Source organism: Globicephala melas, chromosome X (assembly GCF_963455315.2).
Source record: "Globicephala melas chromosome X, mGloMel1.2, whole genome shotgun sequence".
Lineage (NCBI taxonomy): Eukaryota > Metazoa > Chordata > Mammalia > Artiodactyla > Delphinidae > Globicephala > Globicephala melas.
In genome coordinates this window covers 35,485,880-35,557,968 of record NC_083335.1, presented here as the reverse complement: position 1 = coordinate 35,557,968, position 72,089 = coordinate 35,485,880, and the positions used below count along the sequence as shown (strand labels likewise).

General features: G+C 41.0%; 1 pseudogene; it reads left to right on the top strand.

Moving 5' to 3' along the window:
- Nucleotides 1–34,072: 34,072 nt before the first annotated feature.
- Nucleotides 34,073–57,967, top strand: LOC115841659 (glyceraldehyde-3-phosphate dehydrogenase pseudogene; annotated as a pseudogene).
- The last annotated feature ends 14,122 nt before the right edge of the window (nucleotides 57,968–72,089 follow it).

Here is a 72,089-nt window from a genome sequence, read left to right as displayed (position 1 = left end):
CAAATGTCCTATCACTCATACTTCTCATTTAAGGCAGACTGACCTTTCCCCCCAATTAGAACAAATTAGTGATGTTTTACTTCATCTCAAAACCACTGAGCCATTGTAAGAGCAGAGTCAATGGTGGGGCCCTACTGGGGCCTTGAAAGCTGAGCAGAAGAGAAAGAAACAGAGAGAGAAGGAGAAGTAAAGGAAGTGGGGATGGTGACAGAGGGTGGGGTGGTGGTGGTGCCAGTGGTTAGGAATCAAAGGAAAGGAAGGGGAAATGAGGGTGAGGTGGCCCAGGGACAAGGGAGAAAAGCCTAGGGAGGGCAGAGGGGGCAGGGCGTCGAGACTGAAAAAGGAGCAAGAAAGAATGAGCAGGAGACAGGTGTCAGGTGCATTGAACCTCCAAATGGGGGAAGTGGGGAGAGTGATGAGGCGGCTGCCCCACCTGCTTTTTTAAATTTAATTTAATTTATTTATTTTTAACATCTTTATTGGAGTATAATTGCTTTACAGTGGTGTGTTAGTTTCTGCTGTATAACAAAGTGAATCAGTTGTACATATACATATATCCCCATATCTCCTCCCTCTTGCATCTCCCTCCCATCCTCCCTATCCCACCCCTCTAGGTGGTCACAAAGCACCAAGCTGATCTCCCTGTGCTATGTGGCTGCTTCCCACTAGCTATCTATTTTACATGTGTTAGTATATATAAGTCCATGTTAGTATATATAAGAGAGTGCTCTCACTTCGTCCCAGCTTACCCTTCCCCCTCCCCGTGTCCTCTACGTCTGCATCTTGATTCCTGTCCTGCTCCTAGGTTCTTCAGAACCATTTTTTTTTAGATTCCATATATATGTGTTAGCATATGGTATTTGTTTTTCTCTTTCTGACTTACTTCACTCTGTATGACAGACTCTAGGTCCATCCACCTCACTACAAATAACTCAGTTTCGTTCCTTTTTATGGCTGAGTAATATTCCACTGTATATATGTGCCACATCTTCTTTATCTATTCATCTGTCGATGGACACTTAGGTTGCTTCCATGTCCTGGCTCTTGTAAATAGAGCTGCAATGAACATTGTGGTCCATGACTCTTTTTGAATTATGCTTTTCTCAGGGTATATGCCCGGTAGTGGGATTGCTGGGTCGTATGGTAGTTCTATTTGTAGTTTTTTAAGGAACCTCCATAGTGGCTGTATCAATTTACATTCCCACCAACAGTGCAGGAGAGGGTGTGGAGAACCCATCTGCTTTTAACTGACTCCCTTGCTCCTTCTCTATACAGGAAAGAGCTCTCGCTTGCTCGCTGGCATTCAATCTTTTCCTCTGTCCCAGGGCCCTTTCTCTTTCATAATGATAGGAATACATTAGGATAAAAAGGTAGATAAGTGACTGCCTAGGGCACAATGATGTTGTAAAAAGAGGTTGGCATCTGAGTCAGACAGTGTTATATTCAATTCACTGTGAGTCCTGGCAAGCCATCTAATCCCTCTGAACCTCACTCTCCTGAAGCAAAAAATATTATTCTTTGATATGTGGTTCGTACCAAATGAAATTTTGTGCAGGCAAGTGCCCAGCACAGGGTCTGGCACATAGTAAGGGCTCAATAGGTTAGCGCTGCATACTGGCACCAACTTTTACAAATATACAGAACCATTTGTGGCCCTTTGTACAGAGTAGGCAAACCAATTCGTGGTATCAATTGAGACACTGAGGGAAGGTTTGCCTTGCAGGATTTTTTCTTGCCCAGCTTATTACAGTTTCTGAATACTAGAGACCAGAGAGTCTAATGACTGGACAGTCATTCTTGTTATCTAAAGTACTCTTTGCAGACAGTGCTCTTTCAAATCTAACCATCTTACATGTGGCAACAAGAAAAGCCTTTATTTAATTTCTGCTTTGTGCCATATACTTTCTATTCCAATGCCATGCTTCTTAAACAGTGGACGCTTAACACTTGGAGGAAGGGAAAGCAACAAGACAGACATGACACATCTTCTTAGAGCTTTCAGTTTTACTTCCAGATTTAGGGGAAAGCAGTGAAGTAATTCAATTAATGCGTAATTGAAAACATTATTATTACATTCAAACAAACACAAATACACCGTGAAATAGAAAGAAATCTGAGTGCATTTTCAAGATGAAGCATGAACGTGAAATTTGCAAGTTACTTTCCACCGAAAACACTTGGGCTGTGCTCTCAGACCCTCTAAATCAATCTTGTAATCGTTAAGCTAACCTGCCATAAATAGACCCCAAATTAAAACGTCTCAGCCACAAGAGAACTCTATTCTTTGTTTAGTATAAGGTGAGTATTCCTGGTCAGCAGGTAGTTTAATTCCATGTGGTGATTCAGGACCCAGGCTGACCCCAGCTCAAGATTCCATTATCTCCCAAGCCAATTTTCTCAAATTTTAATGTGCGTTTGCATTACCTGTGGAGCTTGTTAAAACACAGATTGTGATTCTGCAGCTCTGGGGTGGGGGCTGAGATTCTGCATTTCTCATGAGCTCCTAGGGAATCAGATGCTAGTGATCTAAGGAATGCACTTTGAGAATAAGGCCATAGAGCAATGGTTATCAAATCTGACTGCACATTTCAATGGCCCGATGAACTTTTTAAATATCAATTTTATTGACATCATTTATAAAACAATAAACTGCACCTATTTAAAATATACATTTCCACGAGTTTTTAAAAGTGTGTTTACCCATATGGTTACCATTATCAAGATATAGAGCATTTCCATCACCGCAAAAGTATTCTCATGCCCCTTTACAGTCAATGCTCTCTACCCCCATTCCAGGCAACAACTGACATGCCTTATATCATTATAGATTACTTTGAATTTTCTAGAATTACACATTAATGGAATCATACATTCCTGGATTCATTCACTTAGAATAACATTTTTGAGATTTATCCGTGTCATTGCATGTATCAGTAATTTGTTCTTTTTTATTGCTGAGTAGTATTTCATTGTATGAATATACAATTTATTTATTTATTCACCTAATTGTGTGCCACTTAAAATCATCTCCCTTAATAGTATTTAAGTGGTACACAATTACAAAAGTCAAATTGTGTGTGTGTATCATATCATGTGTATAATGCATATGTATATAGTTTATATTTATACATGTATATATCTTATATGTGTGTATATATATATGAAATAAATATATATAGTAGCTTAAGATGAGGTGATTTTAAAAAGTGAGGTGATAATAAGAGATATATTAGGTAAATATTAAGTACTACTGTTATGTTGCTGTGACAAAAATAAGAACATGACGTGAATGGCTGAAGTTTGGAAAACTTTAATAATGGGAGGGTAGCACTTGGGGCCTCTAACAGTCATTAACACCTTAGGAGTAATAAGCTAAGCAGTGAGCAGAAATGGAGGCCATAACCCAGGAAAGTGGGGGGTTTGTGGGAGAACCTACACAGTGCCTAGTAAATAAAATGAATAAATAAAAATCGTGTAGATTGACAGTAGAATGTCAGCTTTGCCTATCAAACCACAACAGTGGTGCCTAGGTGCCCAGCAATTATTCCAACAAAGTCTTCCTCTAGATTCAACCACAAGACATGATTTCTTATTGCCAAGGCTCAGACGTCATAAAGCCTATCACTCATTGAAGGGAAATTAGAGCTAACTGTTTCTGGAAAAGGAGTTTTCCCCCTGACTCAAATAAGCAAAGAGAATTTTTTTGTGTGCATTTTACTATCTTAATTTTTTGGGGGGGTGTTAGTTTGTTTAATTCGTTTTGACTTTGAATTGCTCGTTTCATGTGTTTGTATATTTTTTGGTCTGCTTTCTACGTGTGTGAAGCAACATGTTCTGGAACTTAGTAAGAAGCCAGTAGCAGCAGATGGGGTATTAAGTGGGAGACAGGATCGTCTCCATTGTTTTTAGCCTTTACTGCACCTGTCAAATCAAGATAGATGATGAGTTTGGGTTCTGCTCGCCCCCCAAGCTAAAGCATCTATGATTCTGTTTCCTGGCCCTGTCATCCATCAACTTGATCGAAGTTGAGTAAGTCCAAAAGCTAAACGTGCCACAACTCTCATCTGACTGCCTTTAAATGGGCTGAGGGTAGGGTAAGGAGAGGACAAGTTGAGAGAGAAAGAAAAAAGGTTGGGAAGAAGAGGTAGAGAGTGTAGGTAGTTTTCATCCAATTTTCTTAGATCACATCTGCATTTTAAACAGAAAAGTTCTCTTGCATACTAACTTAAAATCTTCATCTAATGTCAATACTGACATTTTCAATCTCTTTTTACATTTGTCATATTATTGGGAAGTGACTTGGTGTGTCTGTGGACTCTCTGGAATCCTATAAGAATAAGATCACGCAGGACAATGGCAACCCATCAAGTACAACTTGTATTAAAGCTCCTTGACTTTGAGAAGTCTCATTATCAACCAAAGCACAATGTTAGTCTAGCAGGAGGCAAGTTAGACTGTTGATTAGCAACACTATGCACCAGCCACTGCATACTTTTTCTGTGATCTTCGTTGTAACCCATCTGGGCTGTGACTTGTTATGTGTTCTGCATCATGCCATTTATTCTTTTTACCTGGACTTGTGCCATGGATTTTTAAATGATTTTGTACAGTGAAACAACACAAGTCCAGTCATAGGCCATCTGTACCAAAAACTATCATTATCTTTGCCTCATATTCTGCCAATCCCAGAAAAGAATACCAACATGGGTTATAGCAGCTACACCAATTGGATAGTAGAAACTAAATACTGAATATTCATTCGTGAACCTTACTCATTATAAAGACTAGTGGGACAAATAGCTCTCTCTTGCTCTCTCTCTCTCTCTCACTCTATCTCTCCCTCTCTCCCCCTTTGGATTCTTTAAATGAATACATTCAACACAGTCTACTGCAAACATTTATTAGAAGGCAGTAGTATGAGAATAGCCAAGATATGAATTCCTTCCCATTTGGATAATTTTTATCTAGGAAAAAACTTTTGAAAATGCACAGAACTGATGCCTCAACACTGCTTTTTGGATGCAAAGGAATGGAAATTGAATGGCATGACCGTATGACCTAGTTACTATATGACTTCGTTACTAAGGCAGTCAGGTGACTGAACTACTGAAGAGACTTTTTTCTCAAGACCTGAAAAGTAGAAATGAGGAGGAGGAAGAAACATTTGTTTACAGACACTGAACAACAGAAAGTACAGTATTATTGTTCCTGAGAGAAAAGAAACAAATGAAGTTAACGTTGGCTTTCTACCTAGAGGTAATTCTAGACCATGGTGCAGGGCAGGGGAATCCAAGTAGAGCATAGTGGTTTCACCAAGTCGAGGGCAGAGAGATCAATATTCAGGAAGACTGAGGTAGCCAGGGAGGAGGAAGCTACACAGAGAAAGAACTCTAGAAATCTGCCTAGAGGTCCCCTGGAATTTGTTACTAAGTAAAAAGCCCTGAATGCATTAGGCAGAACTCTATGAAGCTGGGCAATGAATGATCAGAGAACTGTCAGTAGAGTGAAAAAATTCTCAGAGTTCACACAGAGCTGGGAGATATTTAAGTTCCTACCAGCCAGAGTAAAGTGGCCTCATGTAGCAACCAGGGCTTCCAATTGGATAGTAGGGAGCTAGGAAGGGTCATGCCTTTCTAGTAAGACTAAATTAGCCAAGAGTAAAGATTATCCTACATCCATCTCACAAACATAAAATAGGCCTTGAAAGGATCAAACTGATATGCAAGTAAGTCCACTGTCTCCCAGAAAAATGTCCAACAGTCCTTAAAGGAAGACAAGAAAACCCAGCACTCAAAAGTGTAGCAATCAAATTCCATCCTCCAATAAAAATAATCATTAGACATGCAAATGGGAAATGGGACCCATAACTGGGGAAAAATCAGTCCATAGAAATAGACCCAGAAATGACAGAGGTGATAGAATTATCAGAGAAGGCATGCAAAACAGCTATTATAAATATGCTCAGGGTTTAAAGGTAAACATGAACACAGAGAAAGGAAATGGACTTATTAAAAAATAAACACATGGAAATTCTAGAGCTGAAAAATACAATATCTGAAAAATTCACTGGATGGAAGTGAAGTCAGATTAGTTACTACAGAAAAAAATAGTCAACCTGAATAGATAATGACAGAAACTTTTCAAAATGAAGCACAGAAAGAATAAAGACTAAAATTAGTAAAGATGAGTTCATAGACAGTCAAGCTGAAGGAAAAGTCCAAGCAAATGGCACAGCGGCTTTGAATTTGAGGATGAGGTGTTTGGGGAATAGTCATATTTCAATGTGGTTAGAACATAGAGAGTATGAAGGAAAATGATGTTATAAAATTGGGTTCAGTCCTACCCAGGACCTCATATACTATGCTAAAAATTTTGAACCTTATCCTATGGATGATGGAAAACAATCTGAGCTTTTGAAGTGAGTACTTGACATGCTAGGATTTGTGGTTTCGAAGGTAAATTTTGATGAATGATGATTTGCAAGCAGGAGATATCAAAGTCAGGGAGATAAATTGTGCAGGTTTGTAGAAGTCAAAATGAAATAGGACAAGCACCTGAGCTTGGGCAGTAGATAAAAAGAAGAAGGGCAATTCACAAAATTTTTAAGTAGAACTGACATTATTTGGTGCTAGGGTTTTGAGGAATATAGGAAGAGGGAGAATGAGGATGCTAATCAATATTTTCTTTTATTGAAGTATAGTTGATTTACATGCTGTGTTAATTTCTGCTGTACAGCAAAGTGATTCAGTTTTTTTTTTTGTGTGTGTATATATATATATATATATATATATATATATATTCTTTTAAAAATATTCTTTTCCATGATGGTTTATCATAGGATACTGAATATAGTTCTCTGTGCTGTACAGCAGGACCTTGTTGTTTATCCATTCTATATATGAAAGCTTATATCTGCTAACCCCAACCTCCTACTCCATCCTCCCCCCAACTCCCTCCCCCTTGTCAGCCATGAGTCTGTTCTCTATGTCCATGATTCTGTTTCTGTTTTATAGATAGGTTCATTTGTGTCATATTTTAGATTCCACATATAAGTGATATCATATTGTATTTGTCTTGCTCTTTATGACATACTTCACTTAGTATGATAATCTCTAGTTACATCCATGTTGCTGCAAATGACATTATTTCATTCTTTTTTATGGTTGAGTAGTATTCCACTGTATATATGTACCACATCTTCTTTATCCATTCATCTTTTGATGGTCATTTAGGTTGTTTCCAAGTCTTGGCTATTGTGAATAGTGCTGCTATGGAACACAGGGGTGCATGTATCCTTTTGAATTATAGTTCTGTCCAGATATATGCCCAGGAGTGGGATTGCTGGATCATATGGTAATTCTATTTTTAGTTTTCTGAGGAACCTCCATACTCTTTTCCACAGTGGCAAGAATGAGGATGTTAAAGAAGAGGAGAATCATTTCTAGGTTTCTGGCTTGAACAAATGGGGAAATGTTTATATCATTCATTGAGACAGAGAATGAAGTAGGAACATCAACATGGGGGATACAGTTTTGGACATACTGAGTTGAAGTTGCCAAGTCAGAATTTATTCACTCCTAATTTCAGGTGTTGCATGTCAATAATAAATTCCTCCACTTAGAAAATCTCTTTCTGTAAAACTAAACTGTTGTTGCATATGACGCTATTTTTAAAAGTTTTAAGACTAAGAAGCTGCATTTAAAATGAAATTATAAAGCAGATTTAATGAGGTTCCTTTTATATTTTCTCTTTCTCTTTTTTTTGCCATAAGTTCCCCCAAGTTCCTGTACAAATTAGTATACTCAAAGCTATGTTCAAGTCAATCTCAAACTCTTTGTGTTCCAGCCCCAACCATACTAGCTCCAGAATTGTTATTATCATAAGCCGCTGCGTATAGCTTGAGGCCTGAGTTAATGCCACAAGGGACCAGAGATAGTCCTCTGTTGGGTCTGAAGCTGCTTGAGGTCAGGCGGATAAATGGTAGAAGAAGTGCAGGGTACTGGGAGAGCACAAAGCAGGGAGACCTCATCTAGGCTGTGACTCAGGAAAGAGCCTCCCTGAAATCTGAAGAGTGAGTAGGATATAGTGTGGAGGCCTAGAGCTGAAAGAGCATGTGGTATATTTAAGAAACTAAACAAAATTCAGGGCAACTGGAGTATAGAGAACTAAGAGATAATGGTGTGAGAGGAGAGCGGAGAGGTGGACAAGGTACAAAGCTTGGAAGGTAAGTCAAGAAGAAGACATCCCTCTTAGTGGTATAGAATGCAAGCACAACACTTTAAATTATATATTATTGGGAATTCCCTGGTGGTCCAGTGTTTAGGACTCCACACTTTCACTGCCGAAGGCCCAGGTTCGATCCCTGGTCAGGGACTAAGATCCTGCAACCTGCAAACTGCGTGACATGGCCAAAATAATAATAATAATAAATTATATATTATTTTGGGCAATAATAAACCAAATACTGTTCTAAATGTTTTACAGATATTAGCTTATTCACACTCTCTCTTATTCCCCATATAAGAGATGAGGAAACTGAGGAATAGAATAGTTAAGTAACTTGTCCAAGATCACACGGTGACAAAACTGAGACTCAAACCCAATATGTCTGGCTCCAGAGTTTGTGTTCCTAAACACGCTACAATACTGTCTTATGCCAATGTAATGTGCCTTCTTGGGACAAGTAAATAAGCTTTTCTTTAGAATAGTTAGAGGTACTAATTCTGAAGCAAGAAAATTTTTCGGTATAGAAGCATTGGACTCCAGGACACTCCATGGATGGCAGAAGCCCAGGAAAATCCACCAAAAGGAAAAAAAGGCATGTGTTCATGTGCATGCACACACACACACACACACACACACACACACACAAATTAAGTTTTGTTAAAAGATATGTTTGATTACTTCTGATTGTGGGAAGATGCAGTTGAGTTACTTTCTCCTATTCCTTCCAATTAAGTATAAGTAAAACCCTGGACATTATGTATGAAACAAACAAGAGAAGACTTAAAATTAGAAGGAAGAAAGCACACTGGCTAGGAAATTTGGGACCCAAGGAATGACATGGTGGTGAGTTCCCTGGGTTTTCTTATTGCCTCATATATCACAGACATGGAACTGAAAGAAACCTTCAACTAGAAAATGCCTACAGGTGGAAACAAAAAGGTCCCCACAAAAGCCTCCTCTCTCTAGCTAAATGGCCAAGAAAGGGACAGCCTAACAAGATAGAAAACATTTTAGGTAATACCTGTTCTACTCCAGCCAAACACTACAGATAAAATGGTGGCCCCATGCCCATCCATGCTAGTAAAGGACATCCAAGCCTACTACTCCCTGGAGTCTGTAACCAGACAGCACAACACCCTCACAGAAAGGCTGAAGTCAGAGAAGGCAAAATAAGGAGTTGGGACTTTCATCACTGCCAGCTTGTAACAAGGTCACACCTTCACCCGCCACAGTGTCAATGCAGACTGCATGGGGAACCTGAACTTCCACCCGCTTTAGCAGTAATGAGGCACTTTTCCCCCTCCCTGCTTGTGGTGGTATCCGAGGAGGCATAGTGGAGAGTAAGAGCTTTCACTACTAGCCAGCAGTCATAAGGCCACTCCACCTCATGGTGTCATTAGATGTCACTTGGAGAACAGTAGTGAGGTACTCTTACCCCCCCAATCAGGGATATATCAGTAGTAGGGAGCTAAAAATGCCACCACTACCCAAAAATAATGACACCCCACTTCAGTGTCAAAAAAGGCTGAGTAGGGTTGTGTATACATGGGGAATATAGCCAATATTTTATAATAACTTAAAAAATGGTTAAGATTGTAAATTTTAAGTTATGTATATTTTAATACAGTAAAAATTTAGAAAAAAAGAACTTGAGTAGGGAATCTGGAATCTACCTCCTGCTGGCAGTAACAAGGTGCATTCCTCTTCTCTGCTAGGACAGAGTCAGAAGCAGCCAGCTAAAGCAAAATTAAATAAGATCCAGAATCTCGTATAATAATACCCAAAATATCCAAGTTTCAATAAAAAATTACTCATCATACCAAGAGCCAAGAAAATCTCAATCTGAATGAAATGCTTTCACAGGTGTTTGCATATGCCCAAGCTCATAAAGTATCCACATTAAATATGTACAGTCCTTTGTATGTTAGTTATACCTCAATAAAGCTGTTTTTAAAAAGACAGTCAATAGGTTCCAACACCAAGATGACAGAAATATTAAAATTATCTGACAAATATTCAAATCAGCACCATAAAAATACTTCAGCACACAATTACTTACGTGCTTGAAACAAATGAAAAACTCTTAGCAAGGAAATAGAAAGCCTCAGCAAGAAACAGAAGATATAAAGAAGAACCAAATCAAAATTTGAGAACTGAAAATTTCAATTACCAAAAACAAGAAAAAAAACCCAACATGGATAATTCCCAACAGAAAGAATCAGTGAACTTGAAGAGAGAAAAATAGAAATTGCCCAATCTGACAACAGAGAGAAAATAGCCAGGGAAAAAAGTGAACAGTCTCAGATCTAGTAGTCATGCCGTTGGTGTCTCAGAGGAGAGAATAAAGATGGCAAGATGGAAAAAGTAATCAAAAAAATAACTTTTGAAACTTGCCAAATTTGGCAAAAGATACAAAACGACACATTCAAGAAGTGAAACTTCCCTCCCAAAACAGAAATCCACAGCAAGACACATTATAGACAAACTTCTAAAAACTTAAAGACCAAAAAAAGCATTTTCCAGAAGGTAGTAGCATAGATTTTTTTCAAGTGCTGAAAGAAAAGAACTGTCAATCCAGATTCCTGTACCTGGTAGAAACAACCTTCAGGAATGAAAGGGAAATTAAAACATTCTCAGATGAAGGAACACTAAGAGAATTTGTTGCCAGCAGCCCTACCTTAAAAGAATGGCGAAAAGAAGTTCTGTAAACAAAGACATAACAAGAAAAGAAGGAATTTTTCAACTTCAAAGATCAAACAAACGAAAGAGCAAAATTATGAGTAAATACAGTTGGCTTTCCTTTTCATCTTGAGTTTTCTAATTATGTTTGCTGTTTGAAGCAAATATTATAACACTGTCTAATGTGGATATAAATTTGTACTCCAGTAACCCAAAGTAAGGCAGGAAAAAGAAAACACAGAAAGGAACAACAGAGAGAACAAACAGAAAACACAAAGGAACTAGGCAGACATAGCTCTAACAAATCAATAATTACATTAATCATAAATAATCTAAGTACACCAATTAAAATAAAGGGGAAGAGTGAATTTAAAAACATGACCCAACCATATGTTGTCTACAGAAGACTCACATAAGTTAAAGCAATTTACGGAGGCTGAAAGTTGAAGGATGGAAAAAGATATATCATGCTAACATTAGTCAAAGAGACAAGAATGGCTATATTAATATCAGATAAAGTAGACTTCAGATCAAATAAAATTAATGACAGAGACATTGCAAATGATAAAAAGGGTCAATCCATCAGAAAGACATAGAAATCTTAAATGTGTATGCACCAAGAAACAGAACTGCAAATTGTGTGAAACAAAAACTTACAGAACTAAAAGAAGAGATAGACAAATACAGAATTGTAGTTTGAGATTTTAGCACCCCTCTCTCAACAATTGATAGAATAACTAGACCAAAAAATAACAAAGACGTAGAAGAATTCAATGACAGGGTCTAATTGGCATTTATAGAACATTGCATACAATAATAGCAGAATACACATTCTAAATACATATTCTTTTCAAGATCCCACAGAACATTTTCCAAACTAGACCATATCCTGGGCCATAAATCAAACCTTAACAAATCCGAAAGAATTGAAATCATTTAGAGAATGCTCACTGACCACAATGAAATCAAACTAGAAAATTAACAGGAAAATTTTCAAACACATGGAAACTGAAGAGCACACTTCTAAATAACCCATGAGTCAAAGAAGCTTCAAGGGAAATTTAAAAATACATTAAACTGAATGAAATGGAAACATATATATCCAGATCCATGGGACATAGCTAAAGCAATTCTGAGAGGAGAATTTATAGCACTAAATGCTTATATTTGCCAAGAGGCAAAGTCTCAAATCAATAATATAAATCCTACTTCAAGAACCTAGTAAAACAATAGCAAAATAAACACAAAGGAAGCAGAAGGAAGGAAATAATAAACATAAAAGCAGAAATCAATACAATTTTAAAAAAGATAGAGAAAAATCAATGAAACAAAGACCTGGTTCTTAGAAAAGATCAATAAAATTGACAAACCTCTAGCAAGACTGACAAAGAAAAAAGAGATAAAACACAACTTACCGATATAAGGAATGAAACAGGGAATATTGCTGTAGATGCTGCAGGCATCAAAGGGATAATAAGAGAATGCTACATATAACCCTACAGGCTTAGATGAAACAGATTATTCCTTAAAACATATAAATTACCACAACTAGCTAAATATTAAATAGATACTTTAAATAGCCCTATAAACTATTAAATAAATGTAATTCCTAGTTTTAAGCTCTCAAAAAGGAATCTCCAGACCCAAATTGTTTCACTGGAGAATTCTACCAAACACTAAGAATTAATTCCAATTCTACACAATCTCTTGCAGAAAATAGAGGCTAGTATTATGAAGCTATTGTTACCTCAATACCAAAACCAGACAAAGACAGTACAAAAAGGAAAACTAAAAATACTCCTCGTGAATATAGATGCAACAATCCTTAACAAAATGTTAAGAATAGAATTCAGCAATATATAATGAGAATTATACCCCATAACCAACTGGGATTTATTACAGGGATGCAAGGCTGGTTCATATTAGAAAATCAATCAGTGTAGTCTACTATATTAATAGGCTAAAGAAGAAAAACCACAGGATCATATCAATCTATGTAGAAAAAGAATTTGACTAAGTTCAACATTCGTTCATGATAATATCTCTCTGAAAAATAGGAACAAAAGGGAACTTCCTCAAAATAAAGAGCATGTAAAGAAAAGAAAAACAAAACCTAGAGCTAATATTAAACTGAATGGTGAAAGAATGACTGCTTTTCCCTTAAGATCAAGGCAAGGATGTGCATTCTCACTGCTTTTATTAAACATAATGCTAGAAGTCCTAACAAGTGCAATAAAGCCAGAAAATGATATAAATGGCATATGGATTAGACGAAATAAAACTTTTCCTTTTTGAAGATGACATGATGGTCTACATAAAAATTCCCAAGGAGTCTACAAAAAATATCCTAGAACTAATAAGCAAGTTCAGCAAAATCACTGGATACAAGACAAACATATTAAAATCAATTATTAGAGTTTCTATATATTAGCAATGAACCTGAGGTCACCAAAATTAAAAATACAATACCTTTTACAATTGCTCAAAAATGAAATATTTAGGTGTAAATCTAACAAATATATAGAGAACTTGTATAATGAAAGCTACAAAAAGCTGATGAAAGAATTCAAAGAAGATCTAAATAAATGGAGAGGCATGGTTTGTTCATGGACTGAAAGAGTCAACATAGTAAAGATGTCAATTCTCCCCAAGTTAATATGCAGGTCTAATATAATTCCTCTTAAAATTCTAGCAAGATTTCTTGTAGATATAGACAAGATTATTCCAAATTTTATTTGGAAAAATAATAGAACTAGAACAGCTAAAGCAATTTTGGAAAATAAGAATAAAGTGGGAGGAATCACTTTACCCAATTTCAAGACTTACTATTAGCTACAGTAATCAAGATTGTGATATTGAAAGAGTGATAGAATGATGAAACATAGAATGATGGAACAGAATTGAGAACCCAGAAATAGACCCACAGAGATATGCCCAACTGATTATTGACAAAGATGCAAAATCAATTCAATGGAAGAAGGATCCTTTTCAACAAATGGTATTGGAGCAAGTAGACATCCATAGAAAAAAAGTCATAATAAAGAACCTTGACCTAAGTCTTATGTCTCATACCAAAATTAACTCCAAATGGTTCATGGACTTAAGTGTACCCTGCAAAACTACAAAACTATTTAGGAAAACACATAGAAGAACATCTCCAGGATCTAGGGCTTGGCAAAGAGTTTGTAGACATGACACTAAAAGCACAACTCAGAAAAGGAAAATTAATAAATTGGGCCTCCTCACCAAATTAAAAATATTTTACTCTGAGAAAGACTCTGTGAATAGGATGAAAGGACAAGTCACTGACTGGGAGAAAATGTTTGCAAACCAAATATCGAACAAAGGACCCATATGCAGAACATATATCAAATTCTCTAAACTCAACAGTAAACAAATAAATAAATAATCCAATTAGAAAATTGGCAAAAAAAATAACACATGAAGAAATATTTAACTGAAGAGGATATGCTGATAGGCTATAAGCACATGAAAAGATGTTCAACATCATTAGTCATGAGGAACGGGCAAATTGAAACCGCAATAAGATATCAACTACAAACCCACAATAATGGCTAAAACAGAAAATAATGACAACACCAAACGTTGGTAAGGATGCAGAGAAACTGGACCACTCATACATTGCTGCTGTAAAGTGGTACAACCACTTGGAAAACAGTTTGGCTATTTCTTAAAAACTAAACATGCAACTATTATGCAATCCAGCAATCATGTCCTTGGGCTTCTACTCCAGAGAAATGAAAACTTATATTCATACAAATTCTGTACACAAATGTTCATTGCAGATTTATTTGTAACAGCCCGAAACTGGAAATAACCCAGATGCCCTTCATTGAGGTGAATGGATAAACAAACTGTGGTACATCCCTGCCATGGAATACTATTCATCAATAAAAAAAAAAGAACAAACTAGTGATACATGCAACAACCTGGATGAGCCTCCAGAGAACTATGCTGAGTGAAAAAAAGCAAATCCCAAAAGGTTACATACTGTAAGGTGCCATTTACATAGTCTTGAAATGGCAAAATTATATGAATGGAGATTAATGGTTGCCAGGAGTTACGGAAGGGGGGACAGGAGGGAACTGGGTGAGGCAATAAACGGGCAATATAAGAAATCCTAGTAGTGATAGATATACCTTGCATCTTGCCTGTATCAACGTCAATACCCTGCAATCCTGTACTATAGTGTTGCAAGATATTACCATTAAAGAAAACTGGATAAAATGTACTTTGGATCACTCTGTATTATTTCTTATTGCTGCATGATAATCTACAATTATCTCAAAATAAAAATTTTAATTAAAAGAGATATTTGAAGTATTAGGAATATCAAAATGTATTCCATAAATACAACAAGTATTTTAAAATATGTTATTGCCATTGCTGCTCTGCCCTTGGGCACTCTGTAATCTTCAAGGTGATACCTCTTATTACTTTCTTTTGAAATTCTGAGTAGCTGATTAATCACTATTATAGGTCTCTTAATCTTCCTTATCTTTAGATTTTCAATTTCCTGAGAAATGGACACATGAGAGCAAAATTTTCTCTAGGGTGCAGCAACAGGGATCAGAACAACACTGCCTTGAAAGCTAAGTATAATGAAAAAAAGGCTGAACCTGGAGCTTAAGAAACTGCATCTAGTCCCAGTTGTCATAATTAGCAGGGTAATCTAGGAAAATCTGCCTATTATCTCTGAGTCGCAGCCCCCTCATCTGTAGGAGAATGATCTCGAAGGAACCCTTTAGCTCTGACATCCTAGGAAATCAAAGGGAGGCTGCCATTGGGAAGAGAATTTTCCCACCTTGATCTAATTAGACTAGCCATGTGAATGCCACTCCAGTTCTTAGATACCTGTCATGACTACCTTTTCTCCAGAAGTCACTGTAGATTTAGGGCCTGTTCTGTCTCCTGAAGATAGTGAGTCTGAAGTTGCAGATGTGATATTTTGTGTAAATGTAAGGGAAAAAAATCTCGGAAAAATCCCAGGAAAGACAGTGGGGTAAGATAATTTCATGCCAAGCAGATGTGCGGTTGACTGTGAGCTCTGAGCCAATCACAATGGGAAGTTCAACTTAGTGACACTGGGAAGAGACTAGGTGCCTTGAAGCAGCACCAGAAGAAAAGTTTTCTGTGTGCCAAGATCAAGACATGCCTACTGAGTGGTGACTTCAACCTGAAACTGCTGAAATTGGACTTAGGACCCCAACAGATAAGAATCCTGCTTCATCGGTGACCCAGGGAATAGAGAAGTAGGTGGTGTGTGTGCATGTGCCGGTGTGTGGGGAGGAACACCAACAGGGCAGAACGATCATACAAAATATACTACAACAGTTTTCTAATTGACCTCCCCAGTCTCTCCTTACTTCAGTTCATCTTCCACATTGCCATCAAATTCATTTCCTAAATCCCATATCATATTGTCTCTTCTTGTTTAAAACTTTTCAACAGCTTCTCACTACATTCAGAATAAAGTCTTAACTATCTAGCATGGCTTCTGGCAGCTTCCCAGATTTGACTCCAACCTATCTGATCCAACCTTATCTGCAGTTATGGGTTTTCCACGTATTCCATACTACTCTCCAACCCAACCACATGCTATTCCACAAACAAATCTCTTGGCACTCCCAACCTATACTTTGTTGGCTTCACATATTTCTTCCCCTATTGCAAATTGCCAACCCCTTCCTGTACGAAGTCTTAGTTGACCACTCCAGTTAATGTGCATTTCCTTCCTCTCCTGAACTCCTACAGTACTTTGCATCTACTTCGGAAGGAGAGGAATTAATCATCACAACCGGCTTCAAACACTTTCTCATCTTACAAATTATTTCTCCCAGCCTCATTACTCCACAGTGAAATCTTTGTTTTGCTTGACTTTCCAAAGGAGTATTTAACTATCTCCTCAAGCTATGAAGGAGAAGGCAGCCTCTCATACTATTTTGCATGCTCCATAGTGGTACCAATGCTATGCACTTAAGAGGCCCTCAAGTTTTACTGATTTTACATTGATGACTAGCTCTTCAATGGGTCCCTTCCTCTCCATCCTCCTTAACTCATGCCCTCCTCACCTGTCAGGAACCACTGCAACAGGCTCCTCAGTGCTTTCTACTGGGATGATTTGGCTTTCTAAATGTGAGCAAGACCCATTCCTCCTCTCAAATAAACCCACCAATGGCTCCTCAACTCCTAAAGAAAATGTTCAAGGCCTTTAAGGTGGTATGAAAAGAAATCCCACCAGAGATTTTTAAGAGCTGGGGCCATGTCTTTCTGCCCTGCAAACTGGTTCATCTGTACCATTTTTCTAGGTTCCACATGTATGCGTTAATATACGATATTTGTTTTTCTCTTTATGACTTACTTCACTCTGTATGACAGTCTCTAGATCCATCCACGTCTCTACAAATGACCCAATTTCGTTCCTTTTTATGGCTGAGTAATATTCCATTGTATATATGTGCCACATCTTCTTTATCTATTCATCTGTTGATGGACACTGAGGTTGCTTCCATGTCCTGGCTACTGTAAATAGAGCTGCAATGAACACTGTGGTACGTGACTCTTTTTGAATTATGGTTTTCTCAGGAACTTTAGAGAGTATAGTTTTAGAGATGTAGTTCAACCCTCTTGATTTACAAATGAGGAAAACTAATCTCAGTGAGTTTAACACTAAGCCAGTGTTCATCTCAACCCTCTGTACTGCACTGAACTTTGGTAAATAATAGAATGGGTCTCCTAAAGTGGAATGTGATGCTTATTCTCTGAACAATTTTAAATATAGAAAGCATGAAGACTATAGGGCTGGAACTCACTGGTCTTGGTTAACTCCAGAAAATTTTACAACTTGGCCCAGCACAGTGTGAAAAAACAGTGGTATTTCCCTCCTTCTTAGTAAAGCTTTTTAAAGGCCCAGAATCATTTTTCCCAAATAAACTTACAGAATGTAATGGAGGGGAAAAAAGACCGTGTTTTTAAAAAGTAGCAAAAAAATGGCTTGAAATGTTAGATGCAGACTAGCTTCTACTCAAAGGACACTTTACCCTGACACCTACAGTCATGATGCACACAACAGGCCAAGTCAGGAGTTGGCTCTGTACTGGAACCCATGATACAGAGGCCTCTTACCTGCTCGTGTTTTCCAGAATGCCTAGCTTTGTAAGAATCCCACTCCAAACATAATAGTAACTTTGCCCTCCTCCTTTCAGTCAAGAGATACCTCTCTAAATGTCAGGGAGTCTTCAGATACCTCCCTCCAGAAGAATCAGGGATATTTGAAAAGCAGCATACATTCTCTAAGGTGCTCAAGAGACAGGAGTAGCTTTAGCAGGAAAGGGATATTATTTTGCCTAGATACACTTATGCTTTAGTGGCCACCCTTCTTCCTAGGAATATCGTGACTGCAGAGACTCCTCAAGGTGAAAGTAACCAGTGATTTAACAATTTAGGAAGGTGTACGTATGTTGGGAAGAGGTGAAGACCGTGATGATAGGAAGGTGAGGACCCTTCAAGTGTCAAAATCTCATTGAAGAGATACACTTTCCTGTGTCCTCAAACTCATTTTATATGGTATCAAAAGACAGTTGTTTGATAAAGTCCAGGAAAAGACTTTCTGGATTTACCATACCTTTTCAACTTATTAACCTTCAAAAATGACAAGGATTTCTTTCTTGCTTCAAACATTATCTGAGTGTGACACGACTTCCTCGTGACCTAAAAAATATGTGTCTTAAAGTGGTTGTGTAGAAGCAACCACTTTGGAGCTTGAGTATTTATGAACAGGGCTTGGTGTTGTGATAAAATACAGCTTATAACTAATAAGTTATTCTGATATATATTGAATCATCTGCATAGAAGTAACTGGGCTTTATGGTCATGTGGAAGCATACTTCAGGAAGTCAATGTAAATGACTAATTCCTCAAACTTCGACATATAGCCTGATGAAATGCCTAGTTTTTCTTTTTGTCCCTAGACTTTGGGCTGCGGTATCAGGCATTTCCAACCCCTTCGTATTCTCTCAGAACCCTTGGCCTCCCTCCCTGATTACTCTCTGATGTTCCTGTTCTGAAGGATCAGCCCTGGGTATCTAAGGGACTCCTAGCAGCACAAATTCTAGGCCATCTGGTTCAGCCTGATTGGTGTGGGGACCACAGAAGGGGCAAGGAAGGCATGGCAGGGGAAGGGGGTGGCTCCGCTGTGTATGTGTGCGGCTAGGAAAACCCAGATAGGTGAGGAGGTAAAAACCCAGGTGGAGTGTTCAATGGACTCTGGATCCACAGAACCTTCATGCTTTGAGGCATATTGAGAACAAGCATTCTGATCAGGCTGTCAGTTCAGGCAAGAGCCGGAAAAGCAGGAAAGGCTCCAGTTTCCCAGGCTCCTTGGCTCCCAGAAGTCTCAGGGAATAAGTAGACAGGCACTGTGTTAATCCCCAGAGGCTTATTGACTCTAAAGGATGGCAAACCCACAGCTGATCAATCTTTTCTCTGATAAGGAGAATTGAGGAAAAGAGCAGAGGGAATGGAGCATAGAAAACAAACATTGCTCATTTCACACTTAGATGTTGGATGTTGTTTTGACCTATTTACCACTAGAGCCTTCTAAGGGCTGGGACCATGTCTTATTCCCACTTGTATCTGAAATCCCTACCCCACGCTCCTGCCCAGTGCAGTGTCTCACACATTGTAGATCCTTAATAAATATTTTCAAACAAAATCTAAAGATGTATGGAACTGGACAGGGGAGTGGAGATAGAGGAAGTATTTGAGGTTCTATCTAGCACTGGAAAACTTGGCTGGGTCATGAACTTTACTTGTTATATTTTCCCAGAGGGAAAGACTTACAGTGATTTGAGACCTTAAAAACACTGCCTACTAATGCTTGAGCTGTATGGGTATTTGAATTGAACTATGAAGGCTGTACAATTCTAGGTATAAATATCAACAACTTAACTACTTTATTTTTTTGCTATTTTTTCCTTTATCTTTCAACAGATTTATTGAGATATAATTAACATACAATAAACTGCACACGTTTAAATACATATATATATATATATATATATATATATATATAAAACCTTCATGAGAGCATCACAACGATGAAGATAGTGAACATACCCATCATCCGAAAAAGTTTTATCTTCATCCTTTGTAATTCCTCCTTCCTGCTCCTCCTGCCACAGGCAACCATTGATTTGCTTTCTGTCACTACAGATTAGTTTACATTTTCTAGAGTTTTACATTAAGGGAATCACACAGTATGTACACTTTTTGGTCTGTCTTCTTTCCACTAAGCATAATTATTTTCAGATTCAAGTATGTTTGAATCTGAAATATGTGGCATGTATCAATAGTTCATTCATTTTTATTGCTATGTTGTATTCCATTGTATAGATACACTAGAATTTGTTTTTCCATGTACCTGTTGATGGACACTTAGGTTGTTACCAGGTTTTTGGTTATTATCAATAATGCTACTATAAGCATTCATATACGCGTCTTTGCATGAACATAGGCTTTCATTTCTCATGGGTAAATAGTCAGGAGAGAAATGACTAGGTCATTAAGTGTACACTTAACTTTTTAAGAAACTGCCAGATTGTTTTCCAAACAGGTCGAAGCATTTTACATTCCCACCTGGAGTATATGAGAATTTCAGTTTCCACACACCCTTTCTAACACTTGCTACAGTCATTAAAAAAAATTTTAACTATCCTAATATTGTGTAGTGGTATCTCACTGTGGTATTTTTTTTGCTTTTATTTATTTTTTTCTTAACATCTTTATTTAACTCGAAAGCACCTCTTCTTTTATTCCCCTTCTCTCCCGTTTCCCAAAGGTAACAATTGTACTGAAATTGGCCTGTAATAAACACGTATCCATACGCATACACAAACACACCTACAGATATAACAAAATTAAGTATTTCTGTGTGCCTTTTAACGTTTATATAATGTCATCATTCAATGTGTATCTTTTTTTTTAACATCTTTATTGGAGTAAAACTGCTTTACAATGGTGTGTTAGTTTCTGCTTGATAACAAAGTGAATCAGTTATACATATACATATGTTCGTATATCTCTTCCCTATTGTGTCTCCCTCCCTCCCACCCTCCCTATCCCACCCCTCTAGGTGGTCACAAAGCACCGAGCTGATCTCCCTGTGCTATGTGGCTGCTTCCCACTAACTATCTATTTTACGTTTGGTAGTGTATATATGTCCATGCCACTCTCTCACTTTGTCCCAGTTTACCCTTCCCCCTCCCCATATCCTCAAGTCCATTCTCTAGTAGGTCTGCATCTTTATTCCCATCTTGCCCCTAGGTTCCTCATGACTATTTTTTTCTTTTTAGATTCCATACATATGTGTTAGCATACGGTATTTGTTTTTCTCTTTCTGTCCTTTTTTTTTTTTTTTTTTTTGCGGTACGCGGGCCTCTCACTGTTGTGGCCCCTCTCGCTGCAGAGCACAGGCTCCGGACGCGCAGGCTCAGCGGCCATGGCTCACGGGCCCAGCTGCTCCGCGGCATGTGGGATCTTCCCGGACCGGGGCACGAACCCGTGTCCCCTGCATCGGCAGGCAGACTCTCAACCACTGTGCCACCAGGGAAGCCCTGTCCATTTTTAAAATCAGATTGTTTTTTTGTTATTGAGTTGTATGAGTTCTTTATACATTTTGGATATTAGTCCCTTGTCATATACATGATATGCAATTATTTTCTCCCATTCAGTAGGTTGCCTTTTCATTTTGTTTATGGTTTCCTTTGCTGTGCAGAAGCTTTTTATTTTGATGTAGTCCCACTTGTTTATTTTTGCTTTTATTACTTTTGCTTTTGGTGTCAGATTCAAAAAATCATTGCCAAGGGCTTCCCTGGTGGCGCAGTGGTTGAGAATCCGCCTGACGATGCAGAGGACATGGGTTCGTGCCCCGGTCTGTGAAGATCCCACATGCCACGGAGCGGCTGGGCCCATGAGCCATGGCCGCTGGGCCTGCGCGTCCGGAGCCTGTGCTCTGCAACGGGAGAGGCCACAACAGTGAGAGGCCCATGTACCGCAAAAAAAAAAAAAAAAAAAAACATTGCCAAGATCTATGTCAAGGAATACACTGTCTGTGTTTGCTTGTAGGTGTTTTACAGTTTCAGGCCTTACATTCAAGCTTTTAACCTATTTTGAGTTAATTTTTGTATATGGTGTAAGGTAGCAGTCCCATTTCATTCTTTTGCATGTGGCTGTCCAATTTTCCCAACACCATTAATTGAAGAGACTGTCCCTTTCCCCATTGTATATTCTTGGCTTCTTCATCATAAAGTAATTGACCATATATTCATGGGTTTATTTCTGGGCTCTCTATTCTATCTCATTGATTTATGTGTCTGTTTTTATGCCAATACTATGCTGTTCTAATTGCTATAGCTTTGCAATGTTGTTTGAATCTGGGAGTATGATGCTTTCAGCATTGTTCTTCTTTCTCAAGATTTCTATGGCTACTCAGGGTATTTTGTGGTTCCATACAAATTTAAGGATTGTTCATTCTATTTCTGTGAAAAATACCATTGGAATTTTGATAAGAATTGCATTGAATCTGTATATTGCTTTGGGTAGTATGGACAGTTTAACAATATTAATTCTTCCAATCCATTAGCATGAAATATCTTTCCATTTATTTGTGTCTTCTTCAATTTTTTAAATTAATGTCTTGTAGTTTTAACCTCTTGGTTAAATTTATTCCTAGGTATTTTATTCCTTTTGATGCAATTAAAGATGGGATTGTTTTCTTATTTTCTCATTCTGATAGTTCATTATTAGTGTAAAGAAACAAAATAGATTTTTTGTATTGATTTTGTATCCTGCAACTTTACTGAATTTGTTTATTAGTTCTAATAGTTTTCTCATGAAGTCTTCAGGTTCTTCTGTACATAATATCATGTTATCTGCAAAGACTGAGTTTTACTACTTCCTTTCCAATTTGCATGTCTTTTATTTCTTTTTCTTACCTTGTTGCTTTGGCTAGATCTTCCAATACTATGTTGAATAAAAGTGCTGAGCGTCTTGTCCCTGATCTTAGAAGTAAAGCTTTCAGCTTTTCATTGTCGAGTATGATGTTTGCTGTCAGCTTATCATATTTGGCCTTTATTATGTTGAGGTATGTTCCCTCTATACCTGCTTTGTTAGGAACTTTTATCATAAATGGATATTGGACTTTGTCAAATACTTTTTCTGCGTCTATTGAGAAGATCATTTGATATTTATCCTTCTTTTCATTAATGTAAGGTATCACATTGGCTGATTTGTGATGTTGAACCATCCTTGCATCCCTGGAATTAATTTCCACTTGATCATGGCCTATGATCTTTTAATGTATTGTTGAATTCAGTTTGCTAATATTTTGTTGAGGATTTTTGCATCTATATTTATCAGGGTTATTGGCTTATAATTTTCTTTTTGTGTGGCATCCTTATTTGGTTTTGCTATCAGGGTAATGCTGGCCTTGTAAAATGTGTTTGGAAGAGTTCCCCTTGTTCTATTTTTTGACTGAACATATTTTTTATTATATCACATCCTTTATTCTATGACACCAGAAGAGTTCATTTTCTCTGGCAGTCACTAAGGCAGCTTCACACAAGACATGCCATCAGTTTCTAAGCTCAGTATTGCCAGAATCAGGTGGAATGTGTGAAGTTTTTTCTTGATTTCCTTGGACTGTAGTGAGTATCCAAAAATATTTGGTAAAAGAAGGAAGAAAGGAAGGGAGGGAGGGAGGGAGAGAGGAAAGAAAGAAAAGAAGGAAGGAAGGAGGAAAGAAAGAAAGAAATAAAGGAAGGAAGGAGGAAGGAAAATGGAGAGGGAGGAAAGGAGGGAAGAAGGATAGATATAGATATTGTCCTCAAGGAGCTCAAAATCTAGTAGAGAAAATAAATAAATGAACAAATCATTTTTAATATAATCTGGATGATGGATTAAGTCTAGAAAGATGAGTGTGAGTCAAATAAAAAAGGTAGGAAGTGGATTCTAGGCAGAGAACTTATCTTCAGTAAAGATGTGATGAAATATAATAGAAGCCTTGATGTTAACCAGTTATTTTCTTATCCCTTCTTGCCAGCTCTCTTCCTTTGGCTTTTACCCCCTTTCCATCCAGTTCTGCATCTAGTTCCCTTCAGGCTGAGCCATTACACAGCCTCCCCCGTCTTCAAGTCTCCTCCTGGAACTTCTGTCTCACCTCCCTCCAATGTAGGGTGCATAGGTCACTAAGAATATTTCTGGAGTGTTTTGATTTTCTTCTCTTGCTCAGATATTCACTACTCATAGAAAGTCCAAACTTCGCTGTCAAAGCCCTCTATAAAAATCTCCTCCTTGGGCTTCCTTGGTGGCGCAGTGGTTGGGAGTCTGCCTGCTGATGCAGGGGGCGCGGGTTCGTGCCCCGGTCCGGGAGGATCCCGCGTGCCGCGGAGTGGCTGGGCCCGTGAGCCATGGCCGCTGGGCCTGCGCGTCCGGAGCCTGTGCTCCGCAGCGGGAGAGGCCACAACAGTGAGAGGCCCACGTACCGCAAAAAAAAAAAAAAAAAGTAAAAATCTCCTCCTTGTTAAACTTCCTTCAGTTCTTGCTACTGTCTGACTTGAAATCATTGTTCCAGCCAAGTAATCTTATTTCCTGAGTGAGTAAATATGACTTGCTCACACCTGTCTCTGAACTGTCCTACATGCCTGCAATCCCCTCTCTTCCCCTTCTCTCCTCCATGAACACAGCTCTGGCAGGAGATCAGACTGATGACTGAAATAGAGCCCACTGCAGTACGCAAAATGCAGGTTAGCTCCCTGCATATCTGAAACAGGCAGAACAGCTTTGTTTGGGTACTTGGGTCTCCATTTACCAATTCTGGGCCAGTTCTGATCCTGAGGTCCCCTGAGGACTCCTGGGAGAGAGAACTCAGGCATTTCTGATCTCACGAAGTTAGGTTCAAGGTTCTGAGGCTGCCCTTAATAAAGTTGTGAGATTATCAAGTTTGTCTGTAGAGGTCCCACTAGCTTCACTGTCTCCTATATTTTTCCTCTTTTAAATCCTCTAATCCAGAACTCACCATCATTCCCCTTCATCCTGGCAAAAAGAAAAGGGGATCCAATAATTTTATTCATATTACAGTGTTGAGATTGAATCTGCTACGTCTCACAAGAGGATGTCAGGGGTTAGAAGGAACCTCTGCCGCTTACTAGCTATGTGATCTTGGGCAAAGAGCTTGATCACTCTGTGCCTCAGTTTCCTTATCTGTAAAAGGGGGATAATAAGAGTGCTTACATCATTGTTAGATATAATTATTATCTGTCAATTCCCAATAAGGCAGCCCTGCTCAGTAGTTAGGCAGCCTATGCTTCAGTGCCTGCAATGATGGGAGCACTCTGCCTCCCAGGACAGCCCATTTCTCTTGCAATTAAAAAGCTGTATCAGAGAGAAGGGATAGTATTTGCAGGAGAGGAGTGGGTCCCTCTCAGATTTCTAGCATAAAGATAGTCCCCACCATGGATTTTGTGAGGCTGCTTCATTCCTTCTGAGGTCAATACTTGCATAATCCTAATTGTTGTAGAATGTTTATAGTAATAATAATTCATCTATTGAGCACGTACTATGTGCAGGCATTGTGCTAAGTATTTTATATGCATTATCTAAATCCTCAAAATAAGCCTATTATTATTATTATTATATTAAAACTAAATTTTAGATGGTGCTTATTATGAGCCAGGCACTTTTCTAAGTGTTTTAATTATATTAATGAATTGAATTATATAACAACCCTAAAAAATAGATATTATTATTTGCTCACTTTACATGTGAGAAAACTGTGGCACTAAGAAGTTAAGTAATTTTCTCCTATTAATACAGCTGCTTAGTGACAGAGATAGATTTTGAACCCAAGCAGTCTGGCTCCAGAAATACTCCTTAACCACTAAGTCATACTGCACACCTTATGATGTGGCAATTCTAATCAACACGGTCTCAGAGAGTATAACAACTGCCAACATTCTCTTTTTGCTCCTGCCCTCACCCCAGCCCGCCATGGGGAAACTTTGCTTTGCTTTTCATGTTACCTCAACTGTCCTCTTAGGGATCATTCCCACCTTCCCATCTTTGCTAGTGATGAACAGTGTGGCATAAGACAAATTGCATGACCTCTTTAATTCTCAGTTTCCTCCCCTACAAAATAGAAATTATATCCACCTAGCAGGATTGTTATTACTGTCTGTCCCAGCCCATACCAACCAACTCCAGTCAACCCACCCACACGCTATTCAGCTAGCAGCCAATAAAGCCAAATACCAACCCTCAGGGCCCTTTTCATGGCCATCACCTTGAACCCACTACTTTGCTCCTACTCTGGCTCTTCATTCACTCTAAACTGGTTCTTATGGGTACTTGCTTCCTGATCTTGGCTCTGCACCCTGTGTCTGTCTTCACACGGATCTCCCAGATTTGACCATTTCAGTGCTTCCTAGGCAAAGATTAGCACTCATCCTATGGTTCTGCCTGTTCCTGGCTATTCCAGTTACGTCCAGCCAAGCCCCACACCTAACTCTCAATGAGGCAGCCCTGGGCCACTGCCAAGGGCCATCAGACTAAACCTCTGCTAGTACTTCTTGTGCAGCAACATGACATATTTTCCCAGTTTACTACCATTGAGTTCCCATTCAGGATTTTTTTTACATGTTGAATGCACCCTTAACCTAGTCACTGCAATGACAATTTTCATCCTTGCCACTTCCCTGCATTACTAAGCACCATCCCAACCATGTAAATTCCAAGCACTTGGGGAGAAAATTCAGATAGCAGATCCCATCCAGTTTTCTTCCCGATAAAAATAAACATTACCATTTATTAGACATCTACTATACGCCAGGCACAATGCTAAGTATTTTACATGCATACACTCACATAAGCTGTTCAACAACCTTATGTGACAAATATTATTACCCTCATTTTCCAGCTGTAGAAACTGAGGCACAGAAAGGTTGAGTGACTCACCTAGGATTACACAGCCATCACATGGCAGAGCTGGGATTTGAGTTCAGGTCTACATCCCACACTTTTAACCGCTGAACACTATTGCCTCCCAATTTACATCACCTCCACCCTTCTAAGTGCTTGAAGACCTTGCTGGAACTATTTACAATTCAAGGAACTGTGAACGATTTGACTTCTCTTTTCTACTCACCCTGCCCATGTAATGGGTAGGTGGCTTCCAGCACTCTTGAATAAGCCCAACCTACCCACATCTCTCCCTATAGCCCCATGTCCTTCCATGACAACCGGGGACTGGGGAAAGAGGAGGTGATGAAACTCTCAGCTCCACAGTGCTAGTTGCGGGAGCTGGTGCAAGAGGAAGGCTGTGGATTAGCAGAGTGCTGGTGGGAACCAGCCTCCTACCTCAAGAATGCTCTGGAGCAAGTCACAACTTCTCACTGGGCAAACCAGGAGAAGTCCCGGATCCATGTCATTATACTGGGCCAACTCACCCACATACTACACAGCAGGTGGCCAAAGAAAATGAGTCACAAACCTCAGGCTCTCCTTCGAGGCAACTACCTCGAACCCTCTCACGTCTCTGCTGCCCTTTCTCTTCATTTCCTGCTCTGTTCCATTGCATACTTGGCTTCAAACCTTTTTGGAACTATCTCCTATTTGTAGCCCTGCATTCACCCCTTAGGCTTGCCATGCTCAGCTTCTGACTCTCTCAATGCTCTCTAAGAATAGCCTTGCCCTCATCCTCCAGCTCTTGCTGATCTTTAGTCCTAGGTCACTACCCTGGCCAATTCGAACTCCTGTCCCTGGAAACTCTACCCTGGCACTGGCTCACCTGACCAGTACCCCAGCCCTCAAGGTGGTGAGGGGTTGGGAGAACAGAAAGGGGGATCAGAAAGTGATGAGAGATCAATGAGAAAGATGCCTAGCCAGTGTCCCTATCCTACTGTAAACACCTCATTCATGGTATACTAAACCCTAATCCTCTTTCACTATTTGGAAACTTCCTGTGGCCAAATCATTTTCCTGCAAAATAGACATGATCCAGGAAACTGAGAATGCACACAGCTGCCATATTCTTCAGACTATAAATTAGAATACATGAACTGATGCTACGAATGTACTTATGACAACAACACACGGAATGTTTGAATTCATTACTGCCCTGGAAACTCTTTGATGTGCCATAACCATGCTTATATAGTATGATGGAAGGGTACCACATGTGCTTGCCTCTTCCCTAAGCATTGACATGTTGACATATACCCTACCGCACACGGCTCATTCCTTGTACTCTGGCCACACTCATCTGCCTTCAGTTCATCATATTTGCACCACTCCCTCCTGCAACAAGGTGCAAGCTATTTCCTTTTCTGGAAAGTTCTTTCTCTCTTCTTGAAATTAACTCTCCATCATTTTCCAGATCTTACCTCCATCACCACTTCTCTGCAGGTGTTTTCCCTGTCTTCCTCATTAATAGTATCATGACCTTACCCATTGGATCCATTGTAGCACTTATGACAGTTGCAATTTTGCATTTATTTGTATAATGTGATTAATGTCTGCCTCCACCATTAGAATAAAAGTTCCATGAGAACAGGGACCATGTCTTCTTGTTCACCACTATAACCTTGGCACTTGGAATGGCCAACACCAAGCAGATATGGTTTTTTGTTCGTTTGTTTAATTATGCAACAAATGAGTAGATTGAACTGCTCACCAACCAAGTCTTCCAAAGATCTTTGGCTATGTGCATGAATCCCATGGGAGGAGAAGGAGGGTCCTGGAGTACATTTGGGCTGGTTTTCTCCAGTCAACAAATTGGTACCTACAAGTTTAACAGATGAGTAAAATGCAGGCTCTTAGCAAATGGGATATAGGCTATGTACCTTTCTAGAATAGAGAAATTGTGATAGGCAGGACACAGAGAGGTAAGCAACATGCCCAAGTTCACTTAGCTAGTAGATAGAAGAGCCAGGATTTAAACCACAGCTATCTGGTTCCACTTGACTAATCTTGCTGAAACTCTGTTTTCTCATCTGTAAAATGGGAGCAATCAATGGTGCTAGCTTGCAGAGTTATAAGAATTAAATGTGATAATGTATGGAAAGAACTTGTACATAATAAGTATTCATTGTATGGTACCTATTACTATTAGTTTCTTTGAAAGTGAAGGGAAGGCAGAGAATCTATATGCTAAGATGTGGAGAAATAGTCGTCCTTCCATAAAGACCTCACCCACCCTTGTCTTGTTCCCCCCTCTCCCTTTTCCCTTCTCTGTCCTTCCTTTCTCTCTCTCTCTCTCTCTCTCTCTCTCTTTCCAGCTATAATCTCCAGAAGAGATGCTTTTAGGGGTTAATAAAGGAAGAGAGGGGAGCAGATGGAGAGAGATCAGACTTATGAAGAAAGAGGCTGAAAAGAACACTAGAAGGAGGAAGAAACAGAAGAAAGGTAGGAGAGAAGGGACAACACATGTAAGATGGTTACATTTTTCCTCTACTAAATAAAAGTATGGCTGCACACAGCTTTACTACAGGACTTTCTTTTCCTTTTTAAAAAGGGATGGAGAAAGTGGGAGCATATAGACATGGGCTTGGAAGGGTACTGGCTAAAAGCCCAATTTAATTTATGGTCAGCTCTGCCCTAAATTTTTTGGAAAGGACGAAAGGCCTAGAAAAATTACCTCAATTTATGTAGCTTTGAAACACACACACACACACACATACACACACACACACCGTTGTTCAGTGCTGTCCCTTTAGCATTTCCCAGTCATGTCGTTCATATTTGTGTGTTTGTTGGTTAAGCGTGTCTCTGGCCCTCATAGAACAGGAGCCCCAGGAGTCAAGGGAATGTATCTTTTCCTCTGCAACCAAGTGCTTAATGTTTGCTGGGAATTGTGATGAAAGATGGATGAGGGGAATGGCTCTTCTGATGGTGGTAACACAGGCAGCTCCCCTTTCCCTACTGGGTTTGTTTAGCTACGCCTCAGATACCAGCATACCTGGGCCTCTTAGAAGACAAGGATCCAATTGAATAGATCCCCTGGAAGTCCAAGGGGCAGAGTGCAGCAGGAGAAGTGATTTTGGGGAGATTGCTAGGCCAACTTGGCAGACTGGAGACTTGGGAAACCTCTGGGGTACATATCCAAACCAAACTTGTAAAATACTGGCTCATCCCCAGGTCCTCTGTTAGGGCCTTTGGGGAAAGTCCTAAATGAAAGCCAGTCAAGTTGAACATTACACTATTTATAATTATAAGGCAGGAAAAAAAAGACAGGAAAAAGGGGAGGGGAGACAGAAAGCAGGAACATAATTAAGGCTTGGCTAGCAACAACTTGGATACAGTATCATTGAAAGTAAAGCATGCTTCTATAAATCAATGAATGAAAGCTTTTTTAAAAAAAATTTGTTAGCAAGAAAGAAAATGAATGTGCAAAAGGAACCATTGTAGTTCTTAGCATTTCATAAAATGAAAAAGATACTTGTATTCAAAGGGAAATGTGCCATGGAAACACATAAGAGATGAAATGCCGCAGGATCTTAATCATGAACATATGCAAAGCATTATTATACTTAGCATTTTTACAATTCTATATGAAATATAATTAAGTTGGGGAGGGTGGAGTGGGGGCAAGCATTTTACATCTGATGAGTCACCATAATGCTACTTCCCTATTCCTGCTTATGGTGAACTGACCATCTTTATATCAATAGTATGCAGAGTTGTCTAAGATTAGGAACAAGACAATGGTGCCCACTCTCACCATTCCTATTCAACATATTACTAGAAATCTTAGCTAGAGTAATCAGGCAAGAAAAAATAAAAAGGTAGTAGAATTGAAATGGAAGAAGTAAAATTATCTCTATTTGCAAGTGACATGATTTTATATATAGAAAATCCTAAAAGCTCAACCAAAACACTGTTAGATCTGATCAATGAATTCAGTAAATTTGCAGGATACAAAATTAACATACAAAAATCATCAGTATCATTTGTATATACTAATGACTTTCCTGAAAAAGAAATAAAGAAATTGATCCCATTTACAAAAACATCAAAAAAAACCTTAGGAATAAATTTAGGAGGTGAAAAATCTCTACTCTGAAAACTGCAAGACCTTGATGAAAGAAATCGAAGAAGATATGAACAAATGGGAATGTGTCCTATGTTCATGGATTGGAAGAATTAATATTGTTAAAATGTCAATACTACCAAAATCTATCTATAGATCCAATGCAACCCATTGTTTACAGGAGTAGAAAAAAACACTCCTAAAATTTATATGGAGCCACAAAAGACCCATAGCCAAAGAAATCCTGATAAAGAAGAACAAAGCAGAAGACGTCACACTTCCTGATTTCAAGCTATACTATGAAGCTATAGTCACCAAAACAGTATGGTACTGGCCAACAGACCAATGGAACAGAATTGAGAGCCCAGAAATAAACCCAAACATATACAGTCAACTAGTATTTCACAAGGGAGCCAAGAACATGCAAAGGAGAAAAGACAGTCTCTTTAATAAATGGTGCTGGAATAACTAGTATTCAGAATGAAGCTGGTAATTATTAGAGAAATGCAAACCAAAACTACAGTGAGGTACCACCTCACACCAGTCAGAATGACCATGATTAAAAAGTCTACAAATAACAAATGCTAGAGAGGGTGTGGAGAAAAGGGAACTCTCCTACACTGTTGGTGGGAATGTAAATTGGTTCAGCGACTATGGAAAACAGTATGGAGTTTCCTCAAAAAACTAAAAATACAGTTGCCATATCATCCAGCAATCCCACTCCTGGGCATATATCCAGACAAAACTATAATTCCAAAAGATCCATGCACCTCTATGTTCATAGCAGCACTGTTTACAATAGCCAAGACATGGAAACAACCTAAATGTCCATCAACAGATGAATGGATAAAGAAGATGTGGTATATATATACAATGGAATATTACTCAGCCATAAAAAAGAATGAAATAATGCCATTGGCAGCTACATGGATGGAGCTAGAGATCATCATACTAAGTGAAGTAAGTCAGAAAGAGAAAGACAAATACCATATGATATCACTTATATGTGGAATCTAAAATATGACACAAATGAACTTATCTACAAAACAGAAACAGACCCACAGACGTAGAGAACAGACTTGTGGTTTCCAAGGGGGAGGGGGACAGGAGAGGGTTGGATTGGGAGTTTTGGACTAGCAGATGCAAACTATTATATACAGAATGGATAAAAATCAAGGTCCTATTATATAGCACAGGGAACTATATTCAGTATCCTGTAATAAACCATAATGGAAAAGAATATGAAAAAGAATATATATACATGTATGACTCAATCCCTTTTCTATACACCAGAAACTAACACAACATTGTAAATCGACTATACTTCAATAAAGAAAAGAAAGAAAAAGAATGAAGCTGGACCCATATCTTATACCTCTCGTAAATACTAACTCAAAATGGATTAAAGACTTGTATGTAAGACCTGAAATCACAGAACACCTAGAAGAAAACATTGGAATAAATCTCCTGTACATGAGTCTTGGTAATGATTTTGTGGATAGGATACCAAAAGCACTTACAACAAAATAAAAAGATAAGCAAGTGGGACTACCTCAAACTAAAAAGCCCCTGCACAGCAAAAGAAACCATCAATAAAATGAAAAGAAAACTTATGGAAAGGTAAAAATATTTGCAAACACTCTATCTGATAAGGGGTTAATATCCAAAATATATAAAGAACTCACACAACTCAATAGCAGACAAACAAATAACCCATTTAAAAAAATGGGCAAAGGGCAGTAATAGACATTTCTCCAAAAAAGATATACAAAAGGCCAACAGGTATGTGGAAAGATGCTCAGCATCACTAGTCATTAGGGAAATGCAAATTAAAACCAAATTAAAAACTCACACTTGTTACAATGGTCATCATCAAAAAAAGATGCTGGTGTGGATGTGGGAAAAAGGGAATTCTTGAGCACAGTTAGTGGGATTGTAAATTGGTACAGCCACTATGAAAAATATGGAGGATCCTCAAAAAATTAAAAATAGAACTACCATGTGATCCAGCAATTCCACTTCTGGAATATATCCAAAGGAAATGAAAACACAAAATCAAAAATATATCTGCACCCCCATATTTATGGCAGCATTATTTATAATAGCCAAGATACGGAAGCAACCTAAATACCCATGAATAGATGAATGAATAAAGAAGTTGTGTGATTTTTAAAAATATACAATGGAATATTACTTAGCCATAAAAAAGAATGAAATCTTACCATTTGCAACATGGGCAGACCTTGAAGGCATTATACTAAATGAAGTAAGTCGGACAGAAAAAGACAAATACTGTATGATCTCACTTACATGTGGAATCTTTTAAAAAAACTCATAGAAAAAGAGATCAGATTTGTGGTTACCAGAGACATAGGGGGAATTGGAGGAAGTGGTCAAAAAGTACAAACTTCTAGTTACAAAATAAATAAGTACTAGGGCTTCCCTGGTGGTGCAGTGGTTGAGAGTCCGCCTGCCGTTGCAGGGGACACGGGTTCGTGCCTCGGTCCAGGAGGATCCCACATGCTGCAGAGCAGCTGGGCCTGTGAGCCATGGCTGCTGAGCCTGCGCGTCCGGAGCCTGTGCTCCATAACGGGAGAGGCCACAACAGTGAGAGGCCCGCGTACCGCAAAAAAAATAAAAATTAAAAAATAAATATTAGGGATGTAATATACAATGTGATGACTATAGCTAACACTGCTGTATGATATATAGGAAAGTTAAGAGGGTAAGTCCTGAGTTCTCATGATAAGGAAAAATTATTTTTTTTCTTTTTTTCTTTCTTTGCTTTTTATTATATCTATATGAGAAGATAGACGTTAGCTGAACCTATTGTGGTAATCATTTCACAATATATGTAAATCAAACCAACATGCTGTATGCCTTAAACTTATACAGTAATGTATGTCAATTATTTCTAAATGAAACTGGAAAAAAACAGAGAAATAAAACAATGATTTTTAAACATTGGACAACAAGGCCTCACAGGATCTCTGAGAGAAGGGAAACAAATAAGGTGAGCCCTACAATTGCCCTAGCTTCCTTCTGGGAAAGAATTTCCAGGACATAATGCAGGAAGTGAGAAACCGGAAAGAGTCTGGTATTCTCACTAAGTTGAGGAGACAGAATGGAGGATTTGAGGAGGCCAAGGTGTTAGAATATGCAGGGCAGAGTAATAGAGAGGAGGAGTCTATACAGAGTAAGAGCTCTGGAGACACCCAGAAGTTTCCCTTTCCAGTTTTCCAGTGAGTTCTGATCATGTATTGTGAGAAAACTACCCTCAGACCATCAGAAAGGAGCAGGCAGACCAATTCTTGGAGCTCAAACAGAGCTGTTGAGAGTTCACATTCCCAAAAGCCAAAGTCAAGAAATGTCCTAATAAATGGGACATCAGATAAAGTACACAGAAGGATATTATCTCAGTAGAGAGGACAAATTAGCCCCAGACCAAAATATTTTGGTAGCTTCTGGTATCACCTAAAAACTCTTAAAAGCAAACCTCAAACTGATCGAGCTGTTTCCAAGTATCTTAATTGTGTCTGAGATCAAGGCTTTCAAAAAAAAGGAATTAAAAAAAGTCCAGCACCCAACAATGTAAAATTCACAATGTCTGGCATCCAGTCAGAAAGTACCAGGCATGCAAAGGAGCAGGAGAATACAACTCATAATGAGGAGGAAAATCAATCAATATAAACAGTCTTAAAAATGCACAGATAAGAGAATTAGTAGACAAGGGTATTAAAACAGCTGTTGGTAAATGTACTCTACATGTTCACTGCCTACCCACAAGATCATAAATACACTCTTTTATTAACCCACATGGGGTGAACTTTTGTGTATCTGCAAAATAGAAGGCAAGATTCACTTTTTTTTTTTTTACACTATGTGGATATCCAGTTGACCAAGCATCATTAATTGACAAAGAACATTCTTCCCTTGCAATGCAGATGTAACCTCTGTCACAAATAAAGTGTTCATATATGAAACAAAAATTGTTTTCAGAAAGAAAATGAATATGCAGAAGGAAACATTGTAGTACTTAGCATTTCATAAAATGAAAAAGATACTTGTATTCAAAGGGAAATGTGCCATGGAAATATACAAGAGATGAGATGTTGCAGGATCTTAATCATAAACATATGCAAAGTTAGCATCACACTCTATATGAAGTTCTTGGAAATACCATTTAGTCAGGGGTGGGGGGTGGGCATTTTGCATCTGATGAGTCACCATAATGCTACTTCCCTATTCCTGCTTATGGTGAATTGACCGTCTTTTTATTAGTAGTATGCAGAACTATTGAACAAATGGAATTTCCTTTCTCACTATTGTAACCAGGGGAATGAAAATTAATCTCTTAGTATAACGAGAGTTAGAATATTTGAGTTATGTTCTTACCTTCCTCCTCATCCTACTATAGAAGCTCAATAAGTCACTTCACCTCTCTGAATCTCAAACTCTCCATCAGTCATTTAAATTTAATGCATGGGGCTTCCTGGTGGCGCAGTGGTTGAGAGTCTGCCTGCCGATGCAGGGGACACGCGTTCGTGCCCCAGTCCAGGAAGATTCCACGTGCCACGGAGCAGCTGGGCCCGTGAGCCATGGACGCTGAGCCTGCGCGTCCGGAGCCTGTGCTCCGCAATGGGAGAGGCCACAACAGTGAGAGGCCCGTGTACCGCAAAAAAAAAAAGGAAAAAGAAAAATTTAATGCATGTTACAGATGGTGCTGGCTTTTGCCAAAAGGGTATTTTCTCCCAACATGTGTCATAGTTGTAGGTCCAATACAATGATTTGGGAAGTCCTGAAGATCAATACAGATCTATGTTTCTAGCCCCTCTCCAAGAAATCTGTATGAGCTTAATGAAAGCTAGCCAAGGGCTTCAAAAAATGTGACTTCCTTTCCCTTTGAAGTCAGTAAGCATTTCTTGAGCATCTACCGTATGCACAGGAAGCTGAAGTAGTACATGTAGAATTTGGAGACCACTAAACTTTCTGGGGAACTCTCAGAATGGCCTCTTTACCCTCATGCACTGACCCCACTACCTCTTTCTGACTTCTTTAACCACTAGGACTCTGCTTAGTTCAGGGGGGCCAACAGACTCCCCGGCCCTTTCCTTCTATTCATGCCGGGTAAATTTCAGCAGCAGCAGAACTCTGGATGAAAGAGGCCAACTGAGCCTAGAAGACTCAGAGTCCCTTTGAGCCTGTGGGAAATACCTGAGTTTTGAAGCATCTATGACAAAGTGTTTTCTACCTATTACTCCAATCTCCAGGAAGGGAGAGAAAAGGTTAGAGACAGGGAGTCCTGTTCCCTACCTCCCCTTCACAGCAGCCCTTTGGGTGCAAAGAAAGGCATGGTTCTCCTAAACTTCCATAATCTGTAAGGAGGTAACTCCTGATACAAAAACACTACCTCACTCCTATCCCACACCAGCCTAGTATGATGGGGAGTGGGAAAAGGAGGTCACTATTGAGAAAGGAGGAAGGGCTGCTGAGTAAGGTGAGATTCCTTCTGTGCTGTCATCTTCTTTGTTTGTATTGCTATCAAAGCTCCACCCTGGGGCTTCCCTGGGCCACAACTGTGAGAGGCCCACGTACTGCAAAAAAAAAAAAAAAAAAAAAAAAAAGCTCCACCCTGTGCTGGAGAAGTTCTTATAGCCTATCAGACAGGGTAATAGGGAATAGTCTGGATACCAAGGAGAAGCAGAGAAATTCTATTGTAACAGGTCACCCACAGCCAAAACAAATTATTCCCTCCAACTCCACTGGAAACCAGAGCCCAAACCAGTGAGCAGCTACCAGGGCTCCCTGTCAGCTCTGGAAAAACACACAAAGCATACAGCTGCTCACCATTAACTGATGAGCTGATAATGAACACCCTGTATGTAGACTTTGGGCACAATATGTGACTTGATTTGTGAAAACAATGTCTGCCAGCAGCCTCTTTGGTTCTGAGGGACCCCAGCTGGGACTGGGATGGGGCCAGAGGCAAAGGAAGACTAAAGAAGACCACTGGCTTCCTTGAAACCCAGTCAGGGGAGAAGTCAGGGAGAGGAAGGAATGGGAGCAAGAGAGGAGACAAATAATGGAGAGGAAAGAAGGGAAGGACAAAGGAGAAAAAAAAATAAGCAACACATTTTTCAGAGGGCCCCAGACAAGGTCTTTGATGTCACGGAGCTTGCCATCCCTCCAACACTCCCACTCCCCACTCACATTCACTGCACCTTTATTCTTGTTCCTCCTACCCTACTCTCTCTCCATACTCCTTTTTGGGGGTAACCAAACCCACATATCTACAAACAGAAAGACATGTCGAATTCCTTTTTGCTTAAAAGCTAGCTGTCACCTACCTTTTAGTGGCTGACAAAGAGGCCACATTACAAGTAGCTCTCTTTTGCTGCCAAATCTCTTGCCGCCATGCTACTCTCTGTAATTGTGTCACTCAGTTCTCTTGGGTGAGCCAGGAAAGCTGAAGGGTTCCTTTTCTAAGAGTCTCCTCTGTGCTCATCTCCTGGTACAGCAGGGCTGACTGTCTTTGGTATCCTTCCACCTGTCCTTTCAGCACCATTGTCCTCCTTGACCCTGATTCCCTCTATCCGGCCTCCTGGCTCAAGGTCCCTCTACTAGATTCCTTATCCTAATTCCTCGGGGACCTGCTTTCCCTTCTGCCAAAGAGCCAATGAACTCCACTGAAGGTGTTAAATGTAGTTGGTGGCTTAATGTGTCACTCTTCCCTTGTATGATTGTTGCATTTTCATAAGGGTTAAACCAAAGGAATAGCCCTCATATGGCAGAATCATAAGCATGATGGTAGATAAGGAAATTTGGGGACAGGAGACCTCCTTATTCTTCTTCTGCGAAAGGCTGATCTTGGACATGAGGATAGCACTATCAGGTCACCAGGGATATTTCCCCAAACTGAAACATTGCCCTGTAGTTTTCTGATATTGGTCAGAGGGAAGAGAGGGCAGAGCCAATGGAGGTGAGTTTTACTTCTTGACCTGTTGCTCAAATTCTCAAGAGTGCTTACGTTCAGGAGTTCCACATAATGGCTGTCTCCCGCCATGGGATTTACTCAGCTGAATAAATTTTCCAAAGCTGTATTAACGACAAGGCCAACCACAGAAAAGCTAGATTATCTTGGACCCAGGGTTACTCCCCAGAATCATGCATAAACCATGGTTATTTCCAAGCTATGCTCTTGATTCAACCCACAGACTAGCTGGGCAAAGCAAGGTGATTTGCAGGCTGATCAACATTCACAGAGATAAAGAGAGAGAATTCAAGTCAAGTCCACTCTGGTTTACCCCTGGGCTAGTCATGTGGGCCTGCCTCTGCACTTTTTGGCCACACATCTCCTGTGCCACTTGTTCCACTGAGTTCTGAGCCAGGGCAGAAAGGCAAGTATATCACTTCTTCCAAGTGAGATGGCAGAGTTCCAAGTGCAGGAAGGAAGCAATCTTATCAGACTTGTGGCCCATTGATAAAACCACAGAAGGAAATCACTGAATTTCAAATTCAGAAAGAAAAGTCTTGGATAAAACTAGGAATTAATTGCCTAGGGAGTTTCCACTTTAAAGTCATTTTTTCCACATCAATAAAAAAAGCTTTTTATCAAAGCTAGGGTAATGGTCTTAGAGCCAAAGTGCTGTCTGCCTGTTTAGAGCTGTTTATAAGGTCTTCAGTATAAACTAGTCCCTTCCACCAAAATAGCCATTCTTTTCTCCACCCCACTTCCTTTTTTAGATCCATCAGGCCTTTTCCTAGAGACGCTGGGTTCTTCTCTCAGATACTCTCTGAGGATTCCCAGTACTTAATTTAGGTTTCACAATAGAGCAAACTACCAGATGAGGCAAGGAGACTGGCTGTACCACATATCAAAAGAAATTATGGAATTGTTTTCATGTAAATATGTTCATGCAAAGGATTATCTATTACCCATCTGAGTCTGTCTAGACTATATTACTCCATTTCAAGGTCCTTTTTAACACTAGACTTTGGGAATTCTCTGTAGTGTTTTGGTTTTGTTAGTTAGCTAGCTTGTTTGTTTTTGTATTCAATGGTATTTGTCTTTAACAACACTCAGGAAGAGACCAGATACACTGAGGAGAGTGGCCTGGCGTAAAGGATGAGGTGGGTATACACTGAGGCCAGAGAGACTTTTCAGATAGACACACAATTGAAAGGAACTTTTGTGCTAAGCAATGATCTTTAGCCTTCCTTGCTAACTTAAGCTGAATTCCTAAGGGACAGCGGCCTAAAAGCCTTTTCAAGAATGAAGGATACAATAAACAACTAAGTTTTTCCCAAGTTTGGGAAACAATGCAGTATAGCGAGTGATGTCTGTTTTATAAATTCATTTTTAAATAGTTTTATCGAGATAATTTACATACCATGCAAGTGAATCATTTAAGGTATACAATTCAGTGGCTTTTAGTATATATCCACAGAGTTGTACAACCATCAACACTATCTAATTCTAGAATATTTTCATCACCCCAAAAAGAAACTTTCTATCCATTAGCAGTCATTCCCCATTCCCTCCGAATCCTTCTCACTATCTTTGGGCAACCAACCACTAATCTATGTTCTGTCTCTCAGATGACCTATTCTGGACACTTCATATAAATGGATTCATACAATACTTTTAACAGCTTTATTGAGGTATAATTGACATACAAAGAACAACACATATTTAGTATGTACAATTTAATGAGTTTAGACATAAGCAAACATCCATGATGACGTCCCCACAATCAAGGTAATAGACATACCCAACAACTCCCAGAGTTTCCTTGCGTTCCTTTGGGTTTGTTTGTTTGTTTGCTTTAGTGTGTGTGTGGTAAGAACACTTAACATGAGATCAGCCCTCTTAACAAATTTTGTAGTGCACGATACCATATGGTTACTACAGCAGATGTCTAGAACTTATTCATTTAGCACACATAGCTGAAACTTTATAGCCAGTGAACAACAACTCCCCATTTCTCCACCATCCACCCCCTGGCAACCACTACTGTATTTTCTGCTTCTACAAGTTTGACTTTTTATATACCTCATATAAGTGGAATCATGCAGTATTTGTCCTTCTATGACTGGTTTATTTCATTTAGCCTAACATCCTCCAGGTTCATTCACATTGTCACAAGTGGCAGGATTTCCTTCTTTTTTAAGGCTGAATCATATTCATATATATATATATATATATATATATATATACACAATGTATGTATATATATATATAAGTCCCTTAGTAAATTCACTTAAAAAATAAACTAGGGTTTTCCTGGATCACTGTTTTATTTCCCACATTTCTTCCCAACACCTAACATAGTTAGACAATCTGCCTCCTGCTATTTATTGCTTTTAAGCTGCTGCCTCCTTTTCAGGGACACACTAACACCTCTGGCCACCAATGATTTTTTGCAGTGGATGACAGGCCCTACTTTTGGTATCTTGAGGTCAAGCTTACCCAAGACACTGGACGTCTTCACTGTCCTCTCTGCTCGCCAACTAAAAACTGTCTACAATTCAACCTTGAACTGTAAACAAACAAACAAGAAAAAAAATATAGCACCCCCATTCCTCTACCCAAATGACTGAACAACTAAAGAAGTACATACCAACCTCCAGCTAAGCTGATGGCTGACACCACAATGGTTCTAGCTCCTCTCAGACATTAATCAAATCAGACATTTCAGCACCTTGAATCACCTCATGAAAATATCTTGCCCTACTTTCATTGATATCTCTTCCACAAGATGCTATCTTCTTCAAAGAAAACAGACAGGGCTTCCCTGGTGGCGCAGTGGTTGGGAGTCCGCCTGCCGAGGCAGGGGACACGGGTTCGTGCCCCAGTCCGGGAAGATCCCACATGCCGCGGAGCGGCTGGCCCCGTGAGCCATGGCCGCTGAGCCTGCGCGTCCGGAGCCTGTGCTCCGCAACAGGAGAGGCCACAACAGTGAGAGGCCCGCGTACCGCAAAAAAAAAAAAAAAGAAAGAAAGAAAAGAAAAGAAAAGAAAACAGGGAACCATCCACGGTGACCATCTAAACTACCAGTGTTAAATGAAAAGGTTTACAGGGGCTCAGCAGGTAATCTGATGAGTAAAGCCACCCAAGTGTAGGATGTGCTGAAAGCTTTGGGAAACTGGAAGGCAAGTACCAGTATAATGTGTAACCTGGCCCCAGCTGACTTTGCCATGCAGGATTGAAGTTCCCATGTTGCCAGATATTTTTTTTAAAAGAAGCTGGAAAGTGGAAATTTTATGTGAAAAATTTCTTTTTAAATACTGGCAATAAATTTGATATTTTAGAAAACACTGTGCAGGTCAAACAAAACATGTGTGCTGGCTGGATCTAGCCCATGGGCCACCAGTTTACAATCTCTGCTCAAAACACTACTTAATTCTTTCTCCTACATTCCCTGTCATTGGCAGCACCAAGCTAGGATCCCATTGCTGCCCACATTCTTAAGTCTTTGTCCTTCAGACTGTTAGCCTTTTATTAAAAAACACTTTTCTTCTAGCTCTTTCTTCTCTGTGTGCACACTCAGCTGTATCCATCCTTAAAGAGTAACTTAATACACTAATGAAGAGCATGAACTTTCACTGGAGTCAGTGAAATCTGTGTTCAATCCTAGCTCTGCCAACTACTAGCTATGTATCTTTGGGCAAGTTACTTTACCTCTCTGAGTCTCAGTTTCCTCATCACTAAAATGGGTATCATAATCTCTAGTTCACAGGCTTGTTCTGAAGCAATATATTTAAAGAACCTGGAACAAAATAGATGCTTAATACACATTATGGGTCACCCTTCATCCTTACTTTTTCAGTAACAGAATCTAACATTTGACACACTTAACCGCATCTCTTTTCCCCCTTTTAACATCAACTTCTTGTAGCAGCACTGTTTATACTCACGTTGTGAAATTCACAAGCCCCAACATTTATCTGGACCCTGTCCACTGTCATTTGAGACCCCTGATCCCAACCCTAAGCTCCATCCCAAACGATGTGTAATTTTTTTCATTGTTAAATCTAAATGACAGTTTGTTTTCATGCTTGTCAATCTCTCTGAAGCCTCTGATAGAACAAACCTCATATACCCTCCCAAGCTCTTTGTTTGTTTTTTTTAAAATTTTTATTAGCGTATAGTTGATTTATAATGTTGTGTTAGTTTCTGCTATACAGCAAAGTGTATCCGTTATACATGTACATATAGCCAATTTTTTTAGATTCTTTTCCCATATAGGTCATTACAGAGTACTGAGAAGAGTTCCCTGTGCTATACAGTAGGTCCTTATTAGTTATCTATTTTATATATAGTAATGTGCATTTCTCAATCCCAGTCTCCCAATTTATCCCCCCCCTCACTTTCCCCCCTGCCTATCAAGCTCTTTGAATGGGCTTCCAGGATAACAGTCATCAGACATCTTGGACTACCCAATGATCTCTATCTATTCAATTTTGTATCATACAGCTCTCTTGCTTTTGTCTTTATCCCTTAAGACCTAGATGGAATTCATTTGGTCACATGGAGTCTATTTCACAAAGGGTAGAAAGTGTAGAAGAGTTTCATCTAACTCCATTTGCAAGCAAGCAAACTCTGGCAGGATGATATACCATCAACTCAAGATAAACATCAAAATGAAAAGAGGGTGTTATACCTGGGAGAAGATCCCAGAGGCCATATGGATCTCTCCACCTTTAATTAAGATGGCTCCATTTACTATATTGGTGTCGGTGGTCACCTCTCCAGCTTACCAAGTGATCATTAAAGGTGGTGGCTAGGAAGCCATGAGTCATATTCCAGTCTTCAGATCCCTTTTACATTGCAGCTAGTTATTTCCACTTTCTCTCTTAAAGGAATGGGTGCAGTCTGCACGTTTGGCTCTGAAGGCTAGACCAGAAGAGAATATTCAAAGGTATCTTGGGCTTCATTAAGAATCTAGACTCTCAAGATGTCTGCTTTGAAGAGTACAACACTGTGGGGATGTAAAGTACTGGTATGTTTGTATCAAAAGAAGTCACATTCATCACTTTATGGTTACACCTCATTGTGAAGGCACACCTGTTTCAGGTTCCCTGCAGGCACATCTCACTCCCACCTCTGAACTTTTTCCAAAGCAATATATTCTCCCTGGAATACTTTTCCTTCAGGCAGTCAAATGGTCTTTCCCATCATTTAAACAGCTTCTGAAATCCCATCAATCCTCCAGTCTTCTAAGATAGATTGGCCAACGGACAGGTTTTTTGGTTCAGCCTGGACATGAAATACACACAACTATTTTCCCTTCCCTGATCATGTACTTAGCCCTCATTGCCTCACCTATACTAAAGTACATTTACCTTTTCTTTACATTGGTAGGATTTGTTCTGGCCAAAGATTGAACAGAGAGTAATGTCTGCTGTACAAACGAATAGCTCATAAATCTGAAACTCAGAATTCTACCCATAATGCTATTGTACAATGCATTAATTTAGTAGCTTAAGTAAAATCCTCGGTTTTGGTTACAGATATTAGGGTATAAAAGTGTTGACAGAGGCTAGGTCCCTGTTGTGAAATACAAATGCAAAATGTAAATGCATATATGTAAATTAGAATGCAGTAATATTTACTAATGATCTTGATGAAGGTAGAAAAACACAGTAAAAATTAATAATATATTACATCTAACAATATAGGTGAAGCTAGGGCTCACATATTGATCATTGGTGTTTTTCTCTGTCATATACATTAAATAGAGAGTAGCAAAGTAGTTCAATGAGAAGTCTATTCTGTAGACCACTAAGTAAAATTAGGTCGTTAAACTGCTTTCTGAGAAAGTAGAAGTTAGAGGAGAAGAAGACAGGGAGGAGAGGTAGCGGTGATTTCTTGCGACCCCTACTCCACCACACCTCCAGGGTGATTCGTGCCCTTCCATGGAGCCTAGCAGCCCTTATGTCAAGGGAATGCCTATGGCATCTTGCATCATCACAGCATGGTTGTGAGACTTGTTGAAAACAAAAGTGAGCGCCAGAAGAACTGGGTGAATATCAGCATATTATGAGAATTGGGAAGAAAACATTAATTGCTTATATGCTATATCTTGAGAGGCCCAGAAAGCCTGAAGGGTCCCATATTGCTGTTTAATGCCTACCATTTGAGAGTTACTTATTTTTAACAAGTTCCCCTTCGAAATGTATATTTATTTTGGGAAATAAACACATTAAGCCAGATATCATTCACATCTTAAGTCAAGTTAATTTAATCAGAATGCTTCCTCACTACCACATAGATGGTCTCCACCGTGGACAAAATGGGCGATTGGCTCCAGCCATTGTCAGAGAGAAGATTAATTTCAGAATGTAGGGGCACTGCTTAAGTGTGGGGAGGAATTCATGAATCTGTCCCCAGGCCCTCTTTTAAAATGCCAAAACTCGTGGGAAAGGATAACCAACACAGTTTGTCATTGGTTTATCTGATCTGCTTTGCTCCTAGCAGCAATGAGGAGGGCTTAGCGTAAAGACTGCAAGATGGAGAGGAGAGAGAGGAAAGAGATGATCTTTTTGTATCTGGCCCCCACATCCAACCTAAGGACTTCATGTGGTCAATGCTTGATAATGGGCTGTTGACTTGAAAGTAGGGAAAGGCAGAAGGAGGAAGGCAACAATTGTTTGTCCTTAATGCCTCCCTCCCATCAGTGACAATTTAAGTTCCAGCAGAATAGTCCTGGAGGTTCCCAAGACTCTTTGGAACTTGAGAATATAGGTTCAGCAGGTGGGACGGAGCCTTGGCACACTTTAATATTACAGGGGTGCCACAAAGCTGGCTGCAGAGCTGTGTCTGCAGCACAGTGAAAAGCCCGGCCAGACACAGGACCTAATGGTGGACTTTCAGGTTCTATGACAGGCCAGTGTGAGAACAATTTCTAGGTGGAGAGGACTTCATGGTTATTCTAAGATCAAACCACAAAGGTAAGCACCTGCCTCTCAGTTTGTCTCTGGTGATTCTCCAACCTTTACATTCTTCCTTTTATATGCGAATCTGCGTCTCCAACACACAGGGGCCCAAATTTGAGTTCCCATTGAATGAGTTCACAGTTTGTTTCAGAGTCAAAGACTGCCGTCCCACCTGCTTAAGGTGTTCCTCCCCCTGATGTTACTGGGTGAAAAGTCAGTAAGGTTGCAGACAATGAAGGAAAGGGAAGGAAGGAGCAGGAAAAGAAAAAAGGAAGCAGGAGAAAGGAAGCAGCTAATTGTGCCTAAGGAGCTATTGGTTCTAACACACACGCATACTCGCAAATCCATAAAAGAAGGAATCAACCAAACCACCTCCACTACCTGGACCACCTAAACAAGGATGAAATCAAGGCCAAAGAATTTAAGGTATTGCTGGAAATGGAAGAGTCATACTTAAGGTGGTCTTCACAGCCTAGTCTGAGATCGTGAACTACAGAAAGCACAGCGATATACATTCATTCATGCAGATATGGCATATCTCCTTCATACACACACAGACTCTCACTCAGTATATGCATAGATACAGCTGCATACCAAGACTACTGCACTCATACAGATACAGAGAGAGATACATTTCACCAAATACCAAAATATACATCTATATACCCAGGTAAGTACATGGATACAAAGTCAGATACGGACACCTGGAAAATCTAAACATGGAGATATACACAAGAATACACAACTGCAAATAAGATATCTATGTAAAATGGAATCGATTTTATATAGATATGTAAGCCTCCTACTACCATTTATCAGGAGTCTACTATGTCCCTGGCACTTTATATATGTTGGCTCCTTAATCCTCACAAACACTCCTCCAAGAGGGGTATTATTAATCTCATTTTACAATTGAGGAACTAAGACTTAGAGGAGATTGTAACTTGCCAAGAGTCAGGCAGTTAGTGTGGCTTATAGTAGAGCAGGAACTCAAACAAGGTCATGCTACCTGAAAGGCTGCAAGTCTCCAACACCCTTATGCTGCAGCCTCTCCTGACAGCTCAGAGGCAACCACAAACAGACACACATCCATTTACAGGTACTCACGCTCCCTGGCAAAGAATGTGATTAGCATACTTCAGGGTCTGTTATCATCATAATCATTTGTTTGAACTAAACAATGTGGAATTCCTTTGGGTCATTAGTACCCGTCAGTAAATTATCACGTGTTTAAATTACCTCTGGAGTACTTAAATTTAAACACTCTAGCATCTTGGTCCAGGGCCAGCCAATATTTTAAAATAATAACACTATAATTAAAGCTTAGGGTAAGCTTAGGATCTCATTCAAGTTAACAAAAGATTACTCTTCACAGTAGAATTAAAAACAAGATTCTAATTAATGAATGTGCTAATTGTTCTTCCTTTTTGCAATCAGCATGGCAATTTCATCTGAGAAGACACTGCAAAACACGAACACAAAACCCCCAGCTGATGCCCTGGTTGGATGCATGGCCCAGGGAGCTGTCTCATCTCCTTGTGCTGTCCTGGGCAACTGTGGGCACTCTGTGATGTCCAACATGGGCCTAGAGTAGGGTCCTCAACTGTGAATCCACACCATCAAGTTTTAGAGAGCTTTATCTCCAGGATAGGGAAACTAGTTTTTCTAGTTTGCCCAAGACAGTCCAGTTTACTCCTATGGACTTGATTCAGCAAAGAGCACTCTAAAGAATGTCTCCATTTGGCTGATAACTTATGTAGGGACCCTACTTCAGATCATTCATGGAGCCATGAATCTTTCTAGCAGGGGAGGAGAATAGGAAGTGCTGCAGACTATTGACTTTCTCCTTGAGCCTCCTACTAGCATTGGTATTTGTGCCACAGTGTGGATTTCCTGTCACCACTCCCTACTTTGTGCAATAATAACCACATACAGCCCCAGTTACTAGGGGCTTCCTTCTCCGCCAGCACAGCCCAAATTATAGTGTTTCCTGAGAACTAGAGCCTTTTCTTTCTTCATGGTACATATAAATTTTAGCACCCTGAAACCGTGGTGATAGTGCTAAGGAATGGGCATGGGTACAGCTTTGAAAAAATAGTTCCTCAGTGCTTCACAGTTCTGTCTGGCCTGAAATTGGAAGATGATAAGCCAATATAACATATAGACTCTTCAGAGGAAAGAAAAGATTTGGAGAAAATTCCTAGCAAAGTATTCAGGGGAAGAAGATTGGAACCGCTAAACCAAAACACACGGGATGTGTCAACGGAGAGCAGTCCTGCCTGAACAAGCAAGGAGTTGACTGTTCTCCTGGACTTCTTTCAAGTCTAACTTCTAAGGACTTTTCTCCTGAAGAGACTGAAAGGAGAACAATGGGGGTCAAACTGCAAAACATATAGCCAGCAAAAGCAAATCTTTTTCATGAGATCCTTGAAAGACACTGAGAAACAGTAACAACTTAGATCCCTACAACTTCCTTTTGAAAAGCTTGCTCATGGCTCCAGAATTTTCTATCGAATTCTCTTGACATTCGTATAGCATAGGCATGCAGAAATAGAGGAAATTTCCCTAGGTCTCACAAGCCAGTGCCAGAGCCAGAGTCAGAACTCATCTTTCCTGACTTCAAGCTTAGGAGAGTTTTAATGTTTTAATTAAACTCTGTGCCTATGGTAAGATTACATTAGTATAGTGGCTACATAAAAGGACTCTTGAGCTTGCCAAGGTTTGAATCCTAGCTCTACCACTTATCGGCTGTGTGACCTTGGGCAAGATCCTTCACCTGTCTGTGTCTCAGTTTCTTCATCTATAAAATGTGATAATAGTAGCACCTCCTTCAGAAGTTGTTGGGAGAATTATATGTTACATATGAAACCCGTAGAGCAAAGCTTGACACATAGCAAGCACTCAATAAATGTTAGCTGTTATATATAAGATAGGTTTGAGAAACCATTTGGGGTCCTTTCCTAAGCAAGTGGTTGGATAGTCACACATAAATAAATCTGATAATATCCATCAAATGATCAACCCAGGTTTGGGGTAACCAAAGTGGATCAGATTAACTGTGAGACAATCAATTTGATGATTGGTCTCTTGATACAATCAGAGTTCAGGCATTCTGCCGAACCACATGTTTCTGAGCTCTTTAGTCACCAAGAAAGGAGTCTCCATTATCTGGATATGTCGCAGGTTCCTTTCTAGAGACTTAAACAGGAAGGGAGTCTTCTTTAAAAGGTTTTTGGGGACCCAGGAATGAAACTTACCCTGAGCTAAATTGCAGGGAAAAAAAAAACATGTTGGGAAGGACATGATGTGACTGAGTTTTCCTCCTGGAGATTTTAAAGTATATGATGTTTTACACTCAGTTCTAATGCTTATTTCCCAAGGAGCAGGTTGGAGAGACAGGACAGTGTATAAGGACCACTCTCTCTTTCCTCCCCAATCCTTGCCAGAGAACCCAGGTCTGGCAGCTTTGGGCTGTGTGGGCCTATCGTAGATGCAGTTGGGTGGTGGGTGGTATGCTGCAGTGTACTTGCACCACCCTCAAGGGCCATTTGTGTTCATTGCTTTCCAATTCCACATTTAGTGACGTCATGCTGTTAGCTTACAATCAATCATGGTGGGAGTATTTTCACCATGGAAATTGGCAAACACTACAAATCGGGGCTCCCCCCACCCCCCGCCACAGAGCCAGTTGTTAAGCATTTACCAGCACATCTCTGGGCAGGACTAACTGTCATTGCATCAGATACAGCTCCCTTCTGTGCTCAGGTAAGGTGGGACCCTTTCAGCTCTTGGCAAGTGTCAAGAGCCTTTTACCAACTGAAGAGCTTCACTGGGCTAGGACTAGACTGCTTTGGTTCAATTTCTCATTTTAGGTTTGTTTGCTGTGGCTGTCCTAACAACATATTCCCAAGGGGCACTGGATTACCCAGCCTCCTCAAACATAAGAGGTCTCAGCCCATCAGAGAGGAATTTGAGGCCCAAGATGCTGGACACTGCTGTAAAGAGAAAATCCAAAGGAAGGTAAATGGTAGGAAACTGAATACAATGAAGGAACAGTAACTAGCCTGCTTTCAAGTTTCCAACCATCATTTTGGGGAGTGAGATCGATTCTATTATTAAAGAAAGAAGGGGATTGTACACAAAGCCAGGAACCAATTTGAAATTTAATGACCAAAACAGAGAGAATTGGGTTAAAGCCAATTTATAGAACCAGTGAAACGGAGGGAAGTTGAAACAATACAGGCACAGAACAAACAGGCTTTAGGCCACGTGTAAATCTAGGCAAATACAAAACACATGGTGTAGTCTCAGCACACAGGCCTTGCTCTCTGCCTCTCCCTCCCCCATACTCCTTCCCTTAAACTTGGTCAGTGACATATTGATAGGACCGGAAGAACAGAAAGTTAGCTATTGATACTCTAAGGTCAACATCCAATTCTATCTCTGGCACTCCCACAGAATCCTCAAGTATGAGTGCTAGAAGAATATTGTCTACTGTAGTCCCCTCCTGTAACAACTTTGGAAACTGAGGCCCAGAAAAGTGAATTTCCCAAAGTCTCCAAGCCAGTTAGTGGCAGATCTGAGCCAAAAGCTCGGGACAAGTGTGTTCTTATAAGCCACAAGTCAAATGTTTCTTAAGGGTTTCCTCCTGTAACTGTCCCTGTAAAGATGGAGTATGTTCTTATCAAGTTGGGAAGACCCTGATCTTCTGGTTATTGCTCCTAGCTTTCCTATTATAGCCCAAAGTCTATAGTTCTTTCTCCAGATCACAGAAGTATATACAAATTGAACTCACATGCAGACCAGAAATCTTGGCTTTAAAAAATTATTGATAGCAAATGCTTGACACAGGAGCATCTGTGAACAAGGTGAAATTCTATCCATGTGTAGGGGGAAAGCATGGGTGGGGTGGCTTTTCTGTATTCATATAAGAAAAAGCTTCTACCTCCTGGTGGTACTTTTTCTGTCTGAAAAAACAATATTGGTTCAAAATGACTGAGTACTTGAGATATAATTTACCTCTGGATGTAGAATTCTATTACTGAGGCCTTCCTCTTTGCTCTTCCATTTCCCAGTTGCCAAGGTAGTCCCAGTGACTACCTTGAGGCAGCAAATCCTTTTGTACAGAAAACCAACATGTCTGCAGAAAGTTCCTCCAAGGACACATTTAAGGTCACTCCAACCATTTTGACTTATACAATTACTTTTTCTACCAACTCACCACGATGCCATGTTTCAGCAGTTAGCTGACCATTGTTATCCTTGGGATTCTTTGACTTGAGGATTTTCCTGGGTTTCAACATCACAGGGTCAACTTGCAGATATCAGTTTGCAATTCTACTGCTGTAAGGAAGGAGGAAAGGGAATAAAGAGCGATGAACAGCTATGTGCGGACAAGATACAGATTGCCTGCAGCCTGGAGAATCATACTCTTTCCACAAGACTCAGAACAAGGGAGAGTCCTGGATCTGCTGGAGGAGAGAGAGCTAATGTTTGTTGAAAGCCTCCCACGTGACAGGGAAGTTAACTTGGAATCTTCCCCCAAAGTCCATGCACTACAAGAAAACTGAGGCTAATAGAGGTCAAGTTACTCAGGTAGAAAGTAGCAGAAACAGAGTGAGACTCCAGGTCCTTTGGATTTCAAAGTTCATGATCTTTCCATAAGATCTGCCTCCATAAAGGGAGGGAGGAACATCTGAGCTGAGTCCTAACCAAACTCTTGTCACAGCGCTTCTTGAAGAAAGGGATCTTCCTCGCTGTGTTTATAGGCTCATTTGCTCAAGTCTGGGTTTGGCAGCCGCCAGCCTAGAAACGGCATCAAAGGCAGCGGGAGATGGAGGCATCAGCCCTCCAGGTGGAGAACCCAGGCTGAACCCCTTGGCCTTGCTTTGGAGCGTTCCCACCTGCTAACATTTTACCTAGGACAGATGAATAGCTCCTTGCAGATCTGACTGTCTTCACTGTACCTCCCTGACATAAAGACCATTTGCCTCAGAAAAAAATTCTAATTATTCAGGCAACAGAGTGGGCAGTTAAGTCTTGTGCAAACTCTTGCTCACACCTGTGGAAAGGGAAATAAGCAAAAAATCATTTCACCTGCCTGTGGGTTTCTTTGCTGAGAGCACCAAATCTTGGCATTCACTCATGCAACCTACAAATAATGAGCTCCTAATATGTGCCAATTATTGTGTTAATCTCAGGGGATATGAAGACAAAAGGCATGCTCCCTTCCTTCAAGGAACTCCTAGCTCTTAGTAAAACTGCAAGCTCTGAGAGGCAGTCTGGTTTGATGGCCAATAGCATGGACCCTAGAATCCAACTGTCAGGCTTAAGTCCTGACTCTACCACTTACTATTTGTGTAGCCTTGGGCAGGTGACTTAACTTTTCTGTTCCTCAGTTTCCTCATCTCTGAAGTAAGGGTCGGTAAGATTAGTTAGCCCAGGTAAAGCCCTTATAACAACACCCAACAATTGTAAATCCTCCATAAATATCTATTATCATTACCACTACAAGCCAAAGCAAATTCTTCCAAAGCCTGCCATATCAGAATGAGTGTATTCAGTGAATGAGGTAACTTTAGCTATCTAGAAAAATCAGTCTCAATGTGTGGATAGAAATAGAAGCCAGAGGCGGGGTGGGGAGGTGGTGGTCTTCAAATGAGAGGAAAATGTATCTCCTTATCCAGTTTATTTTGAGAATGTGTGCCAATTAAAAGCAGGTAGTACTATTGACATTTTATAAACAATTAATTACCCTAACAGCCTCAGATATGTGGAGAATTTCCTTAAAACAACACAGCTTGGGCCGGACACTTCCCTTCTGTGGGCCTTTATTTCTCCATCTGTGGGTTAAGAGGGTTTGAGTGAACTGATTACTAAAGGCCTTTCAGGTTCTGACACTCAACATTTCTCCTATTCTCAATGCTCAGTTGTTATTCCTGGAGAAATAAAAACATAAAAGCTTTGTTGGAAATTTCCAGAAAAGTTTATTAGAAAATTTCCTGTTGTGATAAGCTACATGGCTAGGGAAGAAAATTCTGATATAGCAACCATTGATCACTGATCAAAATATATGACGTTATTATAATTATATACCAGAATCATATGCAGTATGTAAACATTTGAAGAAACTTTAAATTAGATCATCTAGACCAGGGTTCTCAACCTTGACACTATTGGTGTTTTAGGCCGATATTCTTTGCTTGGAGGGTGAGGCTGTCCTGTGCATTGTAGGATACTGAGCAACATCCTTGGCCTCTGCCCATTAGATCCCAGTAGCCACCCCCATCCCCAGTTGTGACAACCAAAAATGTCTTCGGACATTGCCACATGTCCCCTAGGGATAGGATTGCCAGATTGAGAAAATGTACTTTATCTGGCAACACTACTTGGTGAGGGGGCCAAAGTCCCCAGATGAGAACCATCAAAGTTCTAGCCTCTTGCTACTCAAAGTTCAGCACGGGCATCACTTTGGAACTTGTCAGAAAAGCAGAACCTCAGGCCTCAACCCAGACGTACTGAATCATAAAGGGCAGGTATTTTAATAATTTCCCCAAGTGATTTTGTATGTATATTAAAGTTTGAGAAACCCTGATTTAGTCTTAACCATGTATACATATATCTGATTTACTGGTGATGCTTTAAAAAACTATAGATACTCACCATGATATACTCTAATTCAGTAGGTCAGGGGTGTACAGCCCTAGAATTAGTATTTTTAATTCCCACTGGTGCTTCTGCCCAGTGAGTCTAAGATGCAGCAAGATTTAGGAAACGTTAATCTAGTTAGTCCAACCCCCTCATTTCACAAATGAAGCTGAGGCCTAAATGAGGCAAGTGATTTTCTAAGGTCACAACTCAGTTGAAGAACCATTGTTAAGCTGCAGAATTAGACCCCGAGCCCACTGACTCCTCAACTAGCATTCCTCTTCTTTTCCACTACTTCTTCCACTGTCATTAATGTTGTCCGCCAAAAGTTGACTCTTCCCAAGAGAAGACAAACGAAGCAGAAGTGTTGCAAAATCAGTGTTCATCAATAGATGAATGGATAGAGAAATTGTGATGTGCGCACGTGCGTGCGTGCGCACGCGCGCGCACACACACACACACACACAGTGGAATATTACTTGGCCATAAAAATGAATGAAATTTTGCCCTTTGTAGGATGGACCTGGAGTGTATTGTGCTAGTAAAATAAGTCAGACAGAGAAAAACAAATACCATATGATTTCACTTATATGTGAAATCTACAAACCAAACCAAACAGAAACAGACTCATAGATACAGAAAACGAACCAGTGGTTGCCAGCGGGGAGTGGGGTAGGGGGGCAGATGAAGTAGGTGAAGGGGATTAAAAGGTAAAAACTTCCGTTCATACAATTAATAAGCCATGAGGATGTAAGTTACAGCACAGGGAATATGGTCAATAATATTGCAACAACTTTGTATGGTGATGGATGGTAACTAGACTTATTGTTGTGATCATGGACATATATACACTACTAAACGTAAGGTAGATAGCTAGTGGGAAGCAGCCGCATAGCACAGGGAGATCAGCTCGGTGCTTTGTGACCGCCTGGAGGGGTGGGATAGGGAGGGTGGGAGGGAGGGAGACGCAAGAGGGAAGAGATATGGGAACATAGGTATATGTATAACTGATTCACTTTGTTATAAGGCGGAAGCTAACACACCATTGTAAAGCAATTATACCCCAATAAAGATGTTAAAAAATATATTGAATCACTATGTTGTGCACCTAAAACTAATATAATATTGTATGTTAGTTTTAACCGACAAAAAATTTTAAAATAATTTTAAAGAATTTTTTTTTAATTTTTAAAAAGCAAAATCAAATAGACTGTCGCTACTCCAAAAATGTTAGGAGTTACTGGCCTTGAAGACAGAGGGCACGCTGGTAGGAATGCTGATTCTGGTCCCTATCATCAGCTGTAAGAAACGTTGCAATTAAAAGCAGGCTGACCTAAGGGAAATCCATATCTCAACTCAGTTCAGCAGAGAATATCGCAGAGGCTAATAGATTCAGGTGCATTTTGAAATGAAATGAGCAAGCAGAGAACATCTTAAACAGTATGACAATGAGCCTGGATTCTACTTTAGGTCAGTTACAGCACTGAAAATCCACATAACTGGCCAGTGCTACTAGCAGGCTACCATCCCTGAGAAGGAAACTCTCTACATCTCAAGATGTACAAGTATACCTTCTGAGTAGGAATATGTAGGCTTGGCACAAGGTACCATGGGAGCCGACAGTCATCAGAAGAATTTAAGAAACACCTCACTTCCCAGTTTGTATTAGAATACTCTAGGATGAATAAGAATGAAGCAGTCTCTTGCTGGGTTTGGGGACTCCCAAAAGTCACTGAAATTGGTGAAAAAAAAACCCCAGCGCACACCAGTATATTCTTGACCGAAGGCCAGGGCTGGAGAATATACTACCTCCAGAAATCAGCTTGAATTCTAATGTCTTCATATTCCAGAAAGAATGCAACATTCACTGATTAGAAGGAGAAATCTGGGAAGGGCAAGGCATGAAGCAATCTTTGCAGGCTGCCCAGCCCACTGTAATCCACATAGCCCAGGGCAGAAGCAGATGGATCAAATTTACCTTTATAGTTAAAATGATCTGTTAGGATTTATGAGTAATGTCTTTAACACCAGTTGATTATTGGGTTGTCTTAGAAAAACAGAAAAAAAGCTCGTTTGTAACAGCTTATGCTTGCCAATTTCCCCATCTGGAATCAATCAACAAGTCATGTAATGTTTTGAGTGCCTACTATGTTCCCCGTGCTGTGCTGGGCATGATAGAAAATATAGGGTAAAAAAGATAGGATATCATCCTCATTCTTAAAGAACTTACAGATAAATTCTATACACAAAGGACAGTTACGCATTAAGCAGCGTGCATTCAGAGGTCAGAAAAAGAAACGGAGTTACCTGAGAAGACTTCATGGAAAAGGTGGAACTGGAGTGAGACTGTATAGGAAGTTGTGCCTTTATGCCTTCCCACATCATAAACCATTTCTAAAACAAGTAGTAATCTATATGAGATCATTGGTTTAAAATATAATGTCCAATCACCTATTTGGGATTTATTGATATATAGCTTTTTTCAAATGTTATGACATCCATTCAACAAATATTTATTGGCCCCATTGTTCTAGGAGCTGAACATATACCAGTAAACAAGGCAAGAAAGTCCCTGCTTTCCTGAAGAGTCCATTCTAATGGGGAAAGAGACAATAAGCATATATTCAAATAATTATGAAACAGGATGAGAAGATAGACAGTGACAGAGGGTCTGACTTTATATAGGGAGAGCCAGGGAAGATCCCTCTGAGGAGGTGACATCATTAAAAAATCAGCACGAAAACTATTGTAGATACTATTAATAATACAGGCTATTATTAATAGTGCCTAAAAGAGACATTATTATATAGACACTATTATAGAGGAAGAGGTCAGGTGGATACCTGGGGGGAAAGTATAGACTTGTTTCCCTGGTCACTCTTGCCTTGTGTGGGCATCAGTAAGCCTTTGTAATATCCTGCTCCCAAACTATACCTGTTGCCATTCGAGATGGCTGATTCCATCTGCTCCACTAATCCAGTGCACCTGCTTCTGTGCTAAAAAAAAAAAAATGTTCCATCACTCCTTTGAGCTGATGGATTCTTGTTACCAGCGAACACACTGGAAATTTTGGTGAGAGTTGGGTGATCATTTTAACTAATGTCAACTTTAGAGTAATGCTAGAAGACGTAAGTGGCTTAGTTTTGACCCAGGCAGTTTCATAACCACTGGATTCTTTATTTCTGCCAATCATTTAATAATCAGAACTAAAACTATTTTAGACACTACTATTAATCCAACTGTATTATTAGACTGACAATCCCTTTTATGAAAACAACTGGAAAATGTTTCTTAAACTGAAACTCAAAAAAGCCTTCTAACTTCTGTTTTGATCTTGATAGTTTATTTTTAAGAGCACATTATATGTACTTTATACTGTGAGTCTTATGAAGGCTTCAGACCAAAAACAGTAAAATTCTGGACGGACCTAAATGCCTTCCTTCCCCTCCGTCTCTCCAATTCTTTTCCATGCCAAATCCTCATAACTCCATGAAGGCTGCTCAACCAGCCTCATATAAGGTTTTCCTCCTCAATAGACTATCCCAAGGTAGGGGCTACATCTTGCACTTCATGCCACTCTACTGTACCTAACAGAATGCTTTGCCCTCAGGTACTTTATAAATACTTATTTTTTGATCAACTAAATGTAAGAACTAATTGAGGTAAGCTTGGACAGAAGTCATAGTACTATAGAAACTCTTTCCAAGTTCTTTGTTGGTAAGTTCAGTGATATACTCTCTGACAACTCAAGTCCTAGGGATAAAGGGAATGACTGACCCCATCAAAAAGGGTAGCTTATTGGTCAGACACTGAGTCACCGTATGGCAATCTATCTGCCCAGGAAACCAAGTCATCTCTTACATACACAGGTCACTGAAGAAACATTTGACTTTCTCTCCTTCCGGGAAATGCAGAGGCACTCATTTGGGAAATGGAATAATCATTCCAATATCCTATCTCTAACACAGGAGTCAGTGTATTCCTAACTCTTTGGATCAGTGTCTAGCATGACTTGGGCATTTCATATAGAGCTATTATTAATCATGAATGGAGAAAAACTTTCACTTAGGCTGATGGAAGAGGGTATAGAGGTTGATGGACAGTGGCAGGAGACGGTTTGAAAGAACAGATTAGGTAATTGATAGGCTATGTGGATAAGGCATATGTTAAGTGATATGCTTCTAATATGGGGCCTGGGAGAATGCTGACGTCTTCCTTTACCTTAAGCACTGCCATCAGTTGTCAACCCTAACGCTAAAGGGCCAGCAGAGCATGCATCTCTTCTCAAGTTACTACCATCACCTCCAATGTTGGCCTCCAAGAAGGCTGCATTTAATGACACCTCTTCCATCCTTCTGTTTATTGGTTTGAAAGTTAAGCTTGTTTAGTTCTCATTGATTTGTTGTGGGGTTGTCAGGTGTGATTTATCAGTAGCTTGTTCATGGTGACCTTAAAAATACAACCATGTTATAGCAGCCATGCCATTTTCTTAGTATCAGAGAAATGAGTCAATTGACCTAGTCATGCTCTTTTACAACTTACTAAATGCATGCGGTGCTGAACGCTTTCTGTTTGCTTCTGTTTCATCAGAACTTGGTAACATATTAGCTATATATGAATTAATCAACATTTAGCCTTGGAAGTTAATTTGAACATTTTAGTTAGTCAAAATATCCATAACCACATTTCTCCAACAGGTTGGTGTTTGCTGTGGAGTCCACTAGCCTCTTCCTGCTCTTGGAGAAGGCTGGAGCTCACTTGAGGGTTGGAGGTTTATAATTTCTTTCCCTTCTGCAGCTGTCCTCATGTTTGTAAGGGAAGGGAACCATGAGAAGTATGATCACTGACTCAATATTACCAGCATTGCCTCCTGTACCACGAACTTCTAGGTACCCTGGTCAAGGGTAGTTACCCCTGACAATGTAGGGATCGTGGAGAGACTCATGATCACACCATTAATTCTACACTGAAAACTGCGGATGGCCCTTCTGGAAAACCGCAGCCTGTGGATCATGGTGCTGCTCAAATCATCATCCCTACAAGCACTGATACCACCAAGGTTGTAGGCAAGGTCATTCCTCAGCTAAATGGGAATCTCATTGGCCTCTGTGTCTCTACCCCTAACATGTCTCTCATAGACATAGACAAATATGATGACATCAGCACCGGACAGCCCCTTGAAGGACATCCTGGCCTACACAGAGGATCAGGCTGTTTCCTGTGAGTTTAACAGTGACACCTACTCCTCTATCTTTGTTGCTTGGGCCAGCATGGCCCTCAGTGACCATGTTGTCAAGCTCTTACTGGTATGACAATAAATTTTGCTATAAGAGCCACATTGTGGACTTCACGTTTCACGTGGGCTCTACGGAGTAAGAGCCCTGAACCAGTACTCCCAACAATAGCACAAGAGGAAGAGAGAGGCCGTAGTTCTTGGGAGTCCTGTCTCAAATCTACCCCTCAGTACACTGAGAATCTTCATCCTCAACATGATTCCAATCCCATGTTCATTAGAAGGAGAATACCATCAATATAATACCCTATACCTGGCAAAGGAAAGTATAGGATGGTTTGCTATGAGTAAAACTTTGAAGCCAACTGTCAGTCAAAAAGTATGAGGCATTGCAAATAATAGCTTTAGTGCAGACACCATTTGGACATGGAGTAGAAGTGGGCCTTAACTCACGGCCTCTAGGCATGGCTGTTCAGATCCTGTGGAATATATTGAGATACTGTCCTCTTTCCTTCTTTACGTCATTCTATGCCATATTTTTTTCCTCTACTGACCTATTCATAGGGGTTAAAGCTGGCTGTACGTGTCTCTTTAGCCACTAGCACCCCTGCAGCTGTGACATCATGAGTGTCACCTTTTAACCGAAGAGACCATGATATATGTCACAACGTGCAAAACCTAGTTACTCTAACACACTTAACAGAGGCAATTGGCCCCTTGAGGTGGAGGGAGGATGTTTCCCATGTGGACTCTCTATGCTATAGGGAGGCTTTTTGCATGTGTGTGTATAGAGAGGCAGGGGACTTCCTGTGGGTTCCAAGGGTGGTCTTGAGGTCTGGGAACCCTCAGGTCATATTTCTGTCCGTGGTTTTATTTGTGCGTCCATTAAGAAGAGATCTGAGTGTGACCTAAGAATAGCTGTTCCTCAGCCCCTCACCAGGCATCGGCTCTGCGGGAGGTCTATAGCCAAGCACAAAATCTCTTTGCCAAGTTGGAGTTTAGGAGATCTTGCGAGTATAAAATGGGAGCCCAAAGAAATGTGGGTCTCATATTAGAGGTTTTGGAGTTAGTCACCCAGGCTATGAGCTCTGTGGGTCATGAAGAAGATCCTTAAGTCCTCGAATAACTCCCCGTTGAATTATGTCACCAGGCTCTATTTTGGGCGGTTAAGCATGTGCCTGTCTCTCTGTGTCTCTGTCTCTGTCTCTGTCTGTCTCTGTCTCTCTCTCTTTCTCTCGTGTTGGGGGAAATGCTCGTTTAAAAATATATAGCTAGAACAAGAAGGGAGTAAGTGGGAGTGCTGGAAGCTTGGGAGAGAGCCAGAAAATGTAAGTTTGGGCTGATGAGGTCAAAACTACCAACTCTGGGAAGGGCTGGCTCAGAGCTTGTTTGCTTGCTCTCTGTACTCAGTGTGAGGGCTTAGGACAGGGAGCATCTATCAAACCCAAGGAGGCATAGAACCACAAATGCCCTTATATTTGTCTCTTCAGGATGAAGTTGAAAATTTGTTGAGCGGGAAACAGCTTGGTGCGTAGAAAGAAGTAATTTGGGACTCCTCTTACAGAAGAAGAAAAGACCTGGGTAAGCTATGGGCTCCTGCTGGCCTGAACTGCAAGTATCTTTGGGCTTTTAGCACTGTGAAAGGGGGGAGCTCCTGGCAGGGGAGCGAGGGAAAGGAGTGGAGATCATATGTTGTTAATTAGAAAAGAAGGAATGAGAAGAATGCCACGCTTTAGCTTAAGCTCTCCTTGTAGGTTGACGACAAGCCACATATAAAGTTTAAGATGGGTATTTTTGAACTCATCCTTCTGCCCCACTGGAGCAGCTCCAGCTGTATGGTAAAGAAACAGATGTGGCGAAAGAACAGGATGTTTCAGGCTTTGGGTTTCGAAGGGCCAAATAGAAGTGGAGATCTGGTCCTTTGGTCTTCTGAACACTGAAGACTGAAAGGTTTGTGGCTCTCTGGGGCTGTATTTCTCAGCCTGAGTAAGGGCCCTGTTTTTTCAGGTGTGACTATAGGACAGGAAAAAAAAAAAAGAGAGAACTCAGGTTGATTAGGCCCTGTGAGGGGAGAATATGGGCTTTCTCAGGTATGAAGGCAGAGATAAGTGGCCATTCCTGGGTCTGCCAAGAATCCTTGGGTAGCTCACTGAAATTGCCACTCAAGATTCCCAAATGGGACAATCTGCAAGTCTCGAAACAGAGAGAAGGTATTTCCCTGTATTGAAAGCTGCTAGATTCCTAGATCTCCTCTGGATAGAAGGAAGAGGGAAGACGCTTGACTGGGTACGCCTTTAACTGGGGAGAATATAAGGAATTTTAATGACTTCCTGTGTAAAGTCTTCAGGGGCCTTGTGTAGCCAGTATAAACAGGAGGCATTTCAGTTGATTGGATTTATGTTTCTGAAATCAGGAAACAGGCCAACATGGGCCTCTGTTTAACTCCGTTCCATGGGATTTTAAGTTGGAATGCAAGGAGATGCCGCCTCAGATTTCATCCTACAATCAGTGGCTACTCGGTCTACTTGGTTTTTATCTCAGCTACTTAAAAATATGTATGTGGGGCTTCCCTGGTGGCGCAGTGGTTGGGAGTCCGCCTGCCGATGCAGGAGACACGGGTTCATGCCCCGATCCGGGAAGATCCCACATGCCGCGGAGCGGCTGCGCCCGTGAGCCATGGCCGCTGAGCCTGCGCGTCCGGAGCCTGTGCTCCGCAACGGGAGAGGCCACAACAGTGAGAGGCCCGCGTACCGCAAAAAAAAAAAAAAAAAAAAAAAAAATATGTATGTGTGTGGGTGTGTGGGTACGTATGTGTATATGTATTTACAAACTATCTATCAATCTATATAGTTGCCTCCATTCTCAGGGAGGTTGGGAACTGTAAGAGGGTCTAGCTTCCATGGTTGGAATGACTGAGTCACAAAACGATCTCCTTCAAGCCTGAGATAATATTTCTGTAAGGTGCAAATGGTCTTGAACATCCATTTCAGAAGATCCCTTGTGTAAGAAGCACAAAGGGCATTCAGGAGATTCTGTACTCCATTTGCTGGCCAGATCTCTAGAGTTCAGGCCACTTTATCTCACACTCATTTCTACCTTGTCTTGTGCAAAGAATTTGACACTTAAAGTTAGCTCTGGATTCCATGTCGGGCTTTGCCACCAGCTAGCTGTATAAACTAAACAATTCACTAAATAATGAATTGATTGATTGAATGCTTACTTACTACGTCAGCCCTATGCTAAGTGCCTTACACAGATGATCACATTTCATCCTCCCAATAACCCTAGGAGGTAGAAACTATTATTATCCTCAGTTGAGGAGGATATTGTTCCTCTGTTGAGAAAACTGAAGTTCAGCGATTAACTCAAGGTCAATAGCTAATCAGCGGAAAGTCCAAATTGGAATCCAGAACTATCTCCAAAGCCCATGTTCCTGAATACTATGGTAGACTTCTTCCACCCCCATACACACTGTACTCTTTGTGTCCTGGGTCCTTGTAAAATAGGAGTAATACCTTGATTAATACCTTGTCTGCCTTTTTACAAGGATGTTTCAAGGATAAAATGAGAGGTTAGCTATTCCATTCCATGACCATTTATTGAGTGTTATGGGTGAGGCGTTGTTCTAGGGTTTGGGTATTCAAAAGTAAATAAGATGTGGTTCCTTCACTCCAGGAGATTATTATCTGATACGAAACTGCCTTGAAAAGCATAAAGCATTATACAAGTGCCAGTTTCCTATGGTACAGTTTTATTGCATGTACAGCGAAGGGAAACTAATAGCCGTAGGTACAGAACAAGCTAGGGTAAAAATCCCACATGGCTTTCAGCTGCTCCCTGCAAAACTTGGCAACTAGCTGTTGCCAATCCCCATTGAGAACGAAAGGAGAGGAAACAGGCAATAATTTGAAATATGACCATAATGTAATTTGACTGCTGCTTTTTCACAAGCATATTAGGACGTGCACATCCAAAAGAGTGGTGTTCCCTTCAGACTAGCACCTTGGGAGGCTAAATCCCTATACATTTAGTGCAGTGATGTTGCCGTTGCTCAAAACGTTTTTTGGAACTCCTCTTTAGTAATTGAGTTCAGAGCCTGCGGTACATTCTTTTCAATATCCTCAGTGGTGATAAATCTTTGTCCTTTGAGGGTGGGTTTGATTTTAGCGAACAGCCGAAAGTCACACAGAGCCAAGGCTAGAGAATAAGGTGGGTGATCAAGCTCAGTGATAGAGTTTTTAATTAAAAAACAACCCACTCCCTCTCTTCGCCATTCCTTTCCCCAACTTACTTCATTCTACCTGCCCCTCTCTCCCCCTTGCCTGCCCTTCCTTCCAAGTATAACTGTGAACCATTGAGACCATTTTTCTTGCGTGGTTCATAACCTAGCGCAAACAGAGATTAAATGACCTCTGCCAAGGTCACAAGTTTAGGTAAGAAGTGAGCTAGGACTAAACCCTATGTCTCCTGCAAATCATAGCATGAAAAACTTCAGCTAACAGAGAAACTTGATGATGACAAAGGGGTCTAATTAATGGAAATGCATGAGCACAGGGCCATAGGCTCTCCATTGCTAAAGGTCTTTCCAAATCCCTCACAGAGAACGTAAATATAATGCTGCTTGATGGCAGCAGGAATGCCCTGTGATTTGATGCCTCTCTTCATGCAAATCCAACTGGGGATAAGCCAACATCTCTGAAAACTGACTTTCCAAATAAGGTATAATTAGAAGGAGGTACGAACTCTCTACTTCCTTATCCACTCTGGAAACAAAACAACAACAAGAAGACTAGAAACTCCAGGGCTGTCCCCGAGTAAGATTGTAAGGGAGGAAAATATGCATCCTGGGCAACCGCTTTTCCAAATCTCTACCCTTCCCCCATCACTTTCTCCCTATTTCTCTATCCTCCAGTTAGGGAGAAGTACGTCTGATTAGTGCATTCACGCAAAGGGGTTACACAGATCATCTGTGTTTTAGAAAATGACATGGGAGCTGGGACTATCCCAAAGGAAGGGAGACCAGACTAAGCAGAGGCTCTTGATCCATCAATGAGGGGATACTTTTAGGCAAGGCAAGGGTATGCCAAATCTCCCCAGTGAGACAATCTCCACTACTCCTGTGCATGAAGTTATCCCTGGAGTGAGCTTTCTCATAGGCTGCTTTCCCCCAAGTGTTGTCCACTGCCTAAAGAGCTGGACTTTGAAGCACAGAATTTCAGAGCTGCCAAAGCCCTTAGAGAGGAGGCTGTTCCCTCATTTTGAAAGTTGGGGCCCAGGGTAGATGGGAAAAAAGAAGCAGGGGGAAGAGTAGCCTGCTCCCAGATCACACAAGGAATTCATGGCTCCGCTGGGGCTAGAGCCCAGGTCCCTAGCTTCCCACCACACCAGAGGTCCCTTCAGTAAACACCTGGCCTTTCCCGGGCCTCCTCTGGCCAGCAGTTGTTGGCAGAAATGCCCAGCTTCTCATTCAGTGTACCCTGAAGGCTTTTTGAAGTAGATCACGGTTCCCATGCTAGCTTCCCCTTGCTATTGATACAAGAAGCTCTTGTGTTTCTCAGGGGAGGAGGGAGTGAGAGAAACGTCAGAATCCTGTGTCCTTTCCAGAGGCGCAACAGCATCTCTCTTTTGAGGACAAGCAATCCCCTTGGGAACCCAGGTGACTTGCTTTTGAGCCCAGGCAGCCAGCATCCCTTCCTCAGCACCTTGAGTTTGTATTTCCTGTTGAATCCGCAAGCTGAACTATTGGAGAAAGTATTCCACCAATTATGTTTCCATGGGGCCCAGAGCACATGGTCTTGATTAGAATGAGCAAGAGCACAGCAGATTTCCCCCTGTGATGGTCTGAAAGCAACTTGAAATCCAGCCAATGTTGTCTGAGCAGCCAATGCCTGGCTTCCAGCTGCTGCTTGGTGAATTTTCCAAGCTCAAGGAGATGATACCTGGAGGGGTAGCTGGAGGTGCAGAAGGCAAAGCGAAGGAGGAAGAGAACCACAGGAGGACTGCAGTTAGAAGAGTTCTAGGTTATGGCTCCCCGCCACACCCCTCTGTCCCAACTCCAAACCCCAATACACCCAGGCAGAGCTGATCGCCAACCCGTCACAGTATGGGGCTCGATGGTGAGTCTCACTGGATACTAGGTCAATTCCCACGTCCTACACAAAGTCTTCCCAAGCTCTTCTAGCTCACCCGGAAGCTTCCATGCCCTCTTGGCTCTTTCAGCAAGAAGGTTGCTGGCAATTCTCTCTCCACCACTATATCCAGTTTTTCAGTCTCCAGTGAGTAGGTTAGCCTCTTCCTCCTCAGCTCTGTTGTGAGATTCCTGAGCTCAGAACCTGTCTCCTCCTTCTTTCCACAACCCATAGTGCCTCCCTCAGTGAAGGCGCCACAGGTGATTGACCGCAGAGGAGAGTCTGGACAGAGCACAGAAGCACGAACAGCCCTCTCAGCTTTTGCTGACCTTTTCCATCCAGGTTGCCACTCTGACCTGCACAGCTATGCTGGCCAGGAAGAACTGGAGGAGAGGCCAGCCTCTGCAGGAGCCACCAGACAGAAGGCAGGTGGAGGACAGGTGAGTGCTTTAGTGGGATGTGGCAGTGAGGCCAAGCAAGTTGGGCACAGGGCATGGAGAACACTAAGAAGAGGAACCTAATAGCCCTATTTTTATCTAGGGATGACCTTGCCTGGAGGAACATCTGTGGGAGAGGAGAAGATTCTAACTTCCTTAATCCTGATGTTTGCTCTTCCAGATATGAGCCCTATAGCTCTTATTTGGGTACATCTGGGAGGCCAAGCTTTGCTTCCATGGCTGTTTATGTGTGTGTGTATGGGAGGGGTGCTAGGGAGGGGAGGTTAGAAAAGCCCAGAACCTTGTGGATGTGTGGATGTGTGTGCATGCGTCTATATATTTGCACTTTCTTTTATTTTTCACACTGTGTCCCAGCTTGGATGCTGCTAGACAAACTAATGCTTCTGTCACCCCTCCTCTGAAATGTCACTAACAGGTCCCAATCCACACAGCTTCCACCACCAGTAAGGTGGCATGAGAACAATAGTTGACTGCCACATGCTAAGTGGAAACACGTGGCCTATCATTCAAACAAGAATCCCTATTTCCTCTGAGATGCAGAGCATTAATAGAAAGGGAGCCCCAAGCTACGTGCGGAGAACTGAAAATAACCCCTCTACAGACAAGCTGGAGAAAGGAGCTGCTTTCTCCATTGGTTTTCTTTAGCTGCGCCAGGAATCTCTGAAGTACCCAGGAAACAAAGAAGTGCTCTGACTCTCGAGGACTCCTGTAGGACTACTCAGAAATAGCGAGAGCGAAGACGGGTCTGAACATTTCTTGGGCAAGTGTCGCACATCTCAGTGGGATCCCCTTGCTACTTCTTGTTAGCCTGGCCTGTCATTCCCTCAGACTGAGGCTCTGAGCTGTCCAAACTGCACCCAGATTCTCTAGTAAGCAGAGAGGGTGACCACAGCTTGGAGGACTTCCTCCTTTGTATACCGCACAGTGCCTCACCCAGGACAGCCGACTCATTACTACCTACATCATCACCCACAAACCGAGAAGTAACTAGCACAAGGAATAGAAGTCAACCAAAAGGGAGCACTTACAAACAATAATTAAGGGAATTTGTCAAGAAATTTAAAAAATAGGGGTGCTGTGGCATCTGCCTGGGGTGGTTTAAGTGTGACTCTATTTCTCAAAGTCCCTCCTTACGCTATGACCTTGTCACCTCAATGCCCTTCTTCTTAAAGACCCAGAGGAAAAACAACTTTAATCCAAGAGGCGCGATGCCCTACCTCCCATTGCCCGCTTTCCTTCAGGTCATTTTGCTTACTTGCTTATTTCAGACACCTTTCAGCCCTGATGGCTTTGTTGACAGCGCTTGTAAAAGGTGGAAGGCAACATAAAGAGCAATTTCAAGTGTGTGCTGGGGGGTACACTGGCTTCAGGAATCCCTAGAGTTCGAGCCTATCTAAGCGGGTGGGTTGAGGGTGATTGGGATGGGGGGCACCTTTAGGTGGGTCTCTATAACTCTTCAGGAGTCTTTTGTCTTTGGAAAGAAATAGACACACACTTATAGAGACATGAGCACGTGCACATGCACACACGCGTGCGTGCACACACACACACACACACACACACAGCATTCTCAAACAGGCTGACTACTACAGGGAAGCTGAACAGAACTATGCCCTTATCATGGAGGGCAAGAGTTCAAGTTTAAATTTTTCTAAATAAAAGTTTTTAAACGATAGTACTAATTACAGGATTTTGGAACTGAAAGAGATCTAGAAGAAAAAACAGTCACATCTGTTCCAGCACCCCTGCCCTCAGGTCTTCAGAGAATGTGCTTATTTCATCTCTATCCATTGAAGATGTACCTGCTACTTCCTTTCAGTGACACCAGAAACAACACAGTTCCTCATAATGTAGGCCTTAAAGTCTCCCCTGCTGTACTGAGTGTAATGGATACTGGTTTGCTGGTGTCTGGTGTTTCTCCAGCAACCTTAATGAGGTATCAGAGCTCCACAAAGCTGCTGCAAGAGGAAGACTATGGCTGGCCCCAAGGTGGAGCCAGGTAGCAGTTTGGGCCAATAGGAAAAACAGTGGGACTTGAGAAATCCAGTGGTCCATGCCCGGGTTGGGGTGCTAAGTTGCATGAGGGAAATTATCTAAGCGCTTCTGTACATCCACCTGGACTCTATTACTTCACATCTGCTATGCTTTCTTGGAATTGTCCTAAAGTCCTTTTGCATATGTTTAGATAGCAGGAGAAGGCACACTAGGGCAGGGAGGGCCTCCTGGTTCTTAAGTTCCTGCCATAATTCCAGAGCTCTGAATTTACCAGGCACACACATTCTGGTTGTCTAGCTATGTGCAGATATAATCTCAACACGGCTCATTGTCACGTCCCAGAAACACTCAGAGGCAAGGTTTGCTTCCTTTTATTTCATTTCATTTCCCCTTCCCCCCTTCCTACCTCCCTCTCTCATTCTTTCATCCTTTCTTTATATTTCATTTCAGTGCCTCTTTTAGGATCAGAAACTAAAGGCAGTTCTTGGAAGTCTGCACCGCATTCAGCACGGCTGCGTGGAAGCCAGTGTGCTCGCTTGGCTGCAGTGACTCCTGCATGGCACAGAGCTGACTGGCCTGAGGACTGGCCACCTGACTTGTCAGGTCAGGGAAGCCCTGCCGTTCTTGCACTCTGCCCTCCATTGCTCGGGCTCAGCTCGAGGCAGAGCGCAGTGGCTGGCTTTGTGTACTTTGGCAAGACAGCACTGTTGTAATAGGCCAGGATGAGGTTTTCCTCAAGCCAGTCTACAGTCCCTTGGGAGACTGTGGATGGCCCAACCTAGCTGAGAATTCACTTCCTCTTCAGACTTCATCGAGAAGTTGTAAAATCGTCAATGACTTCCATAGACATTGGAAGGAATACAGCTGCTGTCAGGCTCAGAATACTCACTAAGGGAGGCTTTCCAAAAAGGGAAGTTTTCCTAGGTTAATGAAAGGCAGTTAACTCAGCATCCTAGGGGAGAAGCTAAGCTGGGTGGAGGCAATTAGCCAGAATGGGTAATAGGCATTCCCCATGTCTACTGACAACAGCACGAAAGGAAATGCTCTTAAACTGTAGCATGTGGGCTTTAGGGGAACTTTAAAGCAACAGCCTGGATTGCTGGCAAGCAATGGCCCAGGCTTAGAGGAAGACATGGACAGCTGCTCCAGCGTAGATCTTTGGCAGTTCAGGGGCTAGATGTGCATACCTGGCATGACATGTAGAGACCACTCTCCAGTGTAACATGTGGGGCCTCTGATCAAGAGGACAACCTGAATGGGTTGGCCCATGGTACCCAGCCAGATGAGACTTCTTTTTGTCTATTCTTAGGACATAAAACAGGAAAATTCCTTTTTTCTAAGGAAGATTTAAGGGAAAATACACTAAATGATCTGCAAAATGGCTTTTAGTTCAAGGGGTTGCTGAATATCGGCATCTGCTCAACCAGGATGCGATTAACACGTGAGCCTAATCTAAGTTATTGTGAATGTCCTCTCCCAGCGTTGCTCTGTCTTTCTGGATGGGGGAGCAGCTTCAGCAAGAGCTGAAGATAAGGTTTCTTCTTACCTGAAACAAGAAGCTTAGAGGGCTAGGCATCCTCAGGTTGTTTTGATCTTCACAAACCCCCTGCACTGGCTCCCCAACCTGTGTTACTCCCATCCGTGCTGTCATTCATCTATTCCCCCATGCGCGACAGGCCAAACCATCTCCCCTGTCGTCTCTTTCTTTACCTACTCTTTTGAGTATGCATATATTTCTAACTATATATGACTGATATATACATTAGTCAGGATAAGATCAGCTATGCGACAATAACAAATAGACTCTTACATCTCAGTGACTTGGCACAACTAAAGTTTATTTCACATGGACATAAAATCTGATGGGAGTCATCAGGGGCTCTCCTCCAACTTGGGCAACGTGGGGCTCCAAGCTCTTTGCGGCAGGGGAAGAGAGGGCTGAAGGTTCCCGTGAAATATTTTAACGGCCAGCCTAGGGAGTAGTTTACATCCCTTCTTCCACATACCACTGACCAAAACACAGTCACATGGGTCCCATCTAACTGTAAGGAAGTGTGGGAGATATAACCTTCCTGTGAGCCCAGAAAGAGGAAAATTAAACAGGACTTGGTGAACACATAAGATTGTCTCTGCCCGTGTTTATGTCTGTGGTTTTGTGCCTCCTTTTTCATCTTGGTGTTTGGCCCCTAGGGAAGTACCTTACCTCTTAACCCACACACGTAGAAAGATGGATGTAACTAGCTAGCTGTGGACGTGAACGTTACCTCAAAGCTAATGTAATACGTAGAGCATGGCATCACCAAGGCCACAGTAACACATGAAACTAATCTGTGCCCCTTTCTCTAATGGTAAAGTGCGGATGTAATGCTTATCTTACAGTGCTGTCAGGATTAAAAATACCATATGCCGTATTTGAAAGTTGCCAAGAGGATAGATCTTAAAAGTTCTCATCACAAGAAAAAGAAAATTCTGTAACTGTGTGTGGTGATGGATGGTAACTAGACTTACTGTGGTGATCATTTCATAATACGTACAAATACTGAATCATTATGATTATGTTGTATACCTGAAACTGATATAATGTATGTCAATTAAACCTCAATGTAAAATTAATTAAATTTTAAAACACCATATGCCAGACATAGGTAGGAAATAGATACCCTTTCAATCTTCACTTTGCCCTAGTGAAGATCCGTGATCCCCGAAGTGGTTCCAGAAGCATTCAGTCTGGCTTCCCCAGGATGTAGTGAGGCCTAGAGCATCTTACAGTGAGCTCTTCTCTGATACGCAGGCTGAAGATGGCTCCCTGCCTGTCACTGTCAGCCTGGGTGTATATATTTCACCTCTCCGAAGAGACTGGCCTGTTTTCTGATAGGCATGCCTAGCTAGGGAGACTAGCCAGCTCTGCCCAGCAGGGCAGTAAGGGTTTCATTAAATAGCAATAGAGAGCTCCACAGAGCTGCTTTAAGGAATTGCAAGAACTACCATTTACTGAGTGCTGCTTTATATGTATATTCTCGTCTAATCTGTACAAACATCCTCCCAACTTTACAACTGGGGGAAACTGAAGCTCAGAGGGGTTAAGAAAATTGCCCAGAGATCATGCAACTAATAAGTGACAGAGCTGGGGTGAAAATTCAGGTATGTCAGTGCCCTTTGGTGGGAGTATAGAGTGAGGGGGAAAATAATGCTTGGAAGAGTGGACCCTTCTGTTTCAACCACATTTATTCCTTCCTCTTTCCTCTGTTTGAACTCCCCCTTTCTCTCCTCCTTTTGGTCTTGATAGCACAGCTCCAGCAATATCTAATGGAGGACAGCAATTAGGTGTAGAAGCAGCCTCCGGATCATAGAGTCATCCACTCTAAAAGGGTTTCTGGACCAAAGGCAATCTTGTCTATCACAAATGGACAAATTGGCCTATTAGAGGAAAAGCATATAGCCAGAGAGCCATGGACAATTAGTGAAGTGACCTTGGGTTCTCAGCTAATAGACCCCAGCATGAAGCACTCTTTGGTGATATAATGCACAGCAGTAGGGGAAACGCAGTCCTGAGCCGACCTTGCTGAACTGGTAATGGGGCAGGAGAAGAGTAAGAACGGGGTGAGGAAGCCTCCACCACCAATCCAGCAGGGACCAGATAATAAACTTGCTGGTAAAAGAGGGATGAGCTACCAGGAAAGACTCCATCAACCCCAAACTAAGCAGCGGCCATGGAATAAACAGAGACCAGCTTGGGTAAGGGGTGGGGTAGCGTGGGGAGGATGACAGAGTTACATGGGCCTATAGACATGTCTAGTCCAACTCCCTCATTATCCCCGTGAGGAAATCAAGGCTCAAAGAGGGGAGGGAACGTGCCAGAAATCACACAGCTGACTAGTATTAGAATCAGGACTGGAATTTGAGTGTTTGGACGCTAAGTAGAAGGCTCTTTCACCCTATCAATACATAATGCAGGCAGCCGGGATTTGGAAAAGAGGGGGCCCCCTAAGTGTGTGTACATTTGGAGGGGTGGGTAAAAGACCATGCTGTGGGAAGTCTGCTTGTGCTACCTTGCTGTATCCAGGAACTATACCAGTTTGTTACTGGAAAACCCTCGATGTGTCTACCCATAGGACATTCCTGCTTTTAGCATACCCTCATGCCCCAGAAGGATAGTGAAAAGAACCTTCCATCTTCCTGCCTTTTTGGGCCCAGAACTTTCCTACCCTTCTTCATACCGGTCTGTTCTTCTGGAAAACTTACCAGTGTCACTCCAGACCAGCAAGTAGGTGCCTAGTTCTAGTCTATAACCGTGTTTCTACTGGTCTGTGTTGAAATTAGATGAATCAGGACAATGCAGGGGTTGTTTTATGAATTACATTTACTTTAAATTTATTCTGTCCTTGCTACCTTTTTGGAGTTAAGTGTCACTGATGAATGAAGTGGTGGAAATTTTTGCTTATAGAGGTTTTCCTTTTTTAACAAAATAAAAGCTGACCACCCTATGCCACTCCCAAATTAAATGATTTGTACTCTTCTATGAAATTCTAAATTCTGGGGATCGCTGGTGTAAGCTACCCATCCTGTTTCCAGTAATATATCTAGCCCCTCACTCGCCTTATTTTCTCTGCTTACTGCTTATTTTCTCGACTTTGCTTCCTGCCCTGAAAGGGCAGACGCCAGGAACACAGCCAGTGTCAGGTATTAGTGACGCTAATGCTAATCACTGCTCTATCAAATGCTTAACGAGATGCCTCAGGGAAGGCACACACACCAGGCCTGTTTGTTAATGGAACTGAAGGTAGCCACAGTATTATTAATAAATTAATTGCCTCGTGATGTGAACCTCACACACCCTTAGGCTCATCTTCCTAGCAACTGGCAAGATTAAAAGAAATAATATGTTCCACCGGGGACACCCCAAAGGGGAATTTGATGATAGCAAAGGGTGCGGTTAGAAAGTTGCTCAGGGTTTTTACGACCATTATCATCCTCCCACCTCAATGTTCTAGTCTGAATAAAAGTAATTTCTTCTCATGATAGAGCTGGGAAGGAAGACAAATACAAAGCTCTTAGAGGAATGGAAACCTGAAAGCTGCAAGGCAGGAGAAGGACCCTTTCTAATGACTCAAAGCCCTCTGGTCTCTGATAGGCCAGTGGTAGCCACAGGAGGGGATGGATGACATGCCTGTGGTCTGATGAGACCATGTGTCTTGGTGTGCCTCGGTGTTCCCAGGTCTAGGGTAAAAGTAGGGAGATTATATTATGTTTGGCCCCTTCCAGCTCTGCCGTTCTGTGGATCTATACATTATCAGCTGCAAACTCCAGTGATCTTTAGACCTTCTGATTAGACTAGGACCTACCTGAACAAGGCAACATATTTCTTAAAACAGTGAGTTTTCTAACCTGAGCTTTACAGACCCTAAGCCCAACCCTACCGGGCTGCTTGGCGGCTATCCACATTGGAGAAAGAGGCGTCACTTCCCGTTGTGCAGCACTTTTAATGTAAGATAGAACAGCTGAGACTCCTAACTTCCTCAGGTCCTTGGTAAAATGAAGTGGGGAGTGAACGAGTGAACACTTACAAGCAGGCTAAAAATCTGACTCTACTGAACACAGGTCTGAGAAGCAGACATCAGGGTGTGCGACACTTGGCTTCCACTGGTTCTTTCTCCCCTTGCTGGGTTTTCTGTAGTCCTTATCAC